The sequence below is a fragment of the Trichomonascus vanleenenianus genome (genome assembly GCF_965637985.1).
Source record: "Trichomonascus vanleenenianus strain CLIB 3782 genome assembly, contig: TRVA0_064S, whole genome shotgun sequence".
Lineage (NCBI taxonomy): Eukaryota > Fungi > Ascomycota > Dipodascomycetes > Dipodascales > Trichomonascaceae > Blastobotrys > Blastobotrys vanleenenianus.
In genome coordinates this window covers 1-53,586 of record NW_027481823.1, presented here as the reverse complement: position 1 = coordinate 53,586, position 53,586 = coordinate 1, and the positions used below count along the sequence as shown (strand labels likewise).

The following is a 53,586-nucleotide window of genomic DNA, read 5'->3' as shown; positions in this document are numbered from 1 at the left end:
GTATTTCACTGGCGCCGAAGCTCCCACTTATTCTACACCCTCTATGTCTTTTCACAATGTCAAACTAGAGTCAAGCTCAACAGGGTCTTCTTTCCCCGCTGATTCTGCCAAGCCCGTTCCCTTGGCTTTGGATCTTGCTAGCGATGTATATTAGTTAACCTGAACTACCTTTTCTTTGGTGTTTTTGTATGCAGTCTTGTGCCGAATTACTACCTACTCATCTACTTTTGATTCATTATCAATCAATTCCATTATCCCTTAGACTGTGCATAGATGTCCATCAGCGGTTAGATGATTCCTGATTAAGAAAGTTGTCTATTTTCTCAAAAGCTCTTTTTCGAGGCTTATTAATTTTACTATGTCAATTGTGAACTGAGGTGATGGCGTGGACTCATCTCTGGATAGTGCTTTCTCTCTATAGATTCATCAAAGAGTGACTTGGTATCTCGAATCTGGGCAAAAAATTCCTGCAGCTTAAATGGATCCTTTATTCGATGAAGATTCACCTGCCATGATCGAACTGCTTCTAGTGTGAAGATTTTGGACCCAGATGCACTTTCGTTGGAGAAAATGTTCCGGCGACATACTGTGATGCAGGAACTCTAACAGTGCACAAGCACACACAGATAAAACAGTTTTGTAAGCATGGGATTAACAAAGTTAAGTTATAAAGTTGGCAGGCCTGATTTCGGCGCACAGGCACAAGCTGATGCTACCGCCAAGGTATGCCAGGGACCTCCAAGGTAACTCATTGTCTGCCTCCGATCATTCACTCCCAAGACGCCAAAAGATAAATAGGGGGCGTATTTATACCCGTGGTACTGTGTTCCCTGAATCGAATTTTTCGTCGGATATTCTACGGTCGTCCGAGAAAGACGAGGAGATTATTAATTTGAGTATTTCGACATGGTAAAACTTTCTGCTCGATGGCATAAAGTTCTTGAAGCTGAGGTACTCCAACGCTCATCGCAAACTGTCGCGGTAGTCGGTAAAAATGCCTACGTTTTTGGAGGAGAGCTTCGACCGCGAGAGCCGCGAGACAATGCTGTATATAAGGTCTCTTTGGATAATAGTAAGTTGATTCTTTTTCTCTTTGTTATACCCGGTGTGGTGACCAATCTTTGAAGATTCAGCGTCTGATACCCCAAGTGACAAAATGCTTTCACGAAAACACAGAGCTAACGTATTTCCTTTGGATTCTGTATAGATACTACCACTTCCATTAACCTATCAACATCACAGTCCCCGTCTCCACGTGTCGGAGCAGCTTGGACTACATTGAACGGAAAGTTATACTTATTCTCGGGCCGCGGTGGTGTTGCTATGGCACCCATCGAGGAGCTCGGCTCGATCTGGGAGTTTGATCCTACTGCTGCTAGCTGGTCGCTCATCTCCCCCTCCTCTCATACAGGTTCTGGCGTGTATCCTGCCGCCCGCAGTTACCACTGTATGGCCAGTGATGGTGAGAACGTGCTCTACCTCCATGCTGGCTGTCCTGAAAAGGGGCGGCTATCGGATCTGTGGGCTTTCAGCCTGTCCGAGAAAACGTGGACCGAACTGACCCCGGCACCTGATCCACCTCGAGGGGGTACCTCGATTGCGTTTGCGGGTGGGATGCTGTATCGTATGAATGGGTTCGATGGAAAGACCGAGCAGGGCGGAAGCTTGGATATTTACTCACCTGAAACGAATGCTTGGATCTCACAAATGTATCTCCCTGATGGTACATCCGGGCCAACTCCACGAAGTGTGAGCGCACTTGTCCCTATACTTATAAAGAACAAAATGCGTCTGATAACTTTGTTCGGCGAGCGAGATCCAAGTTCGTTGGGCCATCAAGGCGCAGGGAAAATGCTGAGTGATGTGTGGTCCTTTGATATAGGGAGTAAGACGTGGCAGGAGGTAGATATACAGGGGGATTTGTTGCCAGCTGCAAGGGGTTGGTTCGATGCTGATGTCTTTGGCAAAAAAACCGTTGTAGTTCAAGGCGGACTGGGGGAATCGAACGAACGATTGAGTGATGTCTGGACTCTCCATTTTGATTGATACCCCGCAATTGACGATAAATGCAAGATTTATTGGCGGCTTCTGAGAGTTCGACAGATTCGAAGTAGTCAGTTGCAGAGCAGCTTCGTTTGGTAATGCAAATTTCGTATTTCTAATTGTCGTATTGATTTTATCATCTGTCTGTTAGCAGACCCCCTCCCCAGTCTTGGTCGGTCTAAGGCCCTCTATACGACATGCGGGGTCGTAATTACCATGTGATAAACAATTCTACCTGTTTTGAGCTACTCTAGTTGGGTATGTCTGTGCTTGATATACATGCTGCGGCTCACAATCTGTAAGGCTTTTTCTGATGTGGATCTGACGGCTTCAAGGATCCGCCGCGGTGCCCTATTCTGAATATGTATAATAACTTGCTCCGGGCAAGGCTTATTGCAACTGGCGCTCTCATGGCCATTGTTAGATCGCCTTGGTACATTGACCAATGTCAATTCAGACGTGGGCTTCGCTTGCCCAGCTTAAGGTCAGCATCAGTCCCACTCCGTCCGCTAATGCTGGCTGGACAGCACATATCTGTCAGTGAAGTAGACCAGCCGCCTGCAAATATCAAGTTCTCTTGTGCTTCTATAGTTCAGCATGATCGGCTTAATCGTTTGAATTGCATCCAGATATGAAACATACAAACTACACATAACGTTAGCTAAATTTATCTGAAATCATACATCGTTTCTCAGTAAATCTGGATTTACACAGAACACAGTATAGAATATGGGTAGTGTAAGGCTTATCTTCGTCCGCAGCTCTTTCCCCAAAGGGAAGTGGTAGATAACGAAAGGTATACCTCTGCAGCAGTTCGTGAGGTAATGGTTATGAGAAGTTCAATTGGTGAAAAATACGACTAGGATCACTACCAATACAATGATCAAGATTTACCGTGAAAAGGTCAATTTTTTGTTTTTAGTTTATAAGAAGTAGATACAGTTAGGATAAACATTAACAGTGACATCTGTTTAGCACCGCCGGTCTAACCCGAATTTGGGTCGAAAGCGAGATCTGTACGCATTGAAAAATAAAGGGCGCGGCATACGGCTGTGTTGTTTTCGCGCATAACTTTGGAGTTCGGCGGAAAGACAGTTCCGCTTCACTTTGCATGTACCGCGTTTGGGCTGTGCAACGTATGACATTTAATGGGAAATTTTTTATACACTGCTGTAGTTACTGTCAATTATGAGAATTAAAAAGAAAATACCGGTACAATGTACCTAACAATATCTAGTGGATACCGGTAGAAGAGATTCGTTTCTTTTACCATAATTTTTCACAAAAATAGTCACCAAGATAAGTTAGCCTTTAAATAAATAAAAAAGAGGCTTGTGTGACAGTTTAATCACAGGTTTTCAAGCAGTCAAGATGAGTCAAGAAACTTCGGAAACGGAAGGTCCATAGAAAGGTGAAAGGGATCGTCTCGCGGTAACTTCGGAGCGGCCAAATCTCAGGGGCACTTGAGTGGTAACATGCGATGCTATACGGGTAATATACCGGTAACTTTTCGTGTAGTAACAAGATTAGATTTCATGGTAATTGGGTCCTGCAGGTTACACACCACATTTGCGCTGTGGGATTGGGACCCCTCGACGTTCAGCGAAATAGCTCTCCAGGGGCATCAAAGACCTGTACCCTTCAACTGTATAGGAATGCTGCGCTAACAATCGAACCCACCGTTGGGTGGCGCCCTTTGAGGAATTCGACCATTCTTTTGATTCCCACTTTCATGCTGAGAAGCGACAGCTAGTCAAATATGTCATTTTGCATCGTGGAAGGGAGTTTGAGCTTTGTAGATAGGGCACTGCTAGATATTCAATAGTTACAGTGTCAGAGGTACGTCCGACTCTTCGCTACTTGTGCCTGATGAATTCAATGTCTATTAAAGACCCTTCATAGAGTCTCGCGTAGATAGGGCTGTTGCTTTCTTGCTACACTATAGTAGGATACTGGTAACATAGAGCCAGCCTAAGCGCCTGTTAGCTTTGTCGCTAGATGGGAAACTGGTGGTACCCTTACCGGTGGAATCAACACCGGCTAAATGACATTTTAAAAGTTCCCACCCCGATGGCTAACAATCACTTCGACGCCAGTTGCCAGAGGTACCCCTCATGAAAAACCTCGGATGATTCAGTAGCGAATTGGACATAAAAGTTACAAGCATTTTGTGCCTGCGCAACTAGCAGAGTAGCTGAATTGCTTAAACTGAAGGGTTACGTCAGTAGCTCTAGCAACTAGCAGTTGGACACGGGCAGGCTGGTACACATCGATGGTTTTTGGTCGTGCAATCCAGGGCTTTGATGGCAACCGAGTATCGGGCGGAGTTGAGTACATGGCTCCTATTATTTAAGCGGCTAGTACAGGCCATGGATTAATAAACAATCACTGAGTTCGTATGGCAAGGCTTTGCAGCATGATGTCTTCATCAATTATCTATAATGTCCACTTTTCATTGGACAGTAATTGAAGCCAGATTCAAATAGTCCGATAAAAGTGGAACCTTGGCCCCGTTCGCTAGAAAATTTAAACAATTTCTATTACCAGATATTAAGAAGTTTTATAGATACTTTTGCAACGGATAACAACAATATGTACAATGGTCCGACGTTCGCGACCTTAGAAGACCATGCCCTTGACTTGAGGATTCTTGCTGACATCGATATTTTCGATCATAGCGCTCCAAAAGAATGCCAGAGCAATAATACCGCATCCAGCAGCCAGCATTCTAGTCTGCGCATAACCATAAGCGTATTGGATTGCCAGCCTCGTGGGGGTTCCAACTGCATAACTCAGCTGTGTGTTAAGATCATTATAAATCATATCGAAGTTTGCCATGGCCGCTTCTGGGAGATACCTTTCAAGTGCCTTCGCAAACGTGTTTGTCCAAATTGCACCAGAAATGGCACTACCCACAGCACCACCTGTAGTACCGACCACATATAGCAAGGAAAGCGCAGCAGCAACATCCTGATGCGTGACAGCAGCCAGCACAGCGAGCTGCTGGATAATGATGAAGACGCTTCCACCAATGGAGATGAAGATCTGGCACATGACAATATAGCCGATATATCCAGTCGGCTTACGGAAATAGATCATCAGGCCTTGTGCGAAGACATAAAGCGGAACGGCAATGTATAGAAGCCACTTAAATCGGCCGGTCCTGCGAATCGCGAAGCCGACCCCCAACAGAAGAACTCCTGAGACCACGTTGAAAGTGTTGTTGACGTATCCAGCTTCAGATACGCTCAGGTCATTGACCACTTGCAAAAAGGATGTAAAGTAGTTGTCCCAGCAGTAATAAGAGATCTGGTACGTTGTATCCAATAGGCAGGCACCGATGACTGTCCGGTTGTTCAGGAGCTTATAGCGCAGCATTGGTACAGGCGCCAAAAACCACTCGAAGAGTCCAAATACGAGGAGCACAACGAATCCGACGACAATCATGGCAATGATGTAGCCAGAAGACCAGCCGTCAGGAGCGCTATAGGCAAGCGTAAACGGAAGCAAAAACACCGTAAGACCGCAAGAGAACAAGACAACTCCAGTCGCTATTCAAAGTTAGTTTTTAAAAAATATCTCGAGAAAGCGTGATACTTACCATCGAATTCCTTGAAGTAATACCAGGTGCTCTGCATTAGTGTTCTGCCACTCTTTTGCCGGACCAAAATGCCTTGCTTTTCGGCCTTGCGGAGATTGTATTTCAAGATCACGAATAAGGGGGCAGCCACGACAGGGAAGATAATTGCGAAACCGCCAAAGGCCCACCGCCAGTTGCCGGCGAATTCCTCCGCCGCCTTTGAAGCACCAAATGCCGTGATGATATATGGAGATGAGGTAAAAGCATACGCTAATCCTCGATTCTTCAGGGTGGAAGCATCAGCCGTAATCACATCCACACAATATGTTATTCCTCCAAAGCCAATGGTGTAGAATACCTGTAGCATACCGGTTAGCACAAAAGTTCCACAGTTCGTTCCGCGATCATGGATTACTTACATATGCAGCGCAGAAGGTTGGTAGGTTATTGCAGGCTGCCATAAGGACCAGGCCCAAAGTAGAGCAAATCGCCATAAAAAGAAACCCTTCAGCTCGGCCCCATGTATCAAGGATTTTCGCTAGTGGGATGTAGGACGCAGCTGACATGGCATTAGCGACAATGCTAATAACGTTTAGCAGCGACTGGGTTTCGAAATCACTCGTGACGTAAGGAATCAAGTTTGAGAGAAGTGTAGACTGGAATGCGTTGACAAAATAAAGCAGCCATATACTGTCAAGGGAAAAAAAATGGTGTTAGTCGGAGCCGCAAAGCTCGGTCGAAAGAGTTAGGGGAAAAAGACTTACAGAATAAAGACTGAAATCAGCGATGCCTTTGACCAGACCAGCGTCACTGCCTGAACGTCCTGGACACCATGTTGTGCATCCTCGCTAGGTCGTTCTTCTAGCGTCTCGTCTTTGATCACAACAGCGGAAGTCTCCTTCTTGTTTTCTGTTGCTGTTGCATTCTCAGCAACAGAAACATCTACCTCATCAGGGGTCTGTCGAGACTTGGAAAAGACCGTCATGTCGATTCAGAGCCGAAAACTGATTGCTGCAAAAGGCCAGGAATTCGTTCTTCTAATATACTCTTTCATGGTGCTATTGCGTCTGCAGAATATGGGTGTAGAAAATATGCATCCGATTGAAGGCAATTAACGCGGTCTGCTGCTCGTTAGGGAACGTATAATCCCTTCGTTCGTGGGATAGACGTACAAGCGGCACGGATAAAAATTGCATATTATTATCTAATCAGATTGATAGGGGGGATGTACCATCAGATAATTCCCAAGTAGGAAAAAAGTCCTCATGCATGTTTCAGACACTCAAATTCTGGGCGCCGTTGCGAGAAGTACGTGCATGCCAGCCAGTGTCGCTGTGTGTGTGTGTGTGTGTGGGGGGGGGGGGGGGGTACATCTGTCAATTTAAGTCTAGGGAAGTCGAGATGTGTCAACTGGCTTAAGCTTGCTTGGTAGTGGCCCTGAGATTTTAGAAAATCGGGAGTGACGATTGATTCTGCCTGATCCTTCTAGATCTCCACTGGCGGAGATGATCCGGAAGCACCACTAACGGTCGACCCGTCAGAGCGCGGAATTTGAAACCTCCGACGCATATATGACGAGATTGTACAGGAAGATCCTACTATGGACGATTTTGATGTACACGAGGGCGGTACCTACAGCTGTACAACTGTAGTGTACTACATAGGGGGTTGGTTTAATGGTTTTTTTCTTTTTAACAACGTTGCATCGGACCGGCAGCCTCAGTGTAGGCGGAGGCCATTAGACCGCAGATCTCACCTTTGCAAGGCCAATATGCAACCCTATTCGTTACGTACCATGTACATGTCGAGTCAAAAAGCTTGGCGATAGTCAACATGGACATATGCAGTACCCACTTGGCACAGGATCAAGCAGCATCACCAGTACCTGGGAAGTAGATGTACCGGTATGTATGCAATATGGGATTAATACATGTATACATATAATGTAAATGAAAAAACACAAAGCTCCGATCTTGTATTATCAACTCCGTACTTCGTAGTGTACTTATGTTCCTTAATATTAATGGTTTGCGTGAACTTGTGGTTTCAATTGGGGTGATTGCGTCCTACTGACTCTTACAAAATGAAATTCTAGTTTTTGCCAGGCGTTAGAGTTCTCGGAATCCTAATCGGTAACAGTTAAATGGTAATTCAGTATTCGATCCTATGCTATTTAATCCGAACGCTAACTAACGGAATTCAATCTTTTGGCTGAGACAATCCCAGTTCGGGCCAATTATGCTCGGATCCCATCTACTTTCCTTTGAAAATCTTTCTAAGTTCTTGCTATCTAGGCAGTGGATTTTAATTCAGATTATTATTGCTATTATTCGCACTAGTTATACTGCACCCTCTGGTTCGTTCTACGATATGTCTCTCTGGATCATCCATTTTTGGAATAAGCGGTCCGTTGATGCTGTTTGACCCTCCTGCAAGAGTTCTATGCGCGTGAACTGGCGTACTAGCCTATCCTCCAATGACGCTATGTGCGTGGATATTTTGTGACACTCCCTACAGGGTGTTTCTTTCGCAGGGAACAAGGAGAGAAAAATGATGAATTTTCTAGAGGCGGCTTATACGGATTTTTGAAAACAGCTAAGGTCAAGAAGATTCATCTTTCTCTGGTTTATTACCTCTTAAGAGAGCTGGTCTCTGCCGAGCAGGGGTAACCATGACATGCAATCCAATTAAGACTATCTGGAAGGCGCAACTAACATTAGGCAACATCTTTCGCGCCTGTTTCTTATCATCAGCAACAATCGGTGACGAGCCGCTATGTTGAATCGCGGGCTTGCACGTAAAGAGTGGCTGCCCCTCAGCTAACTTACGTGTATGGACGCATTGCACAACGCCTAAGCTCCACCTGATGAGAAGGGCGGTTTTTAGACAACCTTTTTCATCCACCGCGTCTACGTTATATTAATTACGGATTTCTCTAATGAGGGAAAGATGAATAAACGTGAACTACCCGGTAGCAAAGTCAATGGTCAAAGGTATGTTCAATACCGTGGTGTATCCTAAGGTGGTAAACCCAATAATCCTATATACCTTGGTTCTCAGAATAGTTCCTTTAACGTCATGCTGTCGTAGTTCGTTTGCAAAAATGTCAACTAATGCTGTTCACTCGTGTGGATACCTGATTGATTTCGCTCGCAGTTGACTGGTGTCGTCCTGCATGAATCAACAACCGAAGACACTTCGCGTCAATATCGCTAGGAGTCGGATTGCCGTGAATACGCTGCACAGCTGAAGTTACAGAGCTCAGGAGAGATCACAGCACAATCTCTTGCTTCAGGTATCTCTCCGGTACAAGAAAGGTATTTCGGCCAATTCTATTACGAAAGAGAGAGCTTGCACATAATGCCACAGTAGGCCTTCCAAAAGTGCTTCAGATGATATGTAAACACGTGAATGTAAGGTAAAAGATGTTCTACCAGGTATATCAGGTAGACACAATCGAACACTTAATTAATTAGATTAAATACGTACCTTGCTTTGTTAAACAGTATAATTAGACTGTTTCCTGTAATGTAATTACTGCGGACAGCAAAAACCGCTTGGTTCGAGCCTACAGAAACAAGATGACTCGACTACAATATCCGCTTCGGCTAGAGCGAGGACAAGCTGTTTCTTGATAATGGCGGCTTCCTCACGCTTTCCAAGACGGTTCAAGCACTCATGATAACCATGTAGCGCCCATACGTTCTTGGGATGTTGGTGTGAAAGGGGCAGATTCTCCTGGAAACCCAAATCTTCGGAATAAGCCTGAGCTGCCTGATCAACTAGGCCCTGCTCTAGGGAGAGAGCCCCATAAGAATGTCTTGCCGGCAACAGCCATCCCCATGGTTCGAGATAGACGCGGGCGTCTTCAAGCTTAATGGCCTCTCTAAGGAAGCGGAATGCGACTTCATAGTTCTGACGACGGTATTCAATTTCGCCATCAAGCATAGCATGGGCAATCTTGAGCCCGTCGATAATTCGATTAGGGAAGTCAAGGCGCGTCGGCGGTATTCGTGTTGTGGCTTCTCTAAAGAGTTCACGTTGTATTTCTGCATTCTTCAGATCTCTGGTCGCAGAATAAGCGATAGCCTTGCCATAATAAATATTTGCGATTGTCACACAATAGAGCTCTTGATCATCGGGGGCCTTTAGCTTCTTCAGTTCTTCCCACATGCCAAACCTAATAAGCACATGTACACGTAGGACTAGGAAGAACTCCAGCCAGTCCGCCATTGGAGGTGACTCCATTCTGAGCATCTCCTCGGTGATGGTGGCCTCCATCCTGTCGACCGACTCCAGCGCGACTTTGGATTGTCCTGCCAACATGGCGCCGTAAATAAGTGAATGGTAGTCGTGCATTCGATAAAAACTGAAGAAATTCAATCCTCCATGTTTGCGAAAGTATTTGTCGTCAGCAACGGTTGCCTTATAATTATATGCCATTGCGCGTCGATATTCTCCAACCAATACATCAAGATGGGTTGGCATATGGGACAAATGGCCCGAGTCGGGCACAAGGTCGCGAATTATATCCGCAGCCGCAAGTGCAATCTCTGGCGTGGCAGACATCTCAATTAAGTGAATATACAGGTGAGGGATGCCTGGGTGCTGTTTGACATCGGCATGTTTGAGGCCCGCCTCCAAAACGGCCCTGACTTCAACCACAGGGGAAGACGGAAGAGGCTGGCCAGTTCGACTATCATACAATTGTCGAGGAGACCAATTCATGAGGGCATCAGCAAAAAGATGCCTGATATCGAGGTCATCTTGGCCAAACTCACGGAAAACTTCCCGCATGGCGTCTGCATACTTTTTGTTCGGTATGGAGAAGTCTTTGACTACCTCTTCAGGTGGATATCGAATCTGAATAGCACGAATAAGTGCCGCCTCTACAGGTGAAGCCGATGATATCTTTTCAAGGGCGAGCTTGGCTACTGCATTGCATTTTTGGGCAATCTGCTCACGGCCCTGGCTATCGTAGGCTATCCAGCCCTTATTGTAATTCGGGCCCCCTGCAAGGGAGAGACCCCAATAGCCCATTGCGCATTCGGGATCATGCGCAATTACCTGTTCAAAACAACTGCAAGCCTCTTCATAGTTAAAGCCGTACGTCCAGATTAGGCCACGATTAAACCAAATCTGCGCTTCGGGGTTTACAGTGCTGATCTTTCTTCCGAAGCTGCCGACCTCAAAGTAAGGTTCGGTGGTGGACAGCTTCTTCGGCACCTGCAATTCGTAGATCATACTTGTAGTACTCGTAGATTAAAGGCGCAAAAGTATTATTGACACAATGTGTTGAGTAAAATCAGAAAGGATGATTTTAGCGCTTAAAGGAGAGGGAACAACTTATATATTTGGTCAGTGTGGATATAAAAACTAATTGGTATACAAGAGGAGATCGAAGGTTGTTTCCCCAGATCTATAACCAATATTTGAAAATACAAGAGATGAGTAGATTAATCAAATTATTATCGATAGAATGTCAAAGTGTTTCCTTCAGCGAATTTATTTAATTTATTGATTTCATGTTTCACTTGGTATATACACAGGGTCTTTGTTACCCGCCAAAGAGCAATGTGTTCTCACCTCATAGAGAATTCAATTAGTTACGCTCATTTTACTAACATAACTTAATTGGCTTCTAAATTTGACAATATGAATTCCTAATATGAGTTATTTCATGTGGAAAAGTCGTGAATGAACAGTACCAGTACCACTTAGCAGTACCGGTAATATCCCCTAAAGATGGGTACCGGTGCACCGGTTGTGTCCGCTACCGTTCCGATATCGGAAAAACGATACCCAGTACAATGGCCCCCCTGAATATACGGCTTCGTTTCATGCATTCCTATAGAGAAATTTCTAAATGACCCTTCGATCTCTGCAAACGTTTCAAATATCAATCTTCGCAAGTTGAAAGCGCTGTATGGTACTATAACTACTCCAAAGTACGCTCCAAAGGGCGGATGTTCCAGTCTTGTTGAACTACCGGCATATTACTTAGAAACTCGTACATTGGGGCATAACGAAAAAAAGCGGAAAATTCAAATCTCATAAAATAATCATAAAATACAGTACTTGCAACACAATAATCACTCGAAATCATTTTCGGGCGGTCTTTAAACCTTCTCCTCAGCAGTAGAATCGGAAACAATACTACCTGCAGCCAAATCAATCTTCGTAGATTTGAACTTTCGGGCTGGAACATTATTCTCGAACAGAATGTCAATCTCGGCATATGTCAGTTGAGTGGCGTCCGGGAGTCTGAAGTAAGCCCAAATAATGACGACAACCAACCACCCTGCATAATACAGGTCAGCGACTGGACCCCAGCCCCAATTGCCAGGACCACTGTTGATCATCTTTGGAATAAGAATACCGTTGATCAGAGCAACAAGATTGGAAATGGCTCGAGCAAAACCAACTGTCTTGGGTCGAAGGGCATTCGATGGCAGCTCTGAAATAATCGGATAAATGGTCGCCTGGACACCCAGGAATGACAAGAAGCTCTCAATAAGCAGAATAACCGCCATTGCGTACAAAGTCGCCGTTGTTCGCTTTGGAATTCCCAAGAATCCGACAATAAGAGCATTAACAAGCGCAGTAATAAGCCCAAACATGAAAATACGTCGACGGCTGACCTTTCTCTCCATGAGAATCCAAAGAACTATGACTGCAAAGATAGAAATAGCACTGCCGCCAATACTGAAATCAAAGGATTTATCGGTGGACATACCGGCCTGTTCCATGAAAACCACACCCCAACTTCCGAATGGGTTGATGATATTCTGGGTTAAGCATACAACTGTCGCAATCTCGGTTCGTCGGAAATTGACGCCCTTGAAAAGATCCAAGTAAGAACCAGCTCCAGTCTTCTTCTTTTTTGCTTCCTCCTTTTCAAGATTGTTGGTGTGAAGCATCATAGCAACTGACTCCTTAATCTCCTGATCAGTGACACCATCACTGGCCAGGCGTCGGGCTGCCTTGAAGGCCTCATCGGTCTTACCCTTTCGGACCAACAACCAGGGAGACTCTGGTGCAAAGTAACAGGCAATGGCAATTGGAACTGGCCAGACCCATTGTAAGGCAAATGCAATCTTGTACGCGGAGCTGCTGTCAATAGTAAGCAAGGCCCGCAATACACAGTTGCCAATCAAATATCCGATAGTCCAGCAAAGAGCAACGAACACTGTGAGGTGGCCTCGAAGAACGACCGGACACACCTCAGCAGCATAGGTGGTGGTGACTGTCTGGAAGATGCCCCAAGGAATCCCGAGCAAGACCTCACCAACCATATATACCGGAAGACTCGAAGAAAAGAACTGGATGAAAATAAATGAAGCCATCATACCCAGAGAAATAATCATCGTCCAGCGATAGCCAAAGTATTCAGTGATGCTACCGACAAAGAAGAGGGTAATGATTTCAGATGCAATCACACCATCAGAAATACCAGTCTGCCATTGAGTCGGAATGAGATATGAGCCATCAGGCTGCAATACGCCATAGTTCTTTTGGAACTCGGTAAACCCAAAGAAAGAAGTGATGTAGGAGTGGTCGAAACCTTCCATGATCAGTGCGCAGGACATAAGGCACGACCAGGTAATAGCCTTCCTGTACTTCTTGAGGGCATCAAAGAACTTCAAGTTCTCCTCAAACTCTTTATTTTGCACAGCACCATCCCTAATATCATCGGCATCTACCGTATAGGTAGCGTCCTGCTTGGATAGGACCTCGTCGAAATTGTTATCGTCCAAGACGTCTTCCTGGTGGACAGGCATTTTACCAGGCAGTAGAAAGTGATTTGGTTGGAAATATTGATTATTTCAGGAGTTCAACGCCCTATATATTGACAAAAATCCTGTAGTAGAAATCAAATCATTTTACCCCAGTTTCGGTGTTTTTGCCGGTACGGTATTGCTTAACGGTGGTTCATCGTCTGTTTAATCCTTGGGGATGTGGGGGTGAATGCGGGGCGACGTATGTCCTCTCAACGTCCGGCTAAAATCTTGGCACTAAGCGATCACTCACTATATCAGCATTGGAGCTTAAAAATATGGCAGGATAAATAGAGTGAGGTAATGATCGACAGAGGCACAGCAACTTTAATTGTGTCAGCCTTGCGCGGCTCTTGATGGATCGCATAGGCCGAGTTACTCATTACTGTACTGGTAGTTGTTTGTGGCGGCTTAACCCCCACAATGTGTCGTAGAAATGGGGCGTAATCAAATGATCTGCCTTTTTGCTAGTGTTTATGCTACGACGGATAAATATTTGAAATTCATTTAGCAATTTAATCCGATACCAGTATATCATAAGACCCCCCACGTATAGTGAGGATGTATGGACGAACTGGGTCTAGTCTGAACTGCCGTACTGCTAATAGATTGAGGAGAGGATGAGGAGAGAAGTCTGGTAGTGCCTGTATAGGCCTGACCATTCACTTGGGCTGTCCATCTGCCATTACTATGTAAGGGACCTTGCAGCGTTAATGTAGGTTGCAATGGTTGCAATATCCCATAGTCGTAGACCTGAAATGTATGTTATAACGCGTTGGGAACCTGAGTGTCAGTATGATGTTCTTTTGCAACCAGTGAGTGGGTTAAGCGTGTCGTATGTTTTGTTACAACCAATGAGTGGGTTGGGCATGTCGTAGCAACTCCTATGTCTGAATTATAGCCACCAGAGTACGTATATCTGCCTTTCAACCATGATTATTGGAGCAAGCTTTTTCGTGCAATAGTTAGCATCCATTGAGGCGTCACCGGCTTTGTGACACCACGGAAGGGAAAGAAAATAACCGGTTAATTAAACTTTCACAGTTGTACTAAAGGGCTGCGTAAGCTTCGGCTTGACTGCCGATGACAATTAGTACCTGTGCATCGCGCAGTTCCCATGACTTATTAAGCGTACTATATCTGACCGATGAGTATCTGGCACAGCGTAATAAATTTGTGAAATTAGATATAAATTATCCAGTGCAAATACAAATACATATTTGGACTTGAGCGGAGAAATTCTACGCCTAGCCCTTTTAGGTGTGGAGCTGAGCCCCTAGACTGAAAATCACAGTTTCACAGTTTTTTTTCGGATGAATTTCAATAGCCATGAAGATCTTTGCCCAATGCCCAACCCATACCCTTGGAAGGGCACAAGATTTCTAATCTCCTACCTGGTAGGAGAACTGCTTCCCTGACCCTGCGCTATGCAATCCTCCCGGCGCAGACGTGGTACAGATGTGGCGTCCAATTGATGTCGGAACTCGTTGTTGTTTAGGGGGAAAAAATACAAAGTGGGATTTCTGGCCTAAGCTTTTACTAAAGGCTTCAATAAAATAACAAATTATGTAATTATAGAGTTCCATATATTCCATAAATCTAAACAATTCTACTTTCTGGCGGGCCAAGATAGCTCTCTCTCACACCTCCTAGATCAATTACAATCTTTTGAATTACCACACCTGGCTCAATAGCCCAAATTCTCAGTTTATGACCCCCGGAAGTAATCGTGTGAAGGCTAGACCTTTTCCACATATTATTGGCAACCCCCTCTTCCCAATCTTCAGGGATGAGCTCTTTAGGAGCAACAGGAGCTAGCTCAACGGACTGGTGCTCTTCGTTGTCAATCGCAATTGCATACTTCATTGGCCTATCCTTCCCGCTGAAGTTAAGCGTAGGAGCAGAATAGACAATTACCTTCGCCTTATCGGCGTCAGTAAAAGATAGGAAAGAGAATTCCAAATAAGGCGAACCGTGCGATGGATCTTGGGTTGGAATTGACGTTGGCCACAACGTTACACCCGATGATGTATGCCCTAATCCCTTGATGGTGACATATTTGGCGGTATCTGTATTGCCAGCTGATGTATAGTTCTCGGCATTGATCGTGATTTGCCCGTCAGACTCAACGAATCCTTTAAAACCAGCTGGAACACTTCGATTTCTAACTGGAACCTTGACATGGAATCCATTGCTCTCAAATCTTAGACTCTCTAGCTCCTCCTTGGTGTCGGCAACTTGGAAGCAAATGAGTGAGTCAATGGTCATGCCTGCTGGTACTGAAGACCAATCCACAGATACCTCTGCCCGTGAATCGACATCGTCTACACCTGTTACAACCCCGGTAGATGGGGTAATTTTGATGTAGTAATGTTGTGGAATCAAAGACCAATATTGCGGCTGATCCCCAGAGTACCGTGCAAAAACATCGATGTAACGGGATTTAGGTCCGAATGGATCTAATTGAGGCAGGGAAAGGACTGTTCCATTAAGCTCATGGTAACGATCATCACCAGGAATTGAAGCGAAAGAACCCTCTACTCCAATCGCTACCTTTCCTTTTGTAGCCTCGCTATCTTGGATCCAGTACAACGGCGGGAGCAAATCGCGCATTGGTTGCTGCCAATAATTATAACCCAGGTGTGTCTGCTCCATCATATGATTCCATTTTCCGTCAAGCAAAGAATGATACTCATCGGCAATTTTCTTATCACGCTTGAAATCAGCCAATACAAGCTCAGCAGTCTTGTTGGTAGTCGATCGCTTTTGCTCTGCATATAGATAATTCTTGCCGGTGTTGACATGGATTCGATACAACGTATGCGCTGCTTTTATTGGGTGCAGGATCAGCTGGAAATAACTCGGTTTTTCAGCTTCCGACAGCTTCACATACAGCTGCTCGGCCTTAGTTTCCAAATCTTGCCATTCTGCAATGACACTATCAGCCTCTCGGTAATTAACGACGCTGAAAGTATGCGGGTCGACTAATTCATACTTTCGTCGGGCTGCATACTTTGAGTAAGTATCTACCAGGTAAGCAATCTCTTCCGCATGCTCGGAGCCGAACTCTCTCTTGGCCCATTCTAGAATCCATTGATCAATGGTATTGTAACTCCATTTCTCCATATCGTACGCAAGGTCGAAGTAAAAGCTCATAGGCAACTCCTGTGGTTTCAGATCGCCGACGTTGACAATCCAAACTCGATCGGCGCCTCTTTCATAGGCCAAATGGAGCTGCTCCCACATTCGCTGGAGAGAGGTGGTGTTGAGCCATTTGTAGTTTCGTGGGTCTCCGACGTAATCAAAGTGGTAATATAGTCCTGCCCCTCCAGAACGCTGACGTTCATTATCAAGTGGAAGTCGACGAATGTTCCCCCAGTTGTCATCACACCACAACAAGGTGACGTCATCTGGTACTGCCAAACCCTCTTCGAAATATTCTTGGACTTCTTTGTAGATACACCACATTTGTGGAATGTCTTCCAATTTCTTGTCCTTGATGACTTGCTGAAGGATATCTCGCTGGCTCTTAATCACATCCTTGACTACCTTAACCGCCTCTTCTTTTGGCAGGTCCATCGCGAAATCATCGTATCCTCGCATTCTATAGAATAATGTTAGTAAATAATCAGGCATTAGCTCAAAATGTCTTCACTTACCCCAAGTTGTAGATCCCTTCATAATTCTTCACTCTTTCAATGCCGTGTTTGAAGTACGGTTTAATCTGCTCCTTATTGATGTTCCACTGCCATTCTCCTTTTCCAAATTTTGGCCATTCATGACACGCCCGGAGAAGCGGCTCGGTGTGGCTAGTACCCATAACCACGCCATATGCATCTGCAAGCGCGGGGTTGCGTTCATCATCAACATTGAACATACCTGCCCACATCGTAGGCCATAAGTAATTGGCTCTCAGCCGAAGCACCAACTCGAAGACATGCGAATAGAAATCGGAATTGAAGCTAGAACCCCATTTGCTCTTCTCATATCGTTCTCGAGCCCAATTGGTTATGCATGGTTCTTCGTCATTAATGAAAAACCCTCGGTATTTAATCGATGGGGTTTTCTGAACCTGCTGCGTTCCGTCTTGTACGAAAATCGCTTCGTTTTTGGCGGTAACCACGTCGGCCCACCAGTAGAAAGGCGACACACCGATGAGCTGAGAAATTGTATACAAGCCGAAAATAGTACCTCTTTTGTCGCTTCCAGCAATGACGAGTGCTTTGGATACACCTGGAATAGGGTCACTGACTAGAGAGATTACATGCGACTCCCATTTGCCTTCGATAGCCTTGGTGTCTAGCTTGCCACTGGAAACAATTTGATTGATCAATTCGGACTTTCCAACTGTTCCTGCAATGATCCGGACTGAATCGGGGGAAGCGAGAGACTTGAATGAAGTGTTGAAATAAAAGGGACCATTCACCTTATATTCCTCCGTACTTTCATGAGTGACTGGAGTATAGTACTCATACTTCCCAGTACTTCCAATGGCCTTGTTCACCTCAACTGAAAGAGGCTGTCCGGTCACTCGCTCAAAGTCGTCGCCCAAATCCTTAGCAGCTCGGAGCACACCCCAATGCTCATTGCCATCAAGCAGAATAGCCCCAGGGCGTCCACCAATCTGGTAGTCGCTTTCATTCTTTTTGACGAAACTAATCATTTCGCCTGCAATTATGGTTTGGTCACTAATAATAGCGAATCATATCTGAAAACTAACCGCGTTATATAACTTCAAATGGATTCACCGTAGAACTAACTTCAACCACCATTTCACACCCCCCACATTTCTGGCCACGGCTGTATATCTTGCGGGAGTAATATTAAGCCGTATAGTTGCGGGGTAACTATCGCCGCGCCCACCGGATGAAATCTATTTTAACCAGATGCCATATATCCCGTAAATTTAGGATCAAATAGTAGCTTGAATCATGTGATTTATCTTTAGCGGGGGATTCGCCGATCCATTAAGTCAGTATTTTTCATTTGAACCAGTTAGGGTATTTTTCGATCGGACTCATTTGGACTAGCTGGTTCTTTACTGCTGTGCGGCTTGACGTCGAGTGCTATACCCCGTATCTATATTGGTGTTCTACGCAAAGCTGATTAGCAAATGTTATAACTATAGTGTATCACCCAAAATTTAATTACCGGTGTTTACCTAGTAGACTGTTTCATACGGTACTGAAGTCGGTAAACTTTCAGGAGCCTTCGTTAAACGGAAGTAGAAATAATAATGACTACACGTATTTCAGAGAACGACATTTGTACAGAACTATGTATGTGGTGCAACTTCATCCTGCAATCACTTCAAGGTGTGAAGCTACAGCTTTATTATAAACCGAAACCCAGCGGAGTGCTAGAGAGGTACAGTATAGGCATAATCCACTGTAGAGAATTGTACCTACCTGAGGGGAAATGATTACTTAAGATATTGTATATCTTCAACCTCGTATTCCCCACAGATCCACAATTCGTGTAAAATGAGCTGCCTCAGTCCATGTGCACTTAAGTTACCCCTGGTCGGCGGACCGGCTCAATCGTCGGCCCGGGGAGGGCATAGCTAAATGGACACAAATGAAGAAGCCGTTAGAGGAAACCCCACATGAGAATGCCGTTATGGCAGCAAGACATGTGTGCACCTGAATCTGCAGCGAACCAAAATTCTTTTTTAGCCGGTAAAGTTACTTCCGCTACCCCCCCCCCCCCCCCCCCCCCCCAACATCCCACAGAGGGGGGGCATGCAGCGGAGGTGAAGACATCTGTTCACAACCATGGTGTACCAAATGAATAAGGAATAGCTAAAATGTGGTTATAGCAAAACTATTGCTTTTATTAGGGACCGGGAGTACCTAGTTAATAGTAATGATTAACCTTTGGATTCCACTAGAGGACGTGTAATATTCAGCTGCAAAAGTAAAGGACGGAAACGGATAAACCCACGCCGACCCCCACATTATGTAAAGCCGTGCAAGTACATCTCAAAAATGGCTATAAAGCTACAAGAGGACCAGCAGGCCAATTTCATTTCACGCTACAGTACTTTTGCAGAATGTCTTCACCATTTGAGGGGAATCCATTCAAAACTCGAAGCGATCTTGAGGCTGCTTTCAGAAACCTCTATGAACCATTAGTACCGCTGTACTCTCCCGGCGGAGCAAGAGTTAGGATCGAAGAAACCGGTGCCTATTGTGACCTTGACTCCTCGGATCTCGAAGGATTTTCAAGGCCTATCTGGGGCTTGGTTCCTTACGTTGCAGGTGGTGGCAAGTTTGACCATTGGGATCTAGTCCACAAGGGCTTGGCCAACGGAACCAATCCTGAACACCCTGAATACTGGGGCGACACTGTCGACTGGGAGCAAAGGCTCGTCGAATTTGCAGCAATTGGGTTTGCTTTGGCGTTCATTCCGGAACAATTTTACGAACCTCTTTCCGACGAAGCTAAGAAGAATGTTGTGAATTACTTGGTAGCAGCAAGCACTCGAACCTACCCAACTACTAATTGGAAGTGGTTCCATGTATTGTTGACTTTGGGGCTGAAGAGAATTGGCGCTGATTATGACCAGTCGATTACTGAAAAGAACTTGGAAGATATGGAGCAGTACTATTTGAAGGATGGCTGGTATGGCGATGGTCCAGATAAGAACGCGATAGACTATTACAACCCATGGGCTTTCCACTTCTACGAGCTGATGTATCTGAAGCTCTATCCTGAGGACAAGCAGCTTGGCGATGTCTACCGAAAGCGAATTGAAGAGTTTATTCCACAGTTTATTCATTGGTTCGGAGATGATGGTGCCGCTCTACCTTTTGGCCGAAGCTTGACTTACAAGTTTGCCTGTGGTTCTTTCTGGGGAGCTCTTGCCTTCTCTGAACTTGAGATCATTCCCTGGGGTGTTGTTAAGGGCCTCTTTCTGAGACATATGAGATGGTGGGCCAAGCAACCATTTTCTAGAAAGGGCACTGGAATCATGAGTTTGGGATTCTCCTATCCTAATGCAATTATGTGTGAGAGATACAACTCTCCTCAGTCTCCGTATTGGGGTACAAAAGCGTTCTTCCCATTGGCTCTCCCAGAATCGCATCCTTTCTGGCAGAGTGAAGAAGTCGACATCATTCCACGGCCACAAACGCAGGCTCTTCCTGTTCCAGGCATGGTGTTCTCTCACTATCCTAACAATAGTGTGGCCCTTGTCTCTGGCCCATACCAGCGGGGATCATATTGCCGATACCAAGCTGAGAAATACTGCAAGTTCGCTTATAGCACCCGATTTGCTTTCAGTGTTGAGACAAACTGCAGGAGTTTCGATGATGCCACCCTTGATAACATGATTGGGTTCTCCGAGGATGACTGCGACTACAGGTTCCGAAGTAAGACCAAGGCAAGGATCCTTGGAGATGTCCTATACTCGACTTGGAGCCCTTGGGCTGATGTCAACGTGGAGACATGGCTCATTCCAAGGGGCAAGTGGCATGTTAGAGTTCATCGCATCAACAGCTGTCGCGACCTTCAAACAGTGGAGGGAGGCTTTGCTATTTCGGCTCTAGAACCGGCCAATGATCTGACGAAACAGGGCGGAGCGAATTCGGCATACGTCGCTAATAAGGAAGATTTCAGTGGAATTGTATCTCTCAGTGGAGGTCGGCAGGGTATTGCTACTACGCCTGAGCCATCATCCAACCTTTACTACTCGAAAACTGTGGTTCCTCAGCTTAAAGGAAACATTGAAGCAGGTAAAGAAACTATTCTGGCATGCGCAGTAATTGCCCAGCCAGACAAATCCGTCTTTTCTACGGATTGGCCCAATGTCCCTGAAATGCCCTCCATCGATTTTTTGGAAAAGGTCAAGCGAGAGTCTGTTCCAGTTTTGGCAGAGGAAAAATAACCATCGGTAATAGCATTAGTAGACCTTTCAAATGGCATTTACGTTTTCAGCTCACAAAGTGTATTGTAATTTGTACTCCATAGTTGGATGAATTCGAATTCCGTAGCGAGTATGTTGAGATTTCTTTTTACGGTTATAGCAGCCGCACTATATGCGGCTGAGTGTCTCAGTTTGTTTGGTTTTTATTTCTTAAAAGATTCAAGCAGCGCGCGTCTCGTATATATATGCCATATACGAGAGGAAATTTATACGGTAACCCCACCACTCTAGTGATACATCTATGTGATAGAATAAGGGTTTGAATAATGAGCTGATTTTTCCCCTCCTTCATACCCATTAATAGCGTGATGCTACGGAGACAATTCTACCTTTTGACATTTGCAGCATTGGCAGTATCTTTCTTGTACTGTTATTTCCGAGGGTTATATTCAAAGAATTCATTCGGGCGCACGATTATTGGTATGTGGACAGGTGTTCCATCCCAGCGGAACTAAAACAAAGGAGGAACTTCCACTAACACGAATATAGAGCGACCACAGCAAGAATACAGGGCTAGCATGAAAGACCGCGGAACTATTATCATTGTTGGAGCAGGACTGGCCGGTCTGGCTACTGCACACACAATCTTGCAGCGATCAGCTGAGCTAAATGTTATCATAGTTGAAAAGCTCAAGTCCACCGGCGGTAATTCCATCAAGGCGTCTTCTGGAATCAATGGCGCCGGGACTATTCATCAAAAGAGACTGAATATTCAGGATACCCCATTGCTGTTCTACGAAGATACTGTGAAGTCGGCCAAGGGCTTCGGCAGTAAGTCCCTTGCCAAAACGTTAGCGGACAATTCTGAAGCTGCAGTCAATTGGCTAGAGGAAAGCTTCGGTATCGATCTCTCAGTTGTCAGTCTTTTGGGTGGGCATTCCAAGCCAAGAACGCACAGAGGATCCGGTAGTCTACCTCCCGGTTTTGCGATCATCAAGAGTCTCAGTGATAAGCTGAAAGATTATCAAAACTGCAGACTCATCACTGAGGCCAGAGCGACAGATCTGATAGTAGAAGATTATGCCAATGGGAAGAAAGTTGTCGGCATCAACTACTTGAGCTTGAAGGGTGACAGCAACGACCAGCCTGAGAAACTGTATGGCCACGTGGTCCTTACTACGGGAGGTTTCTCTGCATCTTCGTCATTGCTAGAGAAATACAGGCCTGATTTAGTTGATCTGCCCACCACGAACACGAAGGAGACGGTTGGAGATGGCCAGAGGATGTGTCAGCTCATAAATGCAAATTTAGTAGATATGAACAAAGTCCAAGTTCACCCTACCGGATTTGTTGATCCCAAAGCACCAGAGAGCAAGTCGAAATTTCTAGCTGGAGAGGCACTTAGAGGTGAGGGTGGGATCCTTTTGAGCCGTGGAAAGAGATTTGTCGACGAACTCCAGACTAGAGACGTTGTTGCAGATAAGGTAATGAAAGTGGCCAACAAATCTGCAGTCATTGCTCTGGACATTAATGGCTACGAATCTATGAAGCATCACGTGGACTTTTACGTCTCTAAAGGGCTCATGAAGAAAGGCACACTTGGAGATATGTGCAAAGAATTTGAATGGGATATTGAGTCCGTCAAGAAAGAGTTTGCCGAATATAATCAGTGCATTGATGGCACTAAAATCGATCCTCTAGGACGAACGGCGTTCGGAAAGGGGCGCTATCCCACTAGCGCTGAAGGGATTTTGTTTTATGGTGTAATTATGCCAGTGGTTCATTTTACCATGGGTGGGGTCCAGATTAATTCCTTTGGACAAGTTTTAGACGAACAGGAGAGGGTGATTGATGGTTTATATGCCGCTGGAGAAGTATCAGGAGGCGTCCATGGAGCTAACAGGCTAGGTGGCTCGAGTCTGTTGGAATGCGTTGTGTTTGGAAGAATTATCGGAAGCACGCTTGCAGGCATTAAACAGACATAAGCGTTCGAAAATTGATTCGATCTGGAAAGCAGCCTGGATAAATTGATTATGGTCAAATATAATAAATGTAGCATTGGTTATGTGTAAGTAAAAAAAAAGAGGGGCTTATCTTCTTTGAGATGCAGCTTGATTGCTGTAGCACGTCAGCGATATCAACATGGACCGGTATTACGAGGAGCCTGCACGCGATCTTGCTGCATGGGGATCCAGGAATTATTGAACCGGAGTAGAGAATACGGGGAGACGTAAGCTTGATCTTCAATAGTAAAAATTTGTCCTGAGCGATATACCATCAACTTTATTTTGCAGTCTGATCAGCAAAGCCAAGCATTTAGTTATGCCCGCTCCGGCCCGGCCATTGAGCCGGTTCGCCGATCTGGGGTAATTGAATGCACACGGAAGCGGTCCTATACATGGACCGGGGTAGCTCATTTGACTCAAGCTTGGGACCTGTGGGGACCTGTGGGGAACACGAGGTTGGAGATGGATTGTATATTAAGTGATCTTTTTCTTTGAGATGGTCTCTGTAGCTGATCATGAAGGACCAAATCCAGGTTGATAACTTTGAAGGACTTGTGCTGAAGGACGTTATCCCCAAGCGCGATAAGCCATGGTGGAGAGACAGGACGCTTGTTAAGCTTAATGTTCTTCTACTTTGTGCCCTTCTGACGCAGACAGCCTCGGGTTATGATGGTAGCATGCTCAATGGTATGCAGGCACTCCCGCAATGGAAACGATTCTTCGGAGAGCCTACAGGCACTCGGCTGGGTGCCATGACCTTTGGTCCAACAGGAGGTGTTCTGATCTCTGTTTTGGTATCCTCGCAGCTTTGCGAAAGATTTGGTAGACGATACCCAATCTGCGGCGGCTCGATCATCATTATTATTGGATCTATTTTGCAGACTGCCGCCGTTAATTACGGCATGTTTGTCGCTTCGCGATTCCTTATTGGTCTTGGACTTGGAATTGTTTCTGTTGCCGCACCGCCTCTCCTCTCGGAAGTGGCTTATCCAACCCATCGTGGTAAGCTGGTGTCATTTTATCTTGTTTCTTGGCCATTGGGCTCTTTAATTGCCGCATGGATCACCTACGGCAGTTTCAAAATGACCGGTTCATCCTGGAGCTGGAGAGTTCCCAGTGTGCTGCAGTGCTTTTTTTCGCTTATCCAAGCTGTTCTTAGCCTGTTTGCCCCAGAGTCACCAAGATGGCTCATTTACAATGGTCGATCCAAAGAAGCCTATGACATCCTTGCCAAATACCATGCCGATGGCGACAGAGACTCCCAGTTAGTCCGGTTTGAGATGGCTGAGATTACTGCAACTCTTGAGATGGAAAAGCTCCAGCAGTCATCCCGATGGAAGGAATGGATCGCTACCAAGGGAAACAAACACAGACTCTTCCTGGCGCTTTATATTCCCGCTATGTTGCAATGGTCCGGTAATGCGCTAACGTCTTACTACCTTTCTCCTGTTCTCAATACTATCGGCATCACAGATTCCAAGACCCAGCTCATTATTAATGCCTGTATGTCAGTCTGGAGTTTCCTCGTTGCTTGCACGTTTGCGACGCTAGTCGATAAATGGGGACGACGACGTCTTTTCCTTATTGGAATGGGGGGAATGGGTATCTCATATATCATTTGGACTATCTGCTCGGCAATCAACCAAGAAAAGGACTTTAAAGTCGAAGGATATGCTGCAGCCGTATTGGCCATGATCTTCATTTACTCCGCTTGCTACCACGTTTGCTCACCAGTGGCTCCCACCTACATTATGGAAGTCGTTCCATATTCTCTACGTGCTAAAGCATCTATGCTTTACCAATTGACGGGTAATCTGGCCGGTATTTACAACAGCTTTGCTAACCCAGTTGCTATGGAAGCGATTAAATGGAAGTACTACATTGTCTGGTGTGTTGTCATTGGAGTGCACTTTACCCTTATCTACTTCTTCTTCCCAGAGACTAAAGGAAGGGGTTTGGAAGAAGTGGCAGAAATTTTCGATGGGCCGAACGCTTTGTCTGGTGCCAACGCCATGAAGGAGACGGGTCTTGACACGAATGCCGAGAAAGCTCTCGCGGGTATCGAAGAGGTAGAAAGGCCCTAGGCAGCTTCTTTAGTTTTCTGTAATTCGTGCTTTAAACACTATTTGCTATGTTCTATTCACAATCTACTACAGAGTATATTTAACTTCTACTGTCATTGTGTAGCATCGTGTTTATGCTACTTTGTGGCAGGTTTTTGCCTCTTACCTTGGAACTTGAGTCTTCTTTGTGACTTATTGATTCCTCGGGTTATGGTACCTCTCTATACTAGTAAAGAGGAGAGCTAACCAGTAGAGTACCAGGTAGGTATGGAAGGTATAACCGCACTACGATACGCGTGAATGGAAAGTATACCCGACAAAATTACCCTGATTTATAGAATAACTAGTTTTGAAACAGTGCTTTCACAAATATCTAATCATTACTAATGCAATCTATTTTTAAGAAGTACCGTCCATTGGCCAGCTAACCTTTTCAGCATAGTTCCAATGGATTGCCTTGGTCTGGGTGTATTCCTTCAATCCCTCAATGCCTAATTCACGGCCGAAGCCAGACTGTTTCATGCCTCCGAATGGAACAGAGTTGCTTGGAACAACATACTGGTTGCACCAGACAGTACCGGCATGAAGGGAATGAACCATTCTCATGCACTGGGATGCATTCTGGGAGAATACGCCCGCCGCAAGTCCATACTGAGTGTCGTTGGCCTTCTGAATAGCCTCCTCCTCAGTGGAGAAGGTTTGAACGGTCAGAACAGGGCCGAAGATCTCCTCGTCAACAATCTTCATGCCCTTCTTGCAGTCAGCGAAAATGGTTGGAGCAATGTAATAGCCATTCTTCAACTTCGACGGCAGGTGCGCTAGTCGCTCTTTGCCGCCAGTTACGAGGGTAGCGCCCTGCTCAATACCGGCGTCGATGTAAGATTGCACTCGCTTCTGCTGCTGCTCCGAGACCTGTGGACCCTGGTAGGTCTTAATGTCGAATGGATCTCCAATGACATGGGACTCAAAGTTCTTCTTAAGCATAGCAATGAACTTGTCCTTAATTGTGTCCTGGACAAATAGTCGAGATCCTGCACAGCACTCCTGACCGTGGTTGAACAGAATGCCAATGGTAACCCAGTTTGCCGCCTGCTCCAAATCTGCGTTGTCAAATACTACAACAGGCGATTTACCGCCGAGTTCCAAAGAGACCTTTTTGAGGTTGCTCTTGGCAGCGGACTCCATGATCCTTCGGCCAGTAACAGTAGAACCAGTGAAAGCGACCTTATCGATATCCATGTGGCTGGAAATAGCCTGTCCAGCTACTGAACCAGTACCGTTGATAATATTGATAACTCCTGGAGGAAATCCGGCCTTGACGGACAGCTCAGCCAGGCGAAGAGCACTCAATGGAGTTTGCTCGGCTGGCTTGAGAACAATAGTGTTTCCAGCAGCAAGAGCTGGAGCGACTTTCCAAGCAAACATCTGAATTGGGTAGTTCCATGGAATGATCTGGCCACAAACACCAATTGGTTCGAGGCGAGTAAAAGCTATCTTAACTCCTTCCTCCTGCTCGATGGTTCGACCTTCGATCTTGTCAGCCAGACCGGCGTAGTATCGCAGACAGCCAATGCTATCAGTGATGTCAGCATCCTTAGCCAACCAAACAGTCTTTCCGTTATCGAGACTTTCAATCTGACTGAGATTGTCGATATCCTCCTCCATCAGATCTGCCCACTTGTTGAGTAGGGCGCTCCGCTGGGACGGAGTGCTCTTCTTTCCCCATGTAGTCTCGAAGGCCTTTCGAGCAGCGGCCACAGCTTCATCCACATCCTCTGGAGAAGCTGCGCTGATGGTAGCCAATGGCTCGCCAGTGGCAGGGTTTGGAGTAGTCATCTCCGTACCAGTCTTGGACTGTCGGAACTCATTGTTGATGAAGAGCCCGGTCTTAATGGTGATCTTGTTCCCGTTTGGAGTCTCGAGAATAGCGGACATTTTGTGTTTGATTGAAATATTCTTTTTGCTATTCCAAGGAAATTGCTCTCTATATAGCCTGTATTATCTTAGTCTGATCTTTTACCCGGAGAAGTTGCTCTCCATCTACACCCCGTATTTTATCTCTATTCTGAGATGGTTTACCCGGGGGAGTTCCATGTGTCGGACATTTTCCGAAACAGTCGGACATCGTCCGATGCATAATTACAATACGGTGCCATTATACAGGTAGGCATAGCAGAATCTACCTCCACAGATAAGATAACAGAAAAAGCGCTATACGACACTCTGGAGGTTGGGGTAGTATCCGGCAGGAGTCCGAATTGGAAATTACACGGATTTCGCTATTAATTGCTGAGTTGGACGACTTTCCCTATTAATGCTGAATTACACGGTCTTCCCCATTAGTTGCGGAGAAGGATCCACATAAAAGAGGCACCATTCGCCAGGTATTCTGCTTCAGTAGTTCTAAAAATAATAAGATAAAATGACTGGCAAGCTTGAGGGTATTATCGCAGCTGTTCCAACTCCATTCACCGCTGACGGCAATGAAATCGATATTCCAACCATTGCTAAACAGGTTGATCGACTGGCAGAGGCTGGTGTCCACGGAATTGTCACCACCGGAACTACTGGTGAGTTCCCAGCCCTCACTATCGAAGAACATAAGGCCGTCATCAAGGCCAACATTGATGCTGCAAAGGGCCGGTTCCCAGTTATTGCTGGTATTGGCTGCAACAGCACCAAATTGGCCATTGAGATGGTCCAATTCTCAGAGAAGTCTGGTGCCGCTGCCGTAATGGTTGTTCCACCATTCTACGATCCGCTCTCCTTCAAGGCGCTATACAAGTTCTACGAGGATGTCTGCTCCTCTATTTCCATTCCTCTCATGTACTACAACCTCCCAGGTGCAACTGGTATTCACCTCACCGCTGATCAAATGCGAGAGCTTGGCAAGATCAAGGGCCTCGACTACATCAAGGACACTTCTGGCAATGCCAAAGAACTTGCTGATGTCTTGACTAACCCGACCAAGGACTTTTTGGCTTTCAACGGTTGGGACACTCTTTCCTTCTTTGCCTTGACCCACGGTGCCAAGGGCAATGTCTTTGGCGTCGCTTCGATTGTGCCAAAGGAATGCGTCGAGCTCTGGAACACTCTGGTTGTAGAGAAAGATCTTGAGCGTGCTCGAGAGCAGTGGAAGTTTATTTGGGAGATTTGCAGCTATCTTGAGGAGGTCAGCTACCCAGCTGGTGTCAAGGCTGGCCTTGATCTGCTTGGTCATTCGGTTGGCCCTGTCCGGGCTCCTCTTCTTCCACTCGAGCAGAAGAATATTGATCGATTCGCAGAGATCCTGGCTAAGCGAAAGTTCAAGTAAAAGCTTAATGCGGAAAATACATTATTATTAGAGCATATAAACGACTTCTTAAAATGAATCATGACCTTGAATTTCGAACATGGCCTTGGTAGGTGTTCTTTTTCCTGCTTTTACGTCTCCATAACTCTCCACAACAGTTGTTCATTTTTACTCATTACTTATTATGCTATGGCCTATTAGCGAATTGAATGCCGGCCAGTAATACGGGTAGTGAAAAAGATCTCGTTTAACCGAAACAAATCGAATTTTTATGCAACTTTTTTGGGATCGTCACTCTATTATCAGTTTATTATTACTTTTTTCGTATTTAGTTTCAAAAGATAACCTTAAAAACTAGTGATGCTTAAAGATTGGCGGTAATTCGTCTCTGCACCTTGTGCATAAGACCATCAACGCCCAATCGTGCAAGATGCTCTGGCTTGATGTCACTAACCTTAGTGCATCCCATCAACGCCATAACAACTCGGAACTCATCATGCAAAATATTCAATGCAAGGGAGACACCTTCCTCTCCCTTATATGCCAATCCCCAAAGCGCTACTCGCCCAACCCAGCAGTAATCCGCACCCAATGCAAGTGCCTTGAAAATATCACTGCCTCGACGAATACCGCCATCAATATGAACTGGAATTCGGCCCCTTACGGCCTCAACAACCTCTGGAAGAGCATCCAAAGTGCTCATAGCTCCGTCCAGCTGTCGCCCACCGTGGTTGGAAACAATAATTCCGTCAGCACCTGCCTGGACTGCAAGCTCGGCGTCTTCACCAGTAAGAATACCCTTAAGCCAGATCTGCATCGTGGTCTTCGACTTGAGCTCTCGAACATAATCCCAAGTGATTCGGGCATCGTACTGAGTTCGATCATCATCACTGACCATACCAGTCCCGTTCTGAATGAATGGGAAGTTTGGGAATCGCAGGTGAGGAGGAAGAGAGAAATCGTTCTTCATCTCATTGAGTCGTCGTCCAAGCCATGGACAGTCGACACTAAGGAAAACCGCCTTGTATCCAGCAGCCTCGGCGGTCCGAATAATGCCAAGGTTAGTCTCGACATCCTTAACGGCACTCAATTGGTGGGCATATGAAATACCGTAATCCTTGCCCTGCAATGCAACCTCCCTAGAGGAAGTATTAGTCCAGCTGGACAAAACCATGTTGACTCCCTTCTTCGCAGCAGCTCGCGAAGTTCCGAGCTCAGCATCAGCGTGAGCCAACCCATGGTTGGCGGAAGGAGAGAATCCCAGTGGGAAGGCCACCTTTGACCCAAGGCATTCAGTAGTAGTATCGACTCTTTCGACATCAACCATGACTCGTGGTCGGAGTCGGTACCGATCATAAGAAGACTGATTCTCCTTGACGGTTCGAAGCTCCATTGACCCACCATTGTAGAAGTCACGGACCATTGGAGGCAGCTTCAAGCTGGCCTCTCGCTCGAGATCAGCAATGCTGTGAACCTTATCGTCGTAAGTCTTAGCTCGGTTCATTATTACACCTTATAGAAATTGAAGCAGCTTGTTGGTGGAGTGTCTGGCATAATGGAAAGCTCATTATTATATATTATAGACTCTACCGTGAGGGGAAAGGCCGTTTGATCAGTTCGTACCTCAGCTGTCTGGTGTTCGCCGGCTGCATATCCCCAGAGTCGGGCAGACTCCGATGCCCTTCGGTCGGTCCCCGAGTGAAACTTTTGAGCCCACAACATCCGGTGGAGATTATTATGGATTATACCTGTCCACATGCTATGCTAAACCCCAATTTGAGAAATATTTCCGTTATACGTAACTAATTTATTATTGGATTTGTTGATCAGTTTCGCCGTTCCAATTACTTAATTAACGTCGTATTCCATTAATATGGGTTTTTCCGTTATCAAACTGCATTTCATAGGTCTTATTGGTACCCCATTACGGCTGGTTTTTTTATCTTCTGTGATTTTATTGGCTAACAAAGTTCGCTATTGGTTACCCCGGATATCTTGGAGCTAGTCTCTAATCTGTTATATTTTTTTTTACCCCGCGCTTCTTTTTTTTATCTTCTCAGGATCTACCCCATAATATCCAAGCTTCCCATATCTTCATGCCTATTGGACACTGTGACTGGTGTTGCAACGTTGATGATCTTCCTCTGGGAAGCATCTCTGACACTCAGATAAGAAATAATATATACATCAGAGTCGCATGTTGCCGCTCTAGTTCCGGGTACCCCTGAGCCAACATGTTTCATGAGAGCTTCAGAACGGGAAGACCGTACCTCCTACGCAGGCCCACATTCTTTTTGGATGGAATCGTGGAGCGAACCACCGAAGAGGAGAACATCGCGTAAGCACGCGTGAGGTACGGAAATCTGTGGTAAAGGGGCTACGGTCGCTAACTATTTGGGAGCGTGTGTGTCCTGCTTGAGAGCCTATGAATAAATGCACTTTAACCCTTTTTTTTTATCTTTCCAGCTGGCTATTAAAAAATACGAAATGCACGTCAACAGTCCTACCAAATACCGGTAGTTACTCCAGAATCAGGAGGTAAACTTGTTCTCTAAATAGTTGCTCTAGACCTTTTACAGCGTCACTTAGAATACGGCATAGTTTTTCGGAATAACTTTTTCCCTTCGGAGCATCAATGGGACGCACCCACTGCGTTTCGTTAAGTCTCTGATTAGATTTCCTTCCTAAACTGAACAAACTGCCACGAGTTTCTTATTCATTTATCTGAAAATAAATATCGTATCTTTTTTGAAGAAATAGTGTATATTTGCAATTGTTTTGTTTTCTACATATACTTCTTATGCCGCTGTATCGTACTAGTCTGCACGTATGTCACGCTTCAATATTTGTAGGACATACATAGGACGACACATTCAATGTTGTTGAAAACATGACGGCACGCCAGATTTCAACAGTGCATATGTTACAAAATGTGTACTACAATATGCAGAATTCCGAACCTCAAGATGCTTTTAATCGCTAAATTTAATGGATCAAAACGGTAGTCTGCTGTGTTGCTGTTCTAATTTTTTGATAATTTCGCTTTAACGCGAAAGAAAGTTCATACCAGGCAGGTATTATATCGGCAAAAAATAGACGCGGGGTCCTCCTAACGGACCAACTTATCTTTCAAACCGGCGGTAGCTGCTAAACATGTATGATCCAAACACAATTTAATCGCCATAAGATAGTCAATTTAAACCTGTTGCATAACATAGTTTCAATACATGGCTCTCGTTGTCAATATCCAGGTTTTTGAACGTATATAATGGGTCAAATAGCTTATATCTAGTGAGTTCATTAATTTCTGCCGTTCAAAGCAGAATAAACAAGAATGAAAAAGAAGCTTCTCTACGCCGTGATCGCAGCTTTTGTTTCCGGAACTGAAGGATTAGCAATCAATCCATCTAGTGGAATTGGTGAAAATCAGCCACCACCGAGTCTTTCCGGGCCGCCTCCATCCATTTCGTCGGGGAATCCACCTTCAACATCTCCAGGTCCTCCCCAAGAACGGTCAGGATTCCCATCTGGAGATGCCAGGCGAATTGGACATCTTCCAGGACCTCCACCTGAACATACAGGATTCCCATCCGGACATCCTCCAGGACCTCCACCTGACCTTACAGGATTCCCATCCGGACATCCTCCAGGACCTCCACCTGAACTTACAGGATTCCCATCCGGGTATCTACCTCCACCTCCTCCACCTCCTCTCTCTGGATATTCAGGATTTCCATCTTGGGATGCCAAACAAAGTGATTCTCATCTAAGCCCTCCGCCTGAATTTTCAGGATTTCCATCCGGGTATCCACCTCCACCTCCTCTCTCTTGGTATTCAGGATTTCCATCTGGGGATGCTAGACCAACTGATGCTCCTGCAGGCCCCGGTCCGATTCCTTCACATCTACCATCTATGGGGGATAAAGAGCCACCATATCTGTCAATTCCACGTAGCGTAGAAAATCCTACTACTTTTTCCTCCAGGACAAGAGCTGCTGTCCAGACCGCTTCAATTGACGTGGCGGCTCTTTGGAAAGGGCATGCGGTAGAGCTACACGAGCGGGGAGGCGATGAGGGTGCCTGCGCAGATTGCGAGCAAAAATGTACGACCTGTGGCAATACCTCTGGTACCTCTGGTACCACGGGCAACACTAATTCTGGCCCCAATACCTCTGGTTCCGGCAGCAGCAGCGCAAATGTCAACGGCAACACGGGAACAAATGGGAACGGAATGTGCACATCCGGAGATTGCAGCGACACGAACAATTCAGGCGCTGGTGAGTGCACTTCTGGGGACTGCAATGGAAGCGGCCATTCTGCAGTTCCAGTCAGTCCTCTGCCAGTCAACTCTCTGCCAGTCAACTCTCTGCCAGTCAACTCTCTGCCAGTCAACTCTGTGCCAGTCAACTCTGTGCCAGTCAACTCTGTGCCAGTCAACTCTGTGCCGGCTGAATCGCCAGTCAATTCGCAGAATTCAATGGCCAATATTCCAACATCGGTAAACTCACAGGTCCCTGTGAACTCGGCTATCAATTCGGGTGTAGCATCGTCTGGGAAACCAGTGAATTCCGAAACATCAGGCACGTCTGGTTCTGGTAGTCAAGGGTGTACTTCAGGGACCTGCAATACTGGGAATACTGGTAATACTGCCAATGGTAATACTGGAAATAGCGCCAACATGGGTAGTACTGGAAATGTTCCGAATACTGGTAACACCGGAAATACCGTTAACACCGGCTCTACTGGTTGCACTTCGGGCAATTGCAACAATGGAGCCCCTGTTAACAAAGTCCCAGTTAGCAGTGGTAACACTTCTGGAAAGACAGCTACTGGAAACACCAATGTTCTCACTGGGAATGCTGGAACCAGTGCTCCTGGAAGTGGACCGCAGGGCTGCAATTCAGGCAGCTGTAACACAGGCGTATCGTGGAACACAGGGTGCACAAAGAACAAGAACTGCGCAAGTATGACCTGCAAGAATCCGAATTGCCAGTATGGCTGTAAGTGGGTTTGCAACAGGGGCAGCTGCAAATCGGGTGCGCTCTGTGCCGGTAGTTGTGTCCAGATATGTCTTCAAAGCTCCGGGGCAATTAACGGCCAGGGTGTTGTCAACTTGGCTCCAAACGGCAATTATCAAGGCGGCACGAGCACCAATCGAGGTATTGTGGTCACTGGACAGGTAGTGAATAATATCCTTATTCAGAACCAAGTAAGCCAGGGCAGCACAGTGCAGGGAACAACTAGACAAGCTAAAAACCAAGGAACTACCAATACTGGAAATCAAGTTGTGAAGCAGGGGACTACTAATACGGGAACCACCAATACCGGCAACACTCAGGGCCAAGTCGTGAAGCAAGGGACCACCAATACTGGCAATATTCAGGGCCAAGTAGTGAAGCAAGGAACCACAAATACTGGCAATCAGGTCAAGCAAGGGACCACCAATGTCGGTAACACTCAGGGTCAAGCAGTCAATCAGGGAACTACAAATACAGGGACGAACACCCGTAATCAGGTCGAAAAGCAAGGGACGACCAATACGGGCAACCAGGTTAAGCAAGGAACAACCAACGTCGGTAGTCAAGGTGAGCTCACAAAGCAGGGAACCACCAATACTGGAAACACGCAAGGGGAAGTCGTTAAGCAGGGAACCACGAATACTGGTAACCAGGGCGAAGTGGTTAAACAAGGAACTACCAACACTGGTAATCAGGGCGAAGCCAACCAGGGAACCACCAACACTGGTAACCAGGGTGAAGTGGTCAAGCAAGGGACCACAAATGCCGGTAAGCAAGGCGAAGAAGCTAAGCAAGGGACTAATACGGAAAACCAAGGCACGGTGGCTAAGAAGAACGGAGATTCTGGTAATGAGGACACGAACAATAACGAGGAAAAAGTCAGTGGCACGAACACAGGCAGCAGTGGGAAGACCGATATGAACAATATCTCGGGCGGAGAGAGCAGTGGTAAAGAAAATACCGAACTTAGTGGAGGCAAAGATACCACGGGTTCCGCTGATACATCGAACGAGGGCTTGAGTGATACTTATGGGAAAGACACGACAGGATCCACTGATACTTCTGGGAAGGATACGACGGGCTCCACTGCTATGACTGGTAACGATTACACTGGCGACACTTCTGGGAAGGATACGACGGGATCCACTGATATGACTGGCAACGATTACACTGGCGACACTTCTGGGAAGGATTCGACGGGTTCCACTGATATGACTGGCAATGATTATGCTGGCGATTCGTATGGCGACAATGGTGACTCTGGTTTGGGAGACTATGGAGGAGACGCAAACTCTGGTGCCGAAAGCTCTGCCGATTCCAGCTCTGGCGACTCTGGGCTGAGTGACCTAGGAGGCGATTCCAGCTCTGGCGACTCCGGGCTGGGTGACCTAGGAGGCGATTCCAGCTCTGGCGACTCCGGGCTGGGTGACCTAGGAGGCGATTCCAGCTCTGGCGACACCGGTGGTCTAGGTGACTTGGGAGGCGATTCAAGCTCTGGCGACACCGGTGGTCTAGGTGACTTGGGAGGTGACTCAAGCTCTGGTGACATAGGAGATGGTTCTGGGCTAGGTGACCTAGGAGGCGATTCCACTGATAGCAGTGGCCTGGGAGACGCTGGAGACCTTGGAGACAGCGGCGGATTAGGTGATGCTGGTGGACTGGATGACGCTGGTGGATTAGGCGATGCCGGAGGAATGGATGACGCCGGCGGATTAGGCGATGTTGGAGGAATGGATTAACTGCCGTAGTTTTCTCCTTTATTGACGAACATATGATATTTCTATTCAATAGCACACACAGAATTGATGGTTTTTAATACTCACGTATGATTCTTTTCGCTGGACTGTATATACCATCATTTACAGCCACGATCATAAAAATCGATTATTATTGTTACAGACCATCTTGGTCATTCATCATAACAGAGACAGGAGGAGAAATCTCAGGGAAAGGATAAAGGAACCACCGCTCTAGTTCGGCTCCAAGATCAGTCTCCGACCAGTCTGGCAAATCATTAACATTTCGCAGTGGTTCAGCTTCTGCCGCAACTTTCGATATCGCGGATAGACCATCCATGTGTGGGTCTTGAAGCGGCATAGATACTGGAGGGTTATAATCAGCAGCAGTCTGAGAGGCAGGGGGGAGGCTAGATTCGCGTGAAGGTGCTCTGCTTCGCGCATGGGCGTTGGCGCTGGGCACAGAGGTATTGGCAGCAGCACCACTAACAGCTACTTTGTAAAGCTTTGGATCCAGTGGTAATAGAGATTTGACTGGAGCAGCGTCAAGGTCGTGCTCAGAGAAATGTTCGTCAGTAGCGGAGTCAACACAATTGTTCCAGTTTTGGACATTCGTCTCGTGGAGAATTTTCGAGTCCATTTTAATCGCGATAGACGTGCCTTCGATTTCTGTTGGCCGCTGAATCATTAGACTATCGGATTTAGCAATTTGTGCCCATATACAGCCTTCAGGGCCATGTCCACCCTGTTGCATGTGAGGTGAACTGCTGGCAAGGCTATGGAGAATGTTAGATGAAGCCATTTCAAATACATTCCTTATACGCTCGTTCGAACCAGCCTCAAGCGCCGAAAGAGTCTCCAGCATTGCCGTGCAGGCCTGGATTTGCAGGAAGATCTCGACAAATGAAATGCAAAGTTCGTGCGAAGTGTGCTTATCAGCAAATTCTTTGAGTGAATTGATAAAAGTTAGGCCACACATGAAGAGGTTCTGCACGGTCAGCCACGAGAATACTGCGGAAAGATCTCGATGCATCGTCTTGACTAGTTTCATAGCCTCTCCAGCAGAATGGAACGCCACATGCAATGCCTCGTCAGACGGATTTGGGCGATTAGGCGATGGTCGAAACAGCAGAACAACTGCAATGTGGAATTGCAGCTCGGTCCACTCTTTGGTGATTAGTGGCGTAGCATAGGTAAAGCTATCACGCCATAATCGCAGCTGATCGTACATGTGCCACATCCACGCCGTAGTATTCTCCTCTACAATATACTCGTCGTCCATGACTGGAGCGTATAGCCGCTTGTGGATGTCAGATTGGAGCCGGCAAATTCGAAGCTGTTGCACCTGCGCTACTTTCAGCTGACATACAGGGCCGGGGCGAATTCCATTCACAGTGATCAACCGGTCTTCTACGAGTGCGGGGATCTTAGTTGTGATCCAGGAGTCCGGTATGCTAGTCGGACGGCCCATTACAGTGGACAGGATACGATCAATGCAGTAGCAGGTCCAAAACACCCGACGCCGCAGGTCCAGAGCCAAAGCATCAAACTCCTGACTAGGGTTTGGCTCTGCGTAAAGACCCATTTCGGTAGCGAAGCGCATAGCAGACCCGGATAGCTGCCAAAGGTTCCCCGATTTCGGGACTAGCAAGGTGTACTGCAACAATAGCAGGATGTTTTGGATCTTTTGAATGCCTTTTCCGCTCAGTACCTGGCTCAGAGACTTGCACGCCAGCTTCCAGAAATCATGCGCATAGCGTCCAATTTCCGACATGGACAGATGGGGCCGACTAAGCGATGCGAGGGAAACTGCTATCACCATGTTCACCTGGAAACTATCCTGGAGTGAAGCTTCGTTGGGACGCATTCTGCACTTCTCCAATTGCAATTGGAAGACACATTCATGCAAAATTGGGTGTGCGCTACCCATCCACGTAAAGTAACGTTTCGCCAGACGCGCAAGGAGCCCGAAGTCGTACGCGGAGATATTAGTCCCCCGCGTTCTGCGAGCTCGCTTAAGGAAATCCCTCCCTAATTTGGCTATAGCCATGTTTTCATTCTGGATAAACTGCTCCTTATCTCCACGTCGGTTGTGTGGGTATTGATTCAATTCTACGCTGAGGTCATCGCTGACATTGGTTGCAGGGCCTCCTCCAGACAATGAAGAGGCTAGCAATGCCTCCATAGTGTTAGTAACCAGTGGACTAACAATCCTCTCTACATTATCTTCATTTGAGGAAGTCGCAGAGTGGTCACTTTCTGATCTGTTGCTCTCACTGGCTTGTTGCTGGCGGGTATTACTAACTGGACTCCTAGACGGTGATCTCGCATCCGAAAGCCTTGGCCGCTTCGCCGGGAGCTCCAATCCTTCAAGACCAGGCTCTCCATTTCCACCAAATGCCCGTATCCTCTCCTCCAGAGTACACACGTAGCTTCTCGTCACTGCACGGCCCAATACCCGGTCCTTATTCATGCACTGTACGCCCGCCTTGACACAGTTGGCACAGGACGGCAGCTGGGAATCGCACTTGGTTTTCCGCGAGCGACACCGTTCACAGGCTGGAAGTCGTCGCTGAGTGGGCTGACTTTCTTCAACCATTTTCTCGTCAGATCATAATCAATGGCCAGAATGCAGCAGAGATTCGTTATTATGTACAGGACCCATCCCATCCCAACGGGGGACCTTTTCCGGGTGGGCGGCTGCAGGAGTTGCGGGGTGCTTCGCACGATTGAAGACATTTCTGAAATATTTGGAGGGGGCACCCCACTTGATTAAAACTCTCCTTCATCTACTGGAGTGGTTTTTTTATTTGAATAATTTATAACCAAAAAGAACTGCGGTATTTGTTTTTATTTTCGTAGTGTCAGTAAAATTGTATCATGAATTGGTGGTTTTGGCGGAACAATATAATTTACTGTACCAACTGCGATGCCGGGAAAAATTCGGGTACATGGAATAATTTCATATGTAGACGAATACGACAGTAATGAATTATGATTTCAAACTGTAGAAGTAAATATTGTTCTCTTCTTGGTGGACACCGGTGTCACCAATTTCTGAATCCTTAAAGTTGTCAACCCGCGTCCCTATCTTTTGGTCTATAGTGAAACGTTGATAGCAATTTAATACAGCTATCGGAAAAACTCGAGCGCTAATTTCGTCGGCTATTTTAAAAATAGCTGCGGCTATCTTATCGGAACTACCTCTAAATGTATATTTTTTATCTTATCAGGTTCTACCTGTATTGTACGCATAATATATTTAATGCGTCATACGCTACTATCATTCCAAATCTTCCATAGGCACCCTGAGATGAACTTATTTGAACCCTGTGATGTACGTAGTATAGAATATCGACATTTTCAATAATCCGTATCGATGAGCTATGGAAATTTCGTACCAGCACTCAGTTATTTCTTTTTATATTATCAGAATCTATCAATTAGCTGAAGGGAAAATCGCGTGTCAGCAGTCAATTAAGGAATTCTAATTTTCGTCTATTCGTTTTTGTGATTACAAATTCGCCGTGATCTGTCGAGACACCTTGTAAAGAAGACCATCGTTACCCAATCGTGCAAGGTGCTCTGGCCTGATATCGCTAACCTTAGTGCATCCCATCAACGCCATCACAACTCGGAACTCATCATGCAAAATGTTCAATGCAAGGCTTACTCCCTCCTCTCCATTATATGCCAATCCCCAAAGCGCTACTCGCCCAACCCAGCAATGGTCCGCACCCAGTGCAAGTGCCTTGAAAATATCACTACCTCGTCGAATACCGCCATCAATATGAACTGGAATTCGACCCCTCACCGCGTCAACAACGTCCGGAAGAGCATCCAAAGTGCTCATAGCGCCATCCAGCTGTCGCCCACCGTGGTTGGAAACGATAATTCCGTCAGCACCTGCCTGGACTGCTAGCTCAGCATCCTCAGCAGTAAGAATACCCTTGAGCCAGATCTGCATCGTGGTCTTCGACTTGAGCTCTCGAACATAATCCCAAGTGATTCGGGCATCGTACTGAGTTCGGTCGTCATCACTCACCATACCAGTTCCGTTCTGAATGAATGGGAAGTTTGGGAATCGCAAGTGAGTAGGAAGAGTGAAATCGTTCTTCATCTCATTAAGTCGTCGTCCAAGCCATGGGCAATCGACACTAAGGAAAACCGCCTTGTATCCAGCAGCCTCGGCAGTTCGAATAATGCCAAGGTTAGTCTCGACATCCTTAACGGCACTCAATTGGTGGGCATATGAGATGCCGTAGTCCTTGCCCTGCAATGCAACCTCCCTAGAGGAAGTGTTAGTCCAGCTGGACAAAACCATGTTGACTCCCTTCTTCGCAGCAGCTCGCGAAGTTCCGAGCTCAGCATCAGCGTGAGCCAACCCATGGTTGGCGGAAGGAGAGAATCCCAGTGGGAAGGCCACCTTTGACCCAAGGCATTCAGTAGTAGTATCGACTCTTTCGACATCAACCATGACTCGTGGTCGGAGTCGGTACCGATCATAAGAAGACTGATTCTCCTTGACAGTTTTAAGCTCCATTGACCCACCATTGTAGAAGTCACGGACCATTGGAGGCAGCTTCAAGCTGGCCTCTCGCTCGAGATCAGCAATGCTGTGAACTTTGTCGTCGTAGGTCTTAGCTCGATTCATATTTTTGATTTACTGATCCTACCTATTCCAGCTCATGACAAATTTATACCTCATTGGTTTTCCAGAACCAAAATCTCGCCTGATCTGGATGTCCGATTCAGCTCGGACTGGGTCCGAAAGCCCACCATACTGGGGTCGGATCTGCTCCGATCAACCGAAAACAGCGATCGACGTCCGCTACCCCGCTTATCTACGCGTGGGGCATGCATATCACAGTGATACGGTATTACATCGCCGATCAGTGATAAGCTGCGCGTGTCTGAAAAGTAGCACCGTAGTGGGGTATGAGTCGAATTGACCACTAACATAGTTTTGTGGGGCCTGGCATGCTGATTATTGTACAAAAAAATCAGTCGACAAACTGAGGGGATTTTGAAGATCATGAAACGGGATGATCCCGAAGGTTAAACACAATAATATGCCGTTTAAATAGAATAAATACATCCGGACTATAAAATCATTGACTATTGTCCTCGCATGGGAAAGCATGTCCAATGGTTTCCTGTTTGTATCCCTCAATAATGGACACAATTGAGCCGTAAGTTCCGGTCACTGTAATATACACTCCAGCACAGATAGCAAACCAAGAAGCAGCCGTAATGACCATATTTCGTTTGGTAGTGAACCAATTGCGTCGAGAGAGTTTCATCCAATTCCACCGGCTGTCGCCTGGCTGTACATCATGGCTCCCCAGCTCATAAAGCGCCATGAACCCTGGGACAATCAAAGTAAAACTGGTTCCAAGAAGGGCCCCGATAAGACTCAGAAGATCGTCAAAGAATGGGACAGCTCCCGCAATGACAAAACCCACTGCAATGACAATGGCCATCATTCCGGACCAAGTTAACCAATGGATATAACTATTGCTCTGAAGGTGTTTGGAGTTTCGTAGAATTCGCACCATCGCGTACTTGGCGGCAATATGGGCTTGGAAAAAACATGCAAAAAATAGAGCTGGTAGAGAGACGCCATAAGCAATCTTCTTGATAAGTGGGCCAGCAGATCCGAGTGCTGGAGATGCAACGTACTGGCCGACTTTGGCGTACATGATACAGCCTATGGCGATATAGTTTAACACAACAAAGGCCTGGCCCATGTAAAGAGCCCTGATGAACTTTCGCTGGTCTCTCATCTCGGCGTGGATAGTGAAGAATGCAGCAGTACCGCATAGACTGAACAGCTGGGTCGATACGGTGGCACCAATGGTTGCGAATGACACGCCCTTTACTACTGCGACTACCTCCTTCTCAACTGGCTCGCCCGGTGGGGCGGCAGCGGGCACAGATTGTGTCAGGCAAGCAATTGCCACGATCCACACTCCAATGAAAATAGAAACGACTGCGACGTATCCACACCAAGCGAGCATCTTCATGGTTCGGGCGAAAAGAGCAACCAGGAATGCAATCCCTGCACCCATCGCGACCCAGGCCAGAGTACAGGTGGCATGATCAGTGAAGGCGTTGAATGCAATCCCGACGGTGAGTAGGCCTGCTCCATAGAAAAGAGTCCAGAGCAGCCATGATCCCATCCCCATGATCTCCCTTCCCGCAGTACCAAACAACAAATATGCAGCGTCTCCTATCCCGTAGACTTCGGGGTGGTTAAGACGGAATCGTCCGACGACAACCCCAGTCCAAGTTGTCATAAGACACAGAATGCACAGACTTATCAGTCCTGGAACAAAGCCCATGGCCTCGAACGTCTGAGGCAGACTAAGAACGCCTAGACCAATCTGGGTTTTGACGATGAGGATAGCGGCTCCGATGCATGAGAGTCCCCGGAAGTCTGGTCCTCCGTTTCTCTGACCAAACACATTATTGTCTTCAACTCCTTCCTTAACAGCCCCATATTCGAGGTCATCATCACTAATGGCTATATGGTCGATGTTTGAGGAATTTTTAGGGTCAGACATGCCGGGAAGTTTGCGTTAAGAAGTTGAACATTTGCCTAAGAGCAACGTCTGGGTCTTATAAACCTTTCCCCTCATAGCTGTGCATCCAGCGATTACTCCACACTTCTTGGGTGTTGCGGAGGTACAGTACGACGGTCTCGGGTCCATGTAGGATAGATACCGGCCGATCTAAGCTCGACAATTGATTTCGTGGCTGCGTTGAGGTGTTCCTGCAGGTGGAAAACTTTGTGACGCAGGTTATCGGGGTTTGCCCGATAAGTGAAGTCGGAGTGTCTCCGTAGGTGATTTTGCTCTCTTGACGCTGTATCTGCGATTAGTACGCTTTCATAGAGGCTTAATTTTATCAGTAGCCATATATATACACTCTTTTTTTTGTGTATTTGTAGTGGTCAGGAAAACTTTTCTTAGAATGGTGGTGATTGCCGTCACTTAATCTTTTTTACTATGCTTCGTAGAACTTCCGAACGACCCGTCTCTCGTCTCTCGATTCATCTCGGCGGGATTTGATAAGCGAAAGGATAGGGGATTGTGACATCACGAAGCATAATGCGGTACAGATCAGCAGGGAACATCGCAGTGAAAGATGAGGGAAGGCGGCTATTGCTTCCTCTTTAACAACCGCGTCTTTCCTTAGGTAAATCACACGGCATAACCAAATGGAGAAATCTTTTGTCCGGTGCATAACTGTCGAGGAATCGAGTCGCCTCTGTTCTTTGGCAATTGATGCGTTGATTCAGATTCTGTGGTAATTCAAAGAGGTCGTTGTTTTGTCTCCCATGGTCAAGATTTTATCAGCCTAATATGCGATCAAGGGTATTGTGTTGATATGACGAAAAAAAATAAACTCTTGAGTATCGTGTAACTAAGCTACGCAAATTTATCAAAAACAAGTAAATAGCTCGAATCCAGGCCTCCTCATTTGTATCACCAAGAACTATTCGCTACCGTATACAAACGAAACCTTCAACATCACGTAGAACTATGTGCCATTCTTCTTTGTTTAATATTCATTATTATGGGGTACTATTAAGAATACAATACACTGTATGAGAGCGGATAGCCAAAAAAAGGGACTACCGGTACATCTGAATGAGCGAACAAGTAATTATTATACACAAAATATTGCAACAAAACCAGATTAAACCTTAGTCATTGTAGTGGCAGTGGTCGAAGTTGCCTCCAAGGTTGTTACCCCACCAAGATGGGAAGTTATGAGCAGCACCAGAAGCACCAGCGACGGCGAACGACAGAACGAACACCATTACCTGAGCTCCACCAGTCAACCCTGCCGCAACAATATAATTGTACTTCTTGAACCAATCCGGGTAATACCTTCGGAGATACCACTGGGATACAAAAGCAACGACGAAGTAACTGGTGATAGAGGAGTTGACACCAACACAGAGCCAACCAATGTACCACACAAGGATAGGAACGTTGATATTCTGGAACCCAGCCTTGGGCCAGAATCTGTGTGCGAAGTAAAACGGAATTGGGCAGGCGAATCCGACCAATAGAGCCAATGGAACCCACTCGTATCTGCATCCAACGCTGTACATGTATTTGGCCAAAGCACCCCAGGAAATACCCTGAGTGTTATATTGCTGGATGTTCTGACCGGACCAAATAGCCGTACCCTCAATGGAAAGAAGAATCTCTTTCTGGTTAGTAACAATGGACTCCATCATGACGTAATTGAAAATAGCGCCAATGATTGTACCACAAAACTGCGCAACGAAAAGCGATCGAGGGGCAAGCTTAATGTACTGAGCCTGCTTCAAATCTTGAAGCATGTTGAACGCCTGCTGGACGGAATTGTAGCCATAAAGAGTGAAGTACATGTTGGCCACAGGATTACCCGGGTGAATGTAGCTACCAATCATCTGAATGACAGTCTGCATCTGAGTACCACCGAAGCCAAACATACCAACAAGGCCACCAAGCACTGTAGTGAACAGCGCGGCGAGAATCATGGCGACGATCAGAGCCCACCATGGGAGTCCACTTTTCCCAACATACAGACACACCAATGCCACTGCAAAAGAGAGGATTAGTGCACAAATGTACCACCAATGCGGAACCTCTTTATAATGAAGCATAGCTCGGAAGTGTGGGTCATCAGAGAGCTCTGGAATGGACCCATCTCGGTTCAATCTACCGTCGAACTCGCCCTTCTGCCAGAACTTCCAGTTGACCGACTTAATGACAGGCAAGGCATTCTTCCACGTTCGAGGGTCAAGGAATCCCAATGCCTGCTTCATAATATCCCAGTGGTAGAGATACATGTGAGTGAAAGTCGCAGCGATAGACAGGTTAGTGGCAATCAAATACACGGTGTAGGTAGGAGTCATATATGGCACGCCAACTTCCTCAAGAGCCCTAACATCAAGATTATTATTTGAATCCAGGATCTGAGTCTGATTGAACAGGACGTAGTTGCCCTTCTCAGATTCAGCAGTGTACAGACTCTGGGACAAGAATGGGAACTTTTGGGCCTCCCAAACGTTGCCATAGTACACACCAAGGAAGACGGCGATACAGAGGAAGTATCCCACAAGGTTGTTCATGGTTGCAACAATAGGGATGGTCATTGGGTTGCCAGTGCCAGCAATGTAATTCCAATCGAAACAGAAGGACAATAGGCCGAGACCCTCGTTACCATTGGTGCCGCCGAAAATGTTGGAGACCACAGAGCTGTTGGAAGCAGCCAGACATGGGATAGAAAACCCAATCAAGAGCTCAAACATCCACTCAGGGACAATTTCCCAAAGGAACATGCAGCCAAAGCAAAGGTAGAAGAGCTTGAGTCGTCTCTTGTTGTTACCCTTGTCATTGTGAAGGGCCTGGAGCGTTGATACTTGGGGCAGAATGTTTGGATAAAACATCTTGGTCGGATAAACAAGAGTCTTTCGCAGCACACCGATAATGCCGTAACCGAGAACCTGGGAAGTGAAGATGGTGAAAATACCAATCGCCTTGCCAACTGGTGCACTGTTAGTGTACCAAAGCTTTTGAACGGCCAACACTTCGGTCGCCAAAGCAGCGGTCGAAGCAGTACTGCTCATGGTAAGAATAACAACATGCTCCTTGATGTTGAACGGGTGTGGGTTCAGGAACTTGAGTGCTGGATTGAGCCACGTTAGGCCTGGTACAGAAGTATGTCGAGGGATAAGTGACATGGCCTCACCAAGCACGTACGCTATCAGGAGCAGGAAGATGCCGTTCACCAAAATGGTTTGCGGTTTGAAATAATAGATTTCTGCCAGGACCGCACCGAAAATAGAAAGACCAATGCCTAAGAAGACGGAACGGAATGTCCAGGGATTGAGGTCGGGATTGTCACTGGAGTCAATGACCTTGGACACAATTACTTCATTGGTGAGCTCTTCTTTGACCTGGACGGTCTCAATTTCCTCACCAGGGACGAAGACTTTCTCATCAAGCTTTGGGTTAAGCTTGTTGTCTTCACTTGGTGATATAGCATCGCTGCTTGCGTTGGAAGCCATGCTGCTGCGATGATGGACACATGGGTTTGGAGGCCGTGGTCCTCTTTTAAACACTTTCTCAGAAAGGGGGCCGGCTCATTACACCATCGCTCATGTCCACTCTGGCGCCGTGGATCTCCGCTACGGCTCGCCATGGGGCGCTCAGCTGCCATTGGACAGGCGTCTACCCCATTATACCGCTGCACGTCCCTGTACGGCAGCTGTATCTTATCATGATAGGGTCCCCAACCAGAAAGGCTGGTACGGCATCGAATAGATGCATACGATAATTCGGCCGTGCAGAATTCCGTTTCCAGAAGTGTTGAGCCCCTTAGCAGGTCGTAGCGTTACTTTTCGGTATAAGAACAAATGTTGATTTAAAATTTTAACCTGCCACCGCCCTTAGTAATTGGTAAAAACCCTCTCAATGGTCATAAATACCCATTGATTGTATAGAACCGGAGAATTACCTACCCACGGCAGAATGGCATAACGATATCTCTTTGCAGATGTCCTGATTCAAATCGGTCGAATCATTGGGGGCGAAAAGCTTGTTTCCCATTATTTCAATCCTCATCTCTGCATCTAAATCCCGTTTATCGCAAAGCAGTCCCCCCTCGAATGCAGAATTCGTCGGCACGGCTCACAGGGTTGCGTCCTTAGAAGCTCAGCCGCACGCGCCGTGTGCGGCTGAACAAGCTATTGTTAATTGCTTTTTTGTCCCGGGGATCATTAACGGTGGTACAAGGATCTCGCCCATTACGTAGGGATCGGCCTGTTTCTTTCAACGGCGCTAAGCGCTGGTACATGTTTTGCGGTACTGGCAATATACGGTTCATTTAAGTAAAATCGACATACTAAATTTATTGTTTGCTTGGGTATATCCCCGAAGGAGGAGGGGGACGGAGACGGTGCTCTACCTCCGGCAGGTTTATTTTTCTACTCTGTGATTGTACTCCCTACGTCTTGAGGGCTAAAAATTTCGGACTTCGGAAATATGCCATGCATAAGCGAGAGGCGCATGTCGATGGGCAGCGCCATCCCATGCCGACTCCACAACTCGGAAATAGGAAGCACGATGATAATCTAAGAATGGCGCTAAATTCTCTAACCGCAGGCAAGGGGCTTATCTACGATCCAAGTGCGTACGGCTCCATATTTACCAATTTCTTTTTTCCACTTCTTTTGTTAAGAAGACATTTGGGAACTCTCTCCGGGGAAACCCACTCTGAATGCTGTATTTGCAACTGGCGTGCCAAGAGATTCTGATGCGTGCCAAGATTAAGTACGAGGCTAGCTTTGAAGAGCGTACTTTTACAGTACAATAGATAAAGTACGTACAATACCATATTGGAATTGGCTAATTGCGGCCAATGCATGTTGATGCGGATATTAAATAAAGGTACAACCAACTGTTAATACAACTTTTGCTGTACCTGGAATACTAGTATGTAGAATACATTGTACGTAATGTTCAAAGCAGGATATACAATATCTAGGTACATTCTCATTGGCATCACTCGTTTCATTGCATCCGATATCGGCGATGTGTGATATCTGCAAAACAGTATATGCATTACCCAACGGCACAAAAAGTACCGAGTCGTGCGGCAAAGATGTGAACCTACATTACCAACTACTATGTACAGTTAGTGCATTATTATCCACTGCTCATTGCAGCTAAGTGCCACCATATTCGGGACTTCCGTGTGGGCTGCCGTGACAACTTGGAAATCATCTATTTGTTACAGACCCTCTTAGCGAGTCAGAAGAATTTATAACGGACTAATTTCCAAATTATGATTACCGGTATCACTTAGATATACCGGTATCTTTCATCGAAGATACATATTCCTTGATACTACGGTACCCGGATAGAGTTTCCTCCGTATATTCCTTTTTCTAATCTTTGATCACCCAGATTTAATTTCAGAGTAGTAGACGGAAGGCGAAATAAGACTATTAAACAGCCATAGTACTATGATTGAGAGCAGTTTGCGGATCGATTCTGTACAAAAAAAAAAAAAAAAAACGTTGAAGCATGACACGACACAGGCTCTGACGCAGTGTCTTGCGAGGAAATAAGCGTACAGTAGTTATTACCTGTGCATTGTAGGTAACGGCGTTACATATGATCCACTGTACTTACATAGTCTGTAATGAGCGGTTACGCACGTACTGTAACACCATGCAATAACCATCCGCTGTATTTTGATTCCGAAGTTCCGAGTTTTGGCAATCACAGTATCAATTGTTAGGCGGTATACCCTTTTACGAATGCTCCGGTTCTAGACATTCCAAGCTTAGTTGAGGGCCCTTTCTGTTTACAGCTTCGAATAAAGGGTTACAGCAACCACAATGGAAATGGCGGGATTGCGCCGGATATGATGCTGTACTTATTAATCCTGCAGGAGTGCTACTGTAGTAAGAAAACAAGCACATTAGATAATACAAGCATACAGCACTGAAGGTGTTCATAAATGAGCAAAGGGATAGCGAAAGGAAGGAAGGATGGTGGACATGTTATAAACTCTAATATCGATAATAATAATGTTGTTGCGGTCATTTTAAGGAGTCTACACTTCCATCGCATCAACTCCAGTAGTGTACCGGTATATAGCTGACTCTCCGGTCTAATTCGTCGTACCGTACACTTTTCTGGGATGAACTGGACTCGATTATTATAACTCTGGTAAGCCCAATAAGGTCGATACAGACCCTACTTAGGCTAGTGTTTAAGCAGAAGCTGAAAGGCCCCTAACCCAGTGAAGCATTTCCGTATACTTTCTACAAGAAGTCATTCAGAACGGCTCTGGAACATTCTTTCGTTTATCCTCTATTTGAAGGTATCTGTTGGTAACCTTGGCGCAACTTATCTCTTGACTTGACACAGTCTAACACATGCAGTAAATGCCCACGCCTGTCTCGGACGAATTTCGCGTAGAGAACTCCAGCAATATATACAGCGCCGATCGAAATAATGGCCGGGTATTTGAACTCAACTGGCCGGGAGAACATAATGGTGGAAGCGCCGGCGCAGAGCTCGAAGAAGTTCTGCAGAGCAGCTTCAGTGGTGGAGAAAGTTCCACGGTATTCCGGCTGAACTTCTTCCTGAATAATGATCTGTGCAGAGAGATCAAACCCCCAGAGACCAATTCTGCTGAGTGCAGTTCCGATAACGAGCGCAGATGCGGCCATAACCGGGGTTGAAAGCCTCCAGAATGCTAAGACCGCGAAACCCAGACAGATCATTTGAAAACTGAGGAACCATAGTCCAGCCCTAATAGGGCCGATCTTCTTCATGAGCCACGGCGCCATCCACGTCGCAGACATTTCACAAACACTCGAACCCACACGAACAATGCCCACGATTGCCGACGTGTAGCCCGCAGCAAGCAAATATGTGACCATTTGTCCACCAAAGGAAAGAACTGTTAGATAAAGGATTGACAGTGAAAGCGAGGGGAGGAAAGCGTTTTGAGATGCATAAATTCGTAGATTGTCCACCGCTGACCCTATATGTTTGGCGATTGAACTGGCAAGGGACGAATTGTCTGTCACGCTATCTGCGTAAGTTGACAGCATGCGGCTCTCAGCCAGAGCGGGAATAAGCTGATACACTCTTGCAATCAGAACATACTCAACTACCATTGACACCGCGTTAATGCCCAGTGAGACGAGGATGGCCATCTGAGTTGATATGCCAGCAATTAACGCAATGATAAGCGGGCTCGCGAGTTTGCAGAAAAGATCGATACGGCGCATCTGGGAGTTTAATTTGCGAAGGATTGACTTGTTGCTTCCAGCAATCACAACCACCCAGTCCCTCTCTACGGACACAGTATTCATGGTAGAACAAAGCCTCTCCACGCAAGCTAAAACCACATTCAATGCCAGTAGCACGAACGAGACCGCATTTGAGAGCTTTTTACTCTGTGTCAGCATGATCCAAAAGATAGCGCATGACAAAACGATAGCTAAGCGCTGATATATAATCGACACGCGAACAACCGTCAAACGGTTGCCTTGATCTATGTATCGGCCCAGAGCCGGTGCTAGAAAAATCGCGGACGCAGATCTTATCAAGGCATAGCATGACATCGGGAAAAGTGTACCCGGAAATATAGATGCAAGGAACAATACTGCTCCGAATTCGAAGCCTCGAAAGTTCCAGGTCGACAGAAAATGTGACACATAGATCCTTCGAGTGATAGCACTGGGGATCTCCCCGTCTGCATAAATCGGTTGAGTGGGAGAGTCCGTCCCCAAGGGAGATCTTGGACACTGCCCCTGGCCGCTACTGGTCGCCTGGGGCTTTGCTGCGGATATATGTTTCGAAGAAGACATCTTGTCGCCGTATTCTCGATGGTAGTCCCTAAGAGTGGGACAAGTGTTGCTGTATCAGCTGTTTATGGTTTCTTATATGCTTATGAGAGGATATGGTATGGTTCTCTAATCAATTTTGATATATAAGTTAACATATTCTGGGCAAGAGTTTGAGACAGAAAACCTGCAGGGCGACCTTCATGGTTAAAGTGATTAGCCCCAGCATGAGATCGGATGCTCGGGCCGGCAGGGTGTTCTGCGGACGGTGTCTTGCGCTCTCCCGCGCGCGCTCCCATCTGACATGATCTACCGTAAATGTCGGGATATGCATTTGACCTGATCTGCCGTAAATGTCGGGATATGTAGAAGATTTTCGCGAGTGTGCATCCTACTGTGCGGGAGGGCAGCATATTCAGGTCTTGGCACGCATGCCAAGCTCATCTCCTGTTCAGGGAACTGCAGTGAACTTCAGATCTCAGCGAAATTGATCATTTTATAAACTATAGAAACGCTAAATGAACGAGGCCTCAAACTACATTGTTAAAAGTTACCACAAGTGTCCTTGTCGCCCGAGATGGCAGCTATCTTCCGGCAGGAAACCTGTACGTGTTTGCTATCCTCTAGTGTGGACGTTTGGGTCTTTGTATACATCCATCATCTACTGGGCAGGTATCATTGTGCGGATAGGCTTTGGTCATTATCAACAATGGGGCAACAGCTGGCAGCTCTACATCAATACCGCCACTGCTGTTGAGATCACATTTATCAGTATCTTTTTGCAAAACACCCGTCAGCGACACATGAATTACCTCAAGGCTTGTTTATTGCCGATATTGGATACAGAAAAGAATATGGAACGCAAGCTCCGCGGGCTTTCCAAGGATATGGAGCCCAATCCGATGATTGCCTTCGACTATGACTACAAAGGCGAAACTAGTCGCGGCAATCGAGCCATTGACTGGTATGCTGCTATTTATTATCGGTTCTGGTGTGGGATTAGTGATTTCCACAGCTGTATTTGCTGTCTGGGTAGCTATTGGATCCCCAATGCACTGGGACGCTAATTGGTGTAACCATCGGGACCTACACTGGGCTAGTGGGTTTTGTTGATGGGTTCGTACTGCGAAATATTTACTTTCGCGGAGAGCCGCGGTTGCTGATGATGAGTTTAGCATCCTGGAACAGGATGATGCTGATCTGTGCGAATTGCTCGGTGCGCAACTGCACAAGAATGCATCTCCCCTTCGGCTCACTTCAAAATCGAATTGGTAGCAAAATTGGTATCTGGTGCTCAAAACCATTGGCCGTGCTGGCATCCGTATTCGTTATTGTCTTAGTACTCTGTATTGCGACAGGCATGCATTGGTCCGAAACGGGACAGCTCATCTGCAACACACCGACGATGATTGTCGAAGGGTTTTTATTGTTGGTCCTGATTCAGGCACACAGTATGACCAACTTGAAGCTTCGTCAATGGCTTCATGATATACTGGTACTACGCTTTTAACTCGCGAATCCACAGTCTCTTTGCTGAAGACAACGATGATGTTTCACATGACAATGATAAAAAGCTGTGATAGGTTATCATCTCTCTCAGTATTGATCTACATCTAGAAATGTGTTTGACATAAAACCTCGAAGAAGTCACTGTTTGCGCGTAGTGTTTGGTGGCCTGCTGCCAAAAACACGCATCCAAACTATACGGCATTGATTGTCAATTCTGGATGAATGTACGTGGTTAACTTAAAGCTTTACAATATGAGTCTGTTCAGCAACCCACTTCTAACCAGACGAGATAGTATAATAATAATATATCTTGATTATAGTCTGAGCTAACGCTAAGGAAGACTGTGTCTAAACATTGGGCTTCAACAGCCGGCTCAATATAAACATTAAAATAAATCAATGGCAGAACATTAAGTAGCCTGGGATACCTATCTCCAGTCCACAAAAGATGATGCGGATTCCCTCATTTAATTGACAATACGGGGAGAAACCACTATCCCTACCAAGCACCGCTGTAGACGCATTGCCGAGGTCAGTGGGGAAAAAACCCATATCAACACCATCAGACGAGATAGTGCTGAACTTGGACACGACCCCGAGTTCAACACAGATCATGTGATTAAAGCCATCTTTTTTTCGGGGAGTCGGGTTGCGATGGACAAGGAAGGGAAATATCCGCTGACAGCGATTAAGTGTCGGTAAAAATCTTCATGTCGACATTAATCAAAGATAGCGGTCAGTAGTTGCCCAGAGACTCATTAACCGTCATCCTTGCAAATGAGATGGATCGACGATTCCCGTTATTTAGGCTCAAGCTTGCCCTCCTGCAAGTTATGCTCCGGTGCCATCCACGAACGTCAAACGTCGGTCGAGGTAGCCCAGTGCTGTTAATAAAACTCCACCATCAGTCTGTCAGCCAAGCGCCTTGTCATTGTCCAAAAAGTCCTGCGTCCTCTTTAGTTCCGGCTGTCAGTGGTCGTTGGAAAGGCCGTACCATGCCATCGGTAACCAGCTAACTTTATGGCTAATGACTTCATTCGAACACATTAACCTGCGGATCCGTATTCAGTTTTTCCATAAAGGACACAGCTGTCTCGCACAAGTCCTTGTTGGAGGCTAAATAGATCTAGACGATAGATTCCTATTATGGCTCCTGGGTGTTGAATGAATGAATGAAAATCAATTAGCGTCCTAATAATAATAATAATCTATTGGCGTCTTGTTGGGGCCTTAGGCCAGAGACATCACTGAAATACATATACATATAATCTTTCAAAATATAACAAAATCATTCCATATCGATTGGGTCCCTTTGCTGTACCGCATTTGCGCCGTGAGGATTGCTTACCCCCGAGGGTCCGGGAGACAGTTCTCCTGTAGGAGATTAAAAACCGGACACCCTTCAACTTTGGGATTGACAATGTGCGTTCGCGGGTTAGTCCGCTCTTGGGCGATGGCCCTCTTGGAGAAACTGGGCCATTCTTTCGAGTCCTTCTTTCCTGCCGAGAAGTGTCGGCTGGTCGAATGTGTCGCCTACCTCCTGAAGGAGGAGCCTTTGTGGCTCATACAGGGGGCACTGGGCGAGAATGTGGTGAAGTGTTTCCAAATGGCCGCACTCACAAAAGATTTGGGCCCCTGCCACGCGGAATCGGCGAAACCAATCGCCGATTAGCGCGTGTCCCGAACGAAATTGAACCAGCCGGCTAAGTACGTAGCGACTGCTACCCGATAAGTACTTAGCCAGCTGCAAAGCGCGCAGCTTGATGGTGCACTTTGTTGACACAACTAGATTGAACCTTTTCCCTGTGACCGCGCGGTCAGCGTCGTCCTGTCAATGCTGGAGAGCCGCCAATTAGCGTCCTATAGGTGGCCTAAGGCCAGAGGACCCCGTTACACAATACATAGTAGTAATAATCCAATAATAAAAATCAAAATCCAATCAAATAAGTCCACCCAATGTATCGCATTCGCGCCGTGGGGATTGGATACCCCCCGTAGCTCCCGGGAAACACTTCCCATCAGGGATTAAAAACCGGGAACCTTCCAAAGCAGTGGTTTGTAGGCTCCTGGGTGTTAGAAGTCAAATATCAAATACTAATTATATCTGGACTTTCCACATTCTTTGGTGCATACGCCTAGGTATTTCCTGGTGCGTTATTCTCTAACCTCCAACATTTAGCCTCCAACACCAGTCTATGATGTTCCACCTGTTCTTGCTCTAGAAGAAAGGGTTTTCCCTCGTGCCATTAGCGCCTCGGCGCTGAGGAAATCGGCCCCATCAACCAAATGCTTTTCGACTTTCATTGATTTGTTATAATAT

At 46.3% G+C, this 53,586-nt stretch overlaps 17 protein-coding genes and 1 pseudogene across 18 annotated transcripts, besides 1 other annotated feature; 6 read left to right on the top strand and 12 right to left on the bottom strand.

Moving 5' to 3' along the window:
- Nucleotides 1-906: 906 nt before the first annotated feature.
- On the top strand, nt 907-2,046 carry TRVA0_064S00474 (uncharacterized protein; the record flags this gene model as incomplete). Its single annotated transcript, XM_076687592.1, has 2 exons — nt 907-1,072; nt 1,208-2,046. 2 exons carry the CDS (start codon nt 907-909, stop codon nt 2,044-2,046), a joined length of 1,005 nt encoding a protein of 334 aa, XP_076538191.1.
- A 2,616-nt stretch (nt 2,047-4,662) lies between these two features.
- SIT1 (siderophore iron transporter 1) lies at nt 4,663-6,608 on the bottom strand (the record flags this gene model as incomplete). The annotated part of the gene is made up of 4 exons (XM_076687591.1): nt 4,663-5,594; nt 5,645-5,981; nt 6,043-6,313; nt 6,388-6,608. 4 exons carry the CDS (start codon nt 6,606-6,608, stop codon nt 4,663-4,665), a joined length of 1,761 nt encoding a protein of 586 aa, XP_076538190.1.
- Nucleotides 6,609-9,157: 2,549 nt separating this feature from the next.
- Nucleotides 9,158-10,867, bottom strand: TRVA0_064S00430 (uncharacterized protein; the record flags this gene model as incomplete). The annotated part of the gene is made up of 1 exon (XM_076687590.1): nt 9,158-10,867. One exon carries the CDS (start codon nt 10,865-10,867, stop codon nt 9,158-9,160), a length of 1,710 nt encoding a protein of 569 aa, XP_076538189.1.
- An 875-nt stretch (nt 10,868-11,742) lies between these two features.
- Nucleotides 11,743-13,404, bottom strand: MAL11 (general alpha-glucoside permease; the record flags this gene model as incomplete). Its single annotated transcript, XM_076687589.1, has 1 exon — nt 11,743-13,404. One exon carries the CDS (start codon nt 13,402-13,404, stop codon nt 11,743-11,745), a length of 1,662 nt encoding a protein of 553 aa, XP_076538188.1.
- A 1,596-nt stretch (nt 13,405-15,000) lies between these two features.
- On the bottom strand, nt 15,001-18,064 carry TRVA0_064S00386 (uncharacterized protein; the record flags this gene model as incomplete). The annotated part of the gene is made up of 2 exons (XM_076687588.1): nt 15,001-17,005; nt 17,061-18,064. 2 exons carry the CDS (start codon nt 18,062-18,064, stop codon nt 15,001-15,003), a joined length of 3,009 nt encoding a protein of 1,002 aa, XP_076538187.1.
- Nucleotides 18,065-19,453: 1,389 nt separating this feature from the next.
- Nucleotides 19,454-21,289, top strand: TRVA0_064S00364 (DUF2264 domain-containing protein; the record flags this gene model as incomplete). Its single annotated transcript, XM_076687587.1, has 1 exon — nt 19,454-21,289. The coding sequence occupies one exon, from the start codon at nt 19,454-19,456 to the stop codon at nt 21,287-21,289; it is 1,836 nt and encodes a 611-aa protein (XP_076538186.1).
- A 347-nt stretch (nt 21,290-21,636) lies between these two features.
- Nucleotides 21,637-23,253, top strand: OSM1 (fumarate reductase 2; the record flags this gene model as incomplete). Its single annotated transcript, XM_076687586.1, has 2 exons — nt 21,637-21,748; nt 21,818-23,253. The coding sequence occupies 2 exons, from the start codon at nt 21,637-21,639 to the stop codon at nt 23,251-23,253; spliced, it is 1,548 nt and encodes a 515-aa protein (XP_076538185.1).
- A 536-nt stretch (nt 23,254-23,789) lies between these two features.
- On the top strand, nt 23,790-25,358 carry HXT2 (high-affinity glucose transporter Hxt2p; the record flags this gene model as incomplete). Its single annotated transcript, XM_076687585.1, has 1 exon — nt 23,790-25,358. The coding sequence occupies one exon, from the start codon at nt 23,790-23,792 to the stop codon at nt 25,356-25,358; it is 1,569 nt and encodes a 522-aa protein (XP_076538184.1).
- Nucleotides 25,359-25,736: 378 nt separating this feature from the next.
- On the bottom strand, nt 25,737-27,272 carry ALD4 (aldehyde dehydrogenase family protein; the record flags this gene model as incomplete). Its single annotated transcript, XM_076687584.1, has 1 exon — nt 25,737-27,272. The coding sequence occupies one exon, from the start codon at nt 27,270-27,272 to the stop codon at nt 25,737-25,739; it is 1,536 nt and encodes a 511-aa protein (XP_076538183.1).
- Nucleotides 27,273-27,759: 487 nt separating this feature from the next.
- On the top strand, nt 27,760-28,650 carry TRVA0_064S00276 (dihydrodipicolinate synthase family protein; the record flags this gene model as incomplete). Its single annotated transcript, XM_076687583.1, has 1 exon — nt 27,760-28,650. The coding sequence occupies one exon, from the start codon at nt 27,760-27,762 to the stop codon at nt 28,648-28,650; it is 891 nt and encodes a 296-aa protein (XP_076538182.1).
- A 343-nt stretch (nt 28,651-28,993) lies between these two features.
- TRVA0_064S00254 (alpha-hydroxy acid oxidase) lies at nt 28,994-30,133 on the bottom strand (the record flags this gene model as incomplete). Its single annotated transcript, XM_076687582.1, has 1 exon — nt 28,994-30,133. One exon carries the CDS (start codon nt 30,131-30,133, stop codon nt 28,994-28,996), a length of 1,140 nt encoding a protein of 379 aa, XP_076538181.1.
- Nucleotides 30,134-31,963: 1,830 nt separating this feature from the next.
- On the top strand, nt 31,964-35,386 carry TRVA0_064S00232 (beta strand repeat-containing protein; the record flags this gene model as incomplete). Its single annotated transcript, XM_076687581.1, has 1 exon — nt 31,964-35,386. The coding sequence occupies one exon, from the start codon at nt 31,964-31,966 to the stop codon at nt 35,384-35,386; it is 3,423 nt and encodes a 1,140-aa protein (XP_076538180.1).
- Nucleotides 35,387-35,540: 154 nt separating this feature from the next.
- On the bottom strand, nt 35,541-37,982 carry TRVA0_064S00210 (uncharacterized protein; the record flags this gene model as incomplete). The annotated part of the gene is made up of 1 exon (XM_076687580.1): nt 35,541-37,982. One exon carries the CDS (start codon nt 37,980-37,982, stop codon nt 35,541-35,543), a length of 2,442 nt encoding a protein of 813 aa, XP_076538179.1.
- A 915-nt stretch (nt 37,983-38,897) lies between these two features.
- On the bottom strand, nt 38,898-40,037 carry TRVA0_064S00188 (alpha-hydroxy acid oxidase; the record flags this gene model as incomplete). The annotated part of the gene is made up of 1 exon (XM_076687579.1): nt 38,898-40,037. One exon carries the CDS (start codon nt 40,035-40,037, stop codon nt 38,898-38,900), a length of 1,140 nt encoding a protein of 379 aa, XP_076538178.1.
- A 457-nt stretch (nt 40,038-40,494) lies between these two features.
- Nucleotides 40,495-41,949, bottom strand: TRVA0_064S00166 (uncharacterized protein; the record flags this gene model as incomplete). Its single annotated transcript, XM_076687578.1, has 1 exon — nt 40,495-41,949. The coding sequence occupies one exon, from the start codon at nt 41,947-41,949 to the stop codon at nt 40,495-40,497; it is 1,455 nt and encodes a 484-aa protein (XP_076538177.1).
- Nucleotides 41,950-43,094: 1,145 nt separating this feature from the next.
- On the bottom strand, nt 43,095-45,455 carry OPT1 (OPT family oligopeptide transporter; the record flags this gene model as incomplete). Its single annotated transcript, XM_076687577.1, has 1 exon — nt 43,095-45,455. One exon carries the CDS (start codon nt 45,453-45,455, stop codon nt 43,095-43,097), a length of 2,361 nt encoding a protein of 786 aa, XP_076538176.1.
- Nucleotides 45,456-48,263: 2,808 nt separating this feature from the next.
- Nucleotides 48,264-49,781, bottom strand: TRVA0_064S00122 (uncharacterized protein; the record flags this gene model as incomplete). Its single annotated transcript, XM_076687576.1, has 1 exon — nt 48,264-49,781. The coding sequence occupies one exon, from the start codon at nt 49,779-49,781 to the stop codon at nt 48,264-48,266; it is 1,518 nt and encodes a 505-aa protein (XP_076538175.1).
- Nucleotides 49,782-52,642: 2,861 nt separating this feature from the next.
- Nucleotides 52,643-53,115: a mobile genetic element.
- TRVA0_064S00100 lies at nt 52,702-53,115 on the bottom strand (annotated as a pseudogene). The gene has a single exon. A coding segment is annotated over exon 1 (414 nt).
- Nucleotides 53,116-53,586: the final 471 nt, after the last annotated feature.